Source organism: Alosa pseudoharengus, unplaced genomic scaffold (genome assembly GCF_046254945.1).
Source record: "Alosa pseudoharengus isolate Yale_2024_CS ecotype anadromous, Long Island Sound unplaced genomic scaffold, YU_APseudo_1.1 YU_APseudo_1.1_scf_3, whole genome shotgun sequence".
In the NCBI taxonomy this organism is placed as follows: Eukaryota; Metazoa; Chordata; class Actinopteri; order Clupeiformes; family Clupeidae; genus Alosa; species Alosa pseudoharengus.
The window spans coordinates 6,969,779-7,041,867 of record NW_027468718.1 but is presented as its reverse complement, the minus strand read 5'-3'; the positions used below and the strand labels follow the sequence as shown (position 1 = coordinate 7,041,867).

General features: G+C 40.2%; 2 protein-coding genes and 1 long non-coding RNA gene across 4 annotated transcripts in view; 1 reads left to right on the top strand and 2 right to left on the bottom strand.

Moving 5' to 3' along the window:
- The first annotated feature begins 22,996 nt into the window (after nucleotides 1–22,996).
- Nucleotides 22,997–28,192, top strand: LOC143100105 (E3 ubiquitin-protein ligase TRIM35-like). 2 transcript variants are annotated; one of them, XM_076263043.1, is made up of 6 exons: nucleotides 22,997–23,665; nucleotides 24,277–24,363; nucleotides 24,761–24,991; nucleotides 25,436–25,458; nucleotides 25,546–25,664; nucleotides 26,845–28,192. In XM_076263043.1, the coding sequence occupies exons 1-6, from the start codon at nucleotides 23,291–23,293 to the stop codon at nucleotides 27,474–27,476; spliced, it is 1,467 nt and encodes a 488-aa protein (XP_076119158.1). In that variant the 5' UTR covers nucleotides 22,997–23,290; the 3' UTR covers nucleotides 27,477–28,192. The 2 variants fall into 2 exon arrangements, with proteins under 2 accessions (XP_076119158.1, XP_076119159.1); XM_076263044.1 differs by lacking the exon at nucleotides 25,546–25,664 and having other exon boundaries at nucleotides 26,845–27,011.
- A 24,168-nt stretch (nucleotides 28,193–52,360) lies between these two features.
- LOC143099583 (uncharacterized) lies at nucleotides 52,361–55,313 on the bottom strand. The gene is made up of 2 exons (XR_012981677.1): nucleotides 54,960–55,313; nucleotides 52,361–53,278 (listed from the first exon to the last, which is right to left on the bottom strand). It is a non-coding gene; the product is annotated as an uncharacterized LOC143099583 (long non-coding RNA).
- A 15,462-nt stretch (nucleotides 55,314–70,775) lies between these two features.
- Nucleotides 70,776–72,089, bottom strand: part of LOC143099515 (galactose-3-O-sulfotransferase 3-like) — a 1,459-nt gene continuing 145 nt past the window's right edge. The window contains exons 2-3 of the mRNA XM_076262477.1: nucleotides 70,958–71,973; nucleotides 70,776–70,900 (exon numbers count right to left, since the gene is read on the bottom strand). Coding sequence (XP_076118592.1) covers nucleotides 70,776–70,900; nucleotides 70,958–71,973 — 1,141 coding nt within the window. The remainder of the gene's footprint in view (nucleotides 70,901–70,957; nucleotides 71,974–72,089) is intronic.

Genomic DNA, 72,089 nt, shown 5'->3' with positions numbered 1-72,089 from the left:
ACGTACATCCGGTTTTGTATGTGTTTTACGTTAGTGAAATAAATGAATGGTTATGGCGGACATGTGCCTCTCTGATGCTTTCTGAAAACACACATAACACTGTTCACTGCGATCCTGATGTGGGAAGTCCTGTAGCTGGTGTCCCTCCAGGTCTGGAGACATGTAGTGGTCCTTTACATGAATCCAGCAGTAGGAGGCCATGCAGGTCAGACAGGTCTTCACAGCTCTGTCTGTGCAGACATCACACAGCCCCCGACCACCTGATAAACTGCAAGGAAAATGTGCTATATTAACAAATACTTACTTACACTTCACTGACACTTACACTCTACAAATGTATGTTCTGTCTGGGAAAAAAGTTGTTCCCTCCACTGAAATATATGAATACTGGATTACTGATGCAGCCCTGCTCTGGTTAATGTGTGATCTATTAGCCAGCTTTAAAGGGTTTCCTGTTAATTCTGTGACATTTGTGTGAATGTATTAACATATTTTACCTAGAGGATGTTAGAGATGGGGCATATCCAAAATCCGTAGATGTATGGCTGAGAAAACATGAAGAATCATTTACATCTATTAATTTCAATCCACAGCGACTTACAACAATGAGAAAGAACATTACAGAGCAGACCTCATATAACAATTAATAAGTCAGAAGAGTAAAGTCAGAGCGCTTTTTGCAAGTGCAGTTTTTTAAAGGTTAAACATCTGAAAAAGTAAGGAAAAAGCCCAACACTGCTGCTTTACAGTCACCACTTTATTGGCTGACGTGCTGACGTTTCGGTGCTAGGCCTTCCTTACTTTTTCAAAAACAATTAATACCACAACAATAAATACTACAATAGGATGAGAGTGCAGGATTAGTTTAAGTACTACTCAAATGTTTAAGTACTAGTACTAGTAAGTGGGTGTGCTGTCACGTTCTGGTCCATTATACTCGTTTCACCACACAATCCGGAAGGTCAGTGAGGAGGGCGTTGCAGTAGTTGACTCACAGTTGGGTTAGAGCAGGGGTGTGAAACATAAGGCCCGGGGGCCAGATCAGGCCCGCCAGCAGGTTTCATACGGCCCCCAAGAAGTTTTGGGTGGGAAGGGAAAATTAGAAAGAAAAGATATTCACATCCACAATTTGTAATAAGCAATTTCTGTGATAAATTGATTAAACCTAGCACTACAAATCATCCTCAGGAAGGAAGAGGCCAAAAAACTGACATTGAAATTGGGTGTTTCAAAAGAGAAAGAGCAGGATATGACGAGTAAATGATTTGTACTTGTTTGCTCATGAGTGGATGTAGTAAAGGAGTATATCATCTAACAACACTCTGATACCAATGCAGAGAAATGATGATGACTATGACAATGACGGCCCCTGTGAGGTCTCATTCCAACAAATCCGGCCCACTGCCTGTATGAGTTGGACACCCCTGGGTTAGAGCAAAAATTGGGTCCCTATAGACTTTTCTGAATTGCACTGTGAGACACTCACTTGGGTGAGATTGATTGTGATGTTTCTACTGGGTACCTTTTCCCCTCTCCTGTGAGGTCTGGTGGGTTCCCTTTTGAGTGGTCACTCCTCATGGATGGACCACTGGACACAGAGGAGCCGGGTCCCTTCACAGGGTTTCTGCAAGTTAAATTTAAGAGTTTTTAAGACTATTATTAATGAAATGTAAGACTGATTTCACGTCCAAACTGCCAGAAATTGGGAAAACCAGAATCCCAGAATTAAAGTTTTGTATCAGTTAACAGTCCCTCATGAATCTTTTGAATTGCATTAATTGAATTTAATAACATTAGTTTCACATATACTGTATATTGTTACGTGTTTCCAACCCTGGTGGCCGCCTAGATAATAACAATGGCCTAAACTTTGGCTACCTCTTATGGCCTTTCTATCTCTTTTGTTTTTCTGTTCATCTCACCTGTTGATTACTTGGTTGGTTACACCTGAGGTCTGGCAGGAGGGGCCTATATAATCTACCTGGTGCCATTTTGCCACAAAGAGATTTAAGACTTTGGGCCAATCCCAAAGTGAGCCCTGGGGACTAAGGACCAGGGCCGTATTAACCATTAGGGCAACTGGGCACTTGCCCAGGGGCACAGGACCAGTAAGGGGCTCTGGGCACAGTCAAAATATTATGTTCGATCACGTTACAAAGGCAGTCCGCACTTCCCTAATCATATGCAGATTTGTGCAACCCGTTCGATCAAAATATTATGCTAAATCACGTCAGAAACAGTGTCTGTATAGCTGCCTGCACAAATGCCGCCTGCCGTCAGCTTTGATACTGACACGGTCAGTGAGTGAAGGCGAGCTATCACATCGAAACAGTTCATAACATCCAGACTAGGCTACTCGTTGTGTGGAGATGTCATTTTAGCTAACATAGCGGTTTCTTAAACACAATTGAGCAGTTAGTCCACACTTCAACAACCTACAAACATGAAATCTACTTCTGTCTAAACTTTTGAGTGTAGCGCAGTAAGCACACACATAATTTAGTGGCTTTACGCATAGAGTGAGAGCATTCGTGTTTGTTAATGCCAGGTATAAATTGAAATAGTGCAGACAAGGCTTACGTGCTATGAATATGACACACGTTTTGACCAGAGACGAAGCTAAAGGTGAATATATTACTGGATCAGCAGGTAAGACGGGACGTGAGAGTGCTCGCATGGACAGACTCACTAATGCTAAAGCACAACCATTAGGTTACAGCAGCTTTGAGAACCACTGATGGGCTGCTTAGAAAGACTTTAGTTTCTAGATGATAGCCTACACAAACGAAATTGATTTCTGTCAATTAAACATCTTATCAGTGCAGATATATTTATGGGTATCCTCATTTATTGTGATGTCCAAGTTGATAGTGTTTGTTTCACGCATGCAGTGTGTGGTTTGGATGAGCCAGACGGGCAGCTTGCCTGTCTTCAACGCTTCTGTCCAAAATTGCGTGAAAAACGTCCAATTAGCTGCCAGAATTTCCTCGTGACCCTGCTTCATGGGGTTCCTGTGAGAACATTAGAACACTTGACTAAAGCTGCCTCAGCAGACCCCCAAAGACAGTAAAAAAAATGGACGAACAGACTCTGTTGTTTTCAATGGGAGGGCACTGACACAAATTGAACGTTTTTTTACTTGGCTTCCCATCGTACTGGGCAGACTTTGTGACGGGCACTGCTGGAACACTTTCCACGCCATCCTTTTTCCTATTCCAGTGAACTTACTGGCATACCTGTCAACATTTAGTTTTCCAACATTTAGCAGCCTACTTCCAAAACTCCAAAGCTGCTTGCTGTCAGATTTGGTTCCGAGGACACAAGTTCAGTGTATCAACAACAGTCAATAACAGTTTATGATGTGTTAATCAATTGAATTCCCAACAATTTCACAACAGCTAGTTCTGGAGTAGGCCATTCAACCAGCCCACTTGCTTACGACGAGACTCAGGCTGCGCAGTCGGCACCCCCTCCCTAATTTGGGTCTTGGGTTGCCAGGTTTTAGCCTATGACAAAACGGTTAAAATTGAAACTAAGTGATTGTGTATGTGTAGGGTGTATTTCATACACAATCTGTCAACCTGTCAGACTAATAGAAAAAATGCATGGATCAATGATTTTAAAATGAAGTTTGATGGCTTTGAAAATTAAGGGAGTTTTCTGGGAGAAATAACAAAACGGGAGGGTGCCGGGAGATGACCTTGAACCCGGGAAAAACGGGAGTGTTGACAGGTATGCTTACTGGTAGTGTCACATCCAGTGATGGCATGAAATGCCAACAGAACATCCAGAATCTCATTTGACATTTTAATATCATCCAAATTTCTGGGCTCAGCAGGTTGCAAACACAAGATGGAACAACAGTACATCTGTGTCACTGCTCTGAATGATGAACCTCTCATACCCTTTGGTTGTGGCATCATGAGGTTGTGCCTTCATCTTCTCCACAACTTTTGTGAGTATGAAGTACCAACTCCAGCTATTCTATCCTCAGCAGAACAGTTTGTCTGTAAACTATGATCCAAAAACGACCAGCACTTCAATCCATGAGGTTCGCTGTGCCCTGTTTCGGAAAGTGAAAGCCAATGTGGATTATTTACCACCAACTCAGGGTGCCTTGTCTTTGCACCTCATGAGGGCCCACTACCAAACAAAGGTTTGGAAACATTCACTAGTGACCCATCCACAGTTGCCCTTACCAACCAGTTGTGGTTGGCACATGAAGGATGGAATGCTTGTCCCCCAGCTTTTAACCAAAGAACCTGCAGGCCAGGTGCTTGGAGCTGACGATACGTGGATGCAAGGAAAGTGGAAGTCAGTGCAGTACCAGGCAGTGTTGATGTCGAAAAAGTGGAATATTTTGTAGTGGGGCATGTGGATGTGCCTGTGTAGCTTGGTGCAAGAATACTCAGGTACTCACATCCTTATTATTGAGTTTTGCCACATTATATGCAACTATATTGTTCCAGATTATTTGGCATGATATTGTTTTTCCTGTTTTGTACATTAGATTTATATTATGCCCTTGGATGCATGCATGCATGTTTTGTATTGGGAAGGTATTCATTATCAAAACGGTAAACACTTCTTTTGTGTCCCTGACCAGGACTCAGACTGAGCACATGGACATGGTCCCTGGGTGCCTTCTGTTGGCTGCCTACCTGAGTGTCACTGCTTGGATGGGGAAAAACATACCTTTGCCATACGACTATTATATAGTTATTACTACTAATTAGTTACTTACCCCTAACCCTAAAGAAGTCAGAGAGCAGTTATGTTAGGATGGAATTAATAACTATAGTGATATGTTAATTAAATATAATTTGTGTTACAACCTGGTACATTAATGAAGTCATAGACCACCATCTACAGTTCTTCATTTCCGCCTTCACATTAAAGAATTATAACTTGTGTACTATTGCACTGGCTCTCCCTACAAGCTTTAATCTTGGCTTGACTCATTACCATAGATAGGGGTACTGATTGAAAGAGGTTTTGGGATACTATGTCATGTTTCCAAGCTGATATTCATTTTTGATTCATTGGTTTTCTTTAGGCGGAGATTGTTTTTTTCATGTTCTAGTTCTGTTGTATCTTACACTGTACAATACACTTCTGCAGACAGCTCATGAGTGTTAGCTTTCATTTGATACCTTTTTTTATGTATATGGTCCTTGTGGTTGTGGGGATATTCAACATTTATTGTTGGCATGTTGTGTTGAGCAGGAAACCAAAAAATTGGCCTGAAATTGCTTGTACAAGTCACACAAAAAAAATCTCAGCTTGACAACCACCCTAATATCTTACCTATGGGTGTCTTCTACCTAAAAAAATAGGGTGACAGCTTGTACCACAACATGTTAGCAAAAGTCTTAATGGAATCCCTTTTCAGAATTGGCCCCCTGACTAAAAACTTCGCTGAAATGTGTGGTCCGATGCTTTCATTCTCATCCAGAGAATATGGTGTAAGCCCCGTCTTTTGCCCAAACCTTTTGCATTTCTAAAGAATGCATTTTGCAATTGCAAGGCCAATATTTCAGAACAAAGCTACAGAAGTCTGCCACATGCTACCCCCACAGGAAGTACAGGACAGGACCGAAGGAAATTCCTAACCCTCAGGGTGCCAGGCCAAGCTAATTATCATACAGTATTGGTTACCTCTGAAATCACTGTCGATCTCTATAAAAAGTGTTTTGTGAGAATAATACATTCATGTTTGGTCTTGAATTAATACTTGTAATATGGGCAACAATCTGATCATGGTTTCTTTACAATTTAATGTATCTGTGCATAGTTGTAGACTAAGAACTACACTGTAGCAAAAAGTTATGATATCCACCTGGGCGGCACCCATCCCCCTCAGACAACAAAGGCTCTGATGAGTCGGGGGTGGCCCAAGTGAATGATAAAAGTAGAGGCTCTTGTCTTCCTCACTCTCTTCTCTTGACCTTGGCTCTTATGGCTTTGTCTCTGCTCTTCTGGCTTTTTCTTTGACTGGCCCAGGCCCACTTCTCTCTCCCTCTCTCTCTCTTTCTCTCTCTCTCTGACTCTCTTACATTCTATCTTCCTCTCATTCCTCTCACTCATTTGGTATACTGTTTCTTGTATATCTGCTATTCTCAGCTTATTATTTTGTTAAGCTTAAGTTTGTGTTTTGATGAGCTTCCTTTGTTCCTTTGTTTACGACTTTGTTACAGTAGACTATGCGAGTTTACTTTTACATTTAACTGAAGTGATATTGCTAACATTTACCTTCATTTGCCTAATAATCGTATACTTCAATTCTCGTAGTATGCCATGCCATGTTCTTCCATAGCTGATAAACTAGTTACTTGGTAATTGAATGGTACAAATTATTAATTAAATGGAGTCAGATTAAACGAGTTTGTAATAATATCAGTGCCATTTAAATCTTCACTGTATTTGTCCACACGCAATCAACAAGAGAATGGCCCAACGTACTTCTTATCCACGTGAGAAGCGCTGTGGGCCTGCTCTCTCTTTCAAGTGAGGATAGCCCGATGTGTCTCCATGTTTCTGAGGCTATTTCTCGCCTTTCAACGGTTATTTTGCTCCTGTGCGACGCTTTAAACCTCTCTGGTTGCATGCTCATTACGTAAATTACGTCATGATAGCATTGTTTACGGAAAAAAGTTTATTACTCAGCCGTAAAGCCAGTTACAAGGTTACGACGCCAATCACACAATGTTGTATTTCTCCGAAAATAGAAAAATGTCATATAAATGCTTAAAATGCTTCAGTTGTAACCGTATTTGATGTCAAAGTGGTGCCAAAATGAACGGGCTTCAATGGAATGGTTAGCTGGAAGTGGTCTCGTATTAGTCTCAGATTTGCCCATAGTGTCTACGCTCTCTGAACGTTCGCCTGCCCCCTTGGTTATGAGATCAACCTACCCATCAGGCGTCTTCAGGCGTCTCATCTTCAGGGAGCTCTTTCCGACTCTTCTGTCCTCACTTCCTTTACATCACTTCCATCATTTTACATCACTTCCCACTTTCATCAGGAGAAACTGTGCAGCAGAGAAGAATATGATTCCATGAAACACTGAACACCTTTAACATAATTTCTTGCTGTAGTTATGAAAATGAAATACAATTTGCCATTGTTTGTGTGTTTTACTGTGTCACAGTCATAAAAGCAAGTCTGAGCTCACTTTTAATGTTGAGTGTGTAGTTAATTAGCAAATCATAAAATGGATCTTATATGAGTTATCGTTATACATGGCATCAACTTCATTACAGTACCCCACTCCTTCCCCCTCCTCCCACCATCAATTCTATATCATGAAGCACCATAGTGATACTATTCATTTGGAAGCTGAGACTCTCAAGAATCAATACATGTAAAATCTTCTATGAAAAAATGTGTTTTGTGCATTACTGTATTTAATTAATATGACTATGTGTCATATCAAAATGCTATAAGATCCCCCAACCCTCATAAATTGGTGGCACAGTACATTTCAGCCTTGGTTGTACAAGGATGATGATCCAGATGCAGAATAAATGGTCTTGAAATATCAGTAAAAACCCAGAGTAACGGAATAAACATGTTGTTTTATTTATAATACATTTGATAGATATATAATCCAGCTCATACAAAAAAAAAACAGTATGCAAGCCTTTTTCAGTTAAAAAGCATGTAGGAAATGTTTTTTTCCATTACTGATGTTGGATTGATGCATACAGTGCCCTGCTGGCTATTTTGGTGCCCAAAGCAGAACTGCTTTGGGGGGCCCCCCCCCCCCCCCCCCAAAAAAAAAAATAAATAAATATTATTTAACTCATTGAGTGCCAAAAACGTAATATTACGTTTTTCCTTCCCATGCGTTGAGTGCCAAAAACGTAATATTAGCTTTTTTTTAAAATGACGAAACTAGACACTCTAACACACCTTATATGTGATTTTGGGAACTCTGTGATGAATGGAAATGAAATATATGACGATCGTGAAACTCATGAAAATGCACAATCTGGACATTTTATGTGGACATGTTATCACAACTCGGTTGCCGCTTTGGGTCGAATCAGTGACGCATGCACGTCAGGTCAAAACCAGGCCATTTTTGTAGGTCTATCACTAGGTGGCAGTCTCGCCAGGTCTCGCTGATCACTTCCCGGAACGTTTACACAAGTAACAGGCAACACTTCATATTTCAAGAAAGACGTTATATCTCCATTTCTAGAAAAAAAACAGCGATTTTGATGAAAACTAGCCACTGTTTAGCTTGGGATTTCTCAGGAACAGAGGCGTGTAGAAATACACGGTTTGCACCCACGAGAGCTTAAAGTCTCACCTTTTAATCGAGCTATTGTATGTGTTCATAGCTATAACACAGAATATGCTGTGGCTGTACAAAAATCATCAACAATGGTCTAGATTGCTGGCACTCTAGGACAAAGCTCCCGAAAACAGCTTGGCATTCAATGAGTTAAATGATAGTAATGACAGTCATTTTACTTTAAAATATTGATTTCTTAAGAAATACTACTAATTTGATGCAGTTTAATTCATTTATAAATGGTGCGCTGTCACTTTAAGAGCGTCTACACAACTCTCATAATGATCTTTTTGCCAGCTCCACTCAAATATAAGCCTATGGCTAGTCCACAAACTCTAACGTTGTTTGTGCCACATTTAGCACAATATATCGCCCCCAGCTTGTTTTCCCCTCAGGCAACAGGTACATGTGCGTGCAGAACAACTTTTTTTTCATTCCAACTACCTGCAGTATCAGGTGGACCACTACCCCGGCACGCTACCAGCACAGTATGTACAGTATGTACAGTATGTACAGTATGCGTGTGTGTGTGTGTGTGTGGGAGGGAGGGGTGGAGGCAGAAAAACTGTTATTTTGCTTGAAAAGAATCTGGGCTTTCTCCAGCTTTTGCCAGCTCGGCCCTGTGATCTCTCCACTCCTAGCGCCCTGCCTGCCCCCAGATGAATAGGCATGATATTAAGTTGGTATAAACACCATTTTCCAAATCACAGTGAGTGCATCCAAAATGTCGAAATGCCCTGGCTTTCACAGTTTATAACGGGCCAGTAGGCTAGAGGGAACCGGATAACTGCACAATCATCTATTTTGTACATTGTTTTTCCGATATCTTTTCAGCTGTCCATGACTTGTCAATCAACCATTAATTAGGGTATTTTTACTACTGTTGTTATGGTTACCATTAATAAGCGCATAGATATGGAACAGTGATTAATTTTGTTTTTGGAACTACTGTACTTCAAAATTAATCACTGTTCTATATCCTTTACAGTGGCAACCGGGTGGGTTACATGCAGCTATTCCGACATGCCGCTACTTAGACATTGGCGTCTAATTGTCGAAATGGCGGCATTAACAATGATTTTCAAGCGTCCCACTATTGCAACATTTTTTTTTCCATTGTCGGAGTAGCGACACTTGACCTTTTCTTTCAAACGTCCTGCCATTCCGACACGAGGTCATTAACAGTGGCGTGGCCAGGATTTTTCAACGGAGTGGACTTTTGCGAAGTATAGGCTTAGGGTGGGCCTTTATTTTTTTATTCCAATATGGGCAGCATAGGCCTACGGTAGGTTAATCGTCCCAACTTTAAACATGAACACACAAACAAAATTCAATTTGCAATGACCACGGCTGAAGAGTACAGTGGGCATCGCTTTCAAATGACCACTTCATTCGCGCATTACGAGGCGTGAAGCTGCGTGAAGCTTTAGTACCACTTTCAGCCACTGTGCGGCGCTCTGCCACTGTACATCGCTCTGCCTGCCGCCCCTTTTGAAAAAGCTCGATTTACGTATAATATGACTATTCATTAGGCCTACATAATTAGCTCATATGAAACTTGTGCGGCCTTTATTGGTGCGGATTATGCATGATGCAGCGTATGCGGGAAATTACTGTATTAATATAAATGCCAGTACAATTATCATTGTACTTAAATCAATTAATGTGATTATGTCCTAGTTACGTGCGCTTTAGTGTTGTACACTGACATTCGTTAATGGGGATAGTCGCCCACCCTCATTAGATGTGGATATTTGGAGGCAAGGATAGCCTTCAAGAAACAAGGTTATCGCAGTTGTTGTGAGACATTCGGCCCTTCTCCAGTCTCTCTCAAAATCTGAAATCTGAACTCTGGGGGTTATTTGAACGTTCGTTGTGAAGTGGTTTACTGTAAAAGGAGCGTCGGATATCCCGTCTGTCTTTGCACAATTATAGGGCCATGATAATGCATGCGCTAGCCTAGAGTCGAGAGAAAGAAGACTAAATAAATATGCAGACATGTTATGTGCAATTCAACAACAGCACGCATGACATGTAAAAAATATAGGCCTAGCCTACATTATTGTGTAGTAAATTGAGTTCATCCAACCTGCTGGCAAGCCAAAATGCATTGCATATGGCTTTATCATTGTCCTCTAAAATACAATAGCCTATAAGCAACTTGAATAGGCTATATCGCACACCCAGTTTGAACACCCTGATGGACACTGAACTCTGGGGGTTATTTGAACGTTCACTGAAATGGTTTAGGCTACTGGAGCGTAAGAATTCCGCCCGTCTTTGCGCAATTGGTCATTGATTGACGGCCATTAATTAATTAATATAGGTGGCCTGCACGCACAGAGTTTGTTTGATGCATGGAGTTTCCGACCGTTCTCCCCTGAGAGCTTAGAGAATAAAATTTACCTGTGTTTTACATAATGTGTAACATTTATTCACATGGCCAGTTCAAAATCGCCTAAGGTTTTGACTGAAATGTGTGCCGGTATCAATTATTGGGAAAAACATTGTTTGGAGTGGATGGCGGGTGGATTGTTGATGTCTGCAGGTGCAGATGACATGACTACAGCCCATCCATGCATCTAGAATGTTGGAATTTGATAGGATACAGGAACTGCAGAGATAAATTGAAAATGAGGATTGGTAATGTCAGAATAGCGGTACTAAAAAAAATCGGAGTAGGGGCATGTCTAAATAAAGGCATGTCGTAATAACGGTATGTCGTAATAAAGAGTGAACCCCAACCGGGTGCTAGCATACTAGCATACAACTAGTTACGTAAGGGATAACGGCCTTCGAGGTGTGTCCAGTTATACGGAATTAATGGACTCCGCTGTGCGTCGGGGAGTTCTTTGCCCCTCGCCCTCGTCCATTAATTCCGTATAACAGGACACCTCGGCGGCCGTTATCCCTTACATAACTAGTTGTATGCTAGTATGCTAACAGTCAAAGCTATTTGGCATAACATTAGCTAACCCACTGGCTACTTGAATTACTTGGCTAATGAACATAAACTTTTTATTGATGTCATTTTTTGTAGGCACAGTCTATGCACATTGCTCTCACAAAGTTTGTACCTCAGCTAAGCTAAGGGGGTCTGGGGTGGTCTGCCCCCCAGAACAAAAATCTGTAAATATCCCCTAAGTTATGAAATCTGGCGAGTTTTATAGGATAATAATGGTCCATGGGAGTTACATTTTCTATTTACTTACAGTAGCTGACTAATGTGCACACACACACCCCAGAATAGCCACCTAGGATAGGAATAGGGATATTTTATGTCATTGTAAACAACCACTGTTTTTTTAACAATAACATCCACTGCCTACAGTTGTTGTTTTTTTTAACACAAAAAGTTAGTGATGAACCCAGTCAGTGATACCTTACACTGAAACAGCAAAACCTAAACTCAGATCTGTACAACTGTAGGCACATTCTCACAGTTCCTCTCAGAAAAAGAAAGCTCACAAAAGCCTAACCGACACAACACACCTTAATCATGCTCACAGTGTAAACTCCAGGGAAATTGTACAGATCTAAAAGAGAGCTTCAGTGGTCATTAGAAAGCCTACTAGAAATCTATGGTTTAATGTTGTGGTTGTAACATTTGTAAGCTATAAAAAAGTTAAAGTGGCCACATATTCTATAACAAGTGCTAAATAACTCACCTTACAGCGACATTCTTCCTCAAAATGGCTCTCAGTGACAATAAGCAGACAGTCATGGACTCTGACCGGGACTCTGGACTGCAGCAATGAAGGCTGGCCTTGTTCAGCAGTGACTCAGGTAATTCTATTCCTGACTACAAGATGGGGACAGAGAACAAATGTTGGCTTCCAATACTTTTTCATACTGCACTCTAGAGCTGCACAATAGAGCTCAGCAGTCCCGCATGGTACCGAGGAAAGAATCCAGTTAATTTTCCGTGACCGTCCATGATAGACTTTGTAACAGTCAGCCCTTTAAACTTATTTTTAAACAGTTGTGTTACTTTAAACACACAAGGGGTTCTTTTAAATGAAAGCAGTAATTGAAAAATATCCAAAAACTTCAATAATGTCACAAATACTCAATGCCTTCTTAACCAAACAAATATGGACTAGATGTACCGCAGAGCAGTACAAAATATGACCGCCGCCCAGTCCAGCACATTTTTTCCACAAAAATAAATCACGCTGAAAGACATATATGATTCTAACTGTCTCACTAAATTGCATTATCCACATTCAATTCTCACTGGTATCTGCTAGACAACAAGTACCAAAACATGATTAGTTCATAGATTTCACATGTAAAATTCATTTTATACAACGCCACCCCCATCTTGCCTGTTCATAATTCTGAGAAATTCTTGAATTGTGTGCATGTGTGCGTGTACATGTTTATGTTTATGTGTGTGGGTGTGTGTGTGTGTGTGTGTGTGTGTGCGTGCTTGTGTGTGTGCCTGCGTATGTGCCTGTGTTTGTGCATGCATGCGTACATATGTCTACTGTGTGAGTATGTGTCATACGTATGATTACTGTGAATGTATGTGTGTGCGTGTGTATCTGTTTATGCACATGTGTGCATATGGAATGGGTTAACATGACCCCTGGAGGCAAACATACGGAAACATTGGTCATCCTAGGCCCTACGGTTCTCAAGATATTCACAGAAAACTCTGTTGGTGTACAGTCACTAAATGTACACATAAATTATTTTATTGTAAGGCCCCCCATGAACGAAAGTTCACGAAACTTGGCATGCATTCGGAGGGTGTCATAATGATCCTACACTTTCAATTTTGTGCAGTTTTGACCATGTCAGCCAGAGATATTGTGATGAAAACACCTAATTTTTTGCTTTTTAATTTTTAACTAGGTGGCGCTATACATGAAATAAGTGGTAATGGGATGGGTTGACATGGCCCCTTAAGACCAACATACAAAAAAAGGTGGTCCTCCTAGGCCCTACGGTTCTCGAGATATTCACAGAAAACTGTCTCCGGCCACCTACAGGCCAGTTGGTGTATAGTAACATAAATTAATTTATTGTGTGGCCCCCCATGAACGGAATTCCACGAAACTTGGCATGCATTCAGAGGGTGTCATAATGATCCTACACTTCCAATTCCGTGCAGTTTTGACTATGTTAGGTCACAGATACCTGCGATTACAACATCTAATTTTTACTTTTTTGTGTTTAACTAGGTGGCGCTATACATGAAATGAGTGGTTATGGAATGGGTTGACATGGCCCCTTGAGATCAACATACAAAAAAATGGTCCTCCTAAACCCTACGGTTCTCGAGATATTCACGGAAAACTGTGTCTGCCCTACCCTCCTTCCGTGGGGTCCAGTCCAGCGGGGGGGCTACAGATCAAAACGAAAAATGATGATTCCATGCTATCCATGTGGGGTTACATGCCCTCCAAGTTTCGTGTACCCCGGTCTTTCAGTTGATGGAAATTTGGACATGCGGAAAAAAAAAAAAAAAACATCTGACTAAACTATGGAAGAATATTAGACTCAAAAGTTTTGTACGTGTGTATCACGTTTTGAAACTGTAGAAATTATTTGTAACTGTAAAAATGATCTGTACAAGTAATTGTCAATATCACAAATATGCCCTACACTTACAAATCTATTCTACGGGTACGGATCGGTTTTACAGCTACAAATCATCCTACAGTTAAAAATATTTTACAATTGCAAATATATTCTACAATTACACATCAATATTCTACGCACAAAAAGCTGCTCTACAGTTACAAATCTTTTCTACAGGTGTACAGACTTTTGCACCACCTTAGGGATGAGAAGTGTCTCATATGTATTGTGTGTGTGTGTAACAGGATTTGTAACTGTAAAAATGATTTGTGATTTAACAAAAAAATAACACGAACAATTTTAAGCATTACTCATATGTCATTCACTTACAAATATATTCCACAGGTATTAAATATTCCACAGTTGCTGTCTTTCAATTACGAAACTATTCTGCCATTACAAATCTCTGCTGCTCGCACAAGTATTTTCTACAAGTACACAAATACTTTTGAGACTGTTCTGGCGCTTCCTGTTGAATAGCCAATGGCGATCCTCAGGTTTGGCTAGCCAACCATGAATCTCAGTTCACTAACCAATCACAGAGCAGGAGCAGCGCCGTCGTTGTCTGTGGGTGTAACCAAACTTGGAGTCTACGCTTGGAGCACGCTAGTTTCCTGTATTCCTTGAGGTATGTTGGTAGCCTACACCACACAGACTTGTTCTATGTCCACTATTCCTTGTTAATACAGCCAGTGTACCTGATATACGGGGCAACGAGGTGAGATCAATCAATGGCAACTAATGTGGGCAACAGACAAATAACTATTATATATAGGAAGCTACCGCTAGTTAGCCAAATCCCACTCAATCTCAATGTAGAATAGCAATGGTAGCTAAATTTTCAGTTTAAGCTGCATACAAGCGCGAACGGATATGTAGTGTGTGGACGGATGGAAATAAATAACAACACTCAACATACTTTTGAAGACATTTTGTTTCAAGTTTGTAACAAATGCGGTCAAAGTTTTAAGGGAGTTTGTCAGTCATAAGGTAGGCTCAGCATTATTATCAAGAGGTGTGCTAACCATTAGGCCTCGTATGCCAGGTCTAGCTGCTACCTCCAGATTGTAAGGTGCTATTCGGACTTGACGAACTCTTATAGTAGGCAACAGAAACTCCTTACTGCAGAAAAACCGTAGTACTGTAGGTTTGATGCTCAACAGATTGCTCTGGAGTTAGTTATAAGTTAATAATAAGTAACCATTGAAAAAACGTAGTACTGTAGGTTTGATGCTCAACAGATTGCTCTGGAGTTAGTTATAAGTTAATAATAAGTAACCATTGATATATGTGTGACAAAACATACCAACTGGTGTCAACATGAGCTAGGCTATGTTGGCATTTTCTGATGGTTCTTCATGGCTGATCATAAGGTACAAAATAAATAATACAGAAATACTGTGCTGGGCATTGGTAGACACATTCATCTGTCTGTATCTATTTCTTCTGTGTAAGCAGGTTCTTATGGATCCGCAGTTGCTGCCTCCTTCTGAAGCACAGGTGGGTCATAAAATATATTTTACTGTCTATAAAAATAGGTCGCCGCCCGATGTGAGTTTGTTGACGGCAGTATTCTTACTTAAAATAACATCCTCGGATGTGTATGTTTTATATTTTGTAAAAGTTAAAGAGAATCTTTCTTCTATCTTTAAAGTCAGTTTATTTTCAAACATTTTTGTTGGTTCCTGTCAGTGATAGATCATTATCTATGATAAATTTATCTACACTGGCAGGTTATTAGAGAGGCTGAAAACCAGACTGGAACAGGCTCTTCAAAGGCAGCCTCTGGACCTAGACTATTTATCAATACCCCCTTTAGGAAGCACCATTAATGCTTATTAACTTCCTTTCACCTTCATTATTGTATTTGGGTGAAGGGAGAAGTATAATTCAGATGTTTTTTGTTTTCACAGTGCAGGATTGTATGTTTATGAAGCACATTTAAAACAAAATATTGACTGTTACCACATACAGTGGGTCCCATTCAGAAGTGGCCACTTCTTTCGCACTTTCTGTGATTCATGCAGCTGTGTGAAATGTATTAAAACTTATCGCCACAAGGTGGCAGTTTAAGTCCACTGTAGCATTTGTAAACAGGGCAGTGGAGTGCATTCAAAGGCGTTGCAGTGGCAGTGAGATACTGTAAGCAGAACGAAACTGAGGATCACCTCGTTGAAGTCATACAGTAGACTAGGCTAAATCTGCACACTGTTTTTGTTGCAGATCATTTTGAAAAGAGTGGTTTGACCAGATGAGGCGGAGGTTGACGAAGATGAAATGGAAGACTCATGCCGTGTCACAGCCTACCTCAGACAATACGTTGTAAGTGGTATGACAAATATTTCCTAAGATATCTCCCCCCCCCCCTCCCGATTTTGAAACCTGGCTGATCAGAGTGATTTGGATTTGATGAGAGATCTGTACTTGAACCACTCGCAGACTGAAAAATATGTGAAAGTATCCCAATCCGTGAATTGGTGAAACACACTGAGCACACAGTGAGGTGAAGCACTCACTAATCCCGGCAGTGAGCTGCCTGCAACAACAGCGGTGCTCGGGGAGCAGTGAGGGGTTAGGTGCCTGATCAAGGGCACTTCAGCCGTGCCTACTGGTCGGGACTCAGACCGGCAACCCTCCGGTTACAAGTCCGAAGTGCTAACCAGGCTAGCATTGTATAACAAACGAACTACTACTAAAAGTATTTTCTGATATTGTCTTTTAATTCTTACAGGTTCTTTAGAGACATTGAAAGACCTGGTGGTCTTCTGGATGGGACACCTTCAAAGAAGCTATGGATGCAACGCTGAAATAAAGCAATTATGGTTTTGGCTTGATCTAGTGTTGTTTTCTGCAAGTTCAATGCAGTATAGTCAACAATTTCAGTGTTTCAGACGGTGACCAGAGTTCCAGTTGTTCAATGAATAAACTATGCAATGAGAAACTATGCCGGTTGCTATTTTTCCTAGTTGTATATTTAACTACAATGTGTGCACCATATGCAGTAGCCAAAAAAGTTGTGATTTTGTTTCTCAGCTGCCACAAGGCACCTACGTGTATCCCCAACTTGCTCTGAGAAACTGGCTCTGGTAATAATTGATGTCTAAGTTGCTTTGGATAAAAACGTAAGCCTAATGAATAAAATTATTTATTAAAGTTCACATATCCCAGCATTAGGGAATAATATTTAAAAATGCAATTTAAAATTTATCAGACAGGACAGGGGAGAAGTCTACAATAATGGTGTTCAAAGACTAGAATACAATAGACCTAAGAAACACATTTTAAAGAACAAATATAGGAGGGGAGGAGATGTGTTTTCTATTCAGTGGTAGGCTACATGTCCTCGATGCTGATGTAGAGAATGGTCCAGTGATCCAGTGGAGTGATCTTGAAGGCCCTTGATAAGAGATATTACATCAGTGTTTCTCAAACTTTTTCAGAACAAAGACCACTTAACCAATAAATAAAAAAAACCCACAGACCACCTAGCTAAACAAAAAAATAGTAGGCCTACTCATTGAACCACCTTGCTTATTGTCAGGATTCATGATTTAAACTGGCGTAGCTTACATAGGCAGTGTTACAGAACTGTTTGGATTTACATAAAAGTTGTTCAACATCGCAAACAAATCATCTATAGGCCTATTATATTTTAGCATGCCTGCTCGCGAACCACACTTTGAGAAACACTGGCTTAGGCTACATGAATAGACAAAAACAACGATGCATATTTACATGCACACTGAAACACTGTAGAAAGAGAGCATTCTGGAAAAGCATGATTGTATTTGTAGTAGTTTATCTGCACAGGTACAGTTGGCAAATTATCGAAGTTAACGAACCATCAGAAATGTAAAACGATGACTGTAATTAACATAGCTTAAGTCGCCCATTTGAAATGTAAATAAATTGATAACTTAACTACCTAGGAACAGCCAGAAAGATAACTGCCGATAGAGAAGGGAAACATTTTGTTAACTACTTGCCCCGTGTATCAGGTACACTGGCTGTATTAACTATCAATGTACCTCAAGGAATATAGGAAACTAGCATCGGAGCCCGTTCCTTAGACATTCTCTGTTAGCGTGCTCCAAGCGTAGACTCCAAGTTTGGTTGCACCCACACAACTAGCCACGACGACGGCGCTGCTCCTGCTCTGTGATTGGTTTGTGAACTGAGATTCATGGTTGGCTAGCCAAACCTGAGGATCGCCATTGGATATTCAACAGGAAGCGCCAGAACAGGCTCAAAAGTACTTGTGTACTTGTAGAAAATACTTGTGCGAGCAGCAGAGATTTGTAATGGCAGAATAGTTTCGTAATTGAAAGACAGCAACTGTGGAATATTTAATACCTGTGGAATATATTTGTAAGTGAATGACATATGAGTAATGCTTAATGTTCGTGTTATTTTTTTGTTAAATCACAAATCATTTTTACAGTTACAAATCCTGTTACACACACACACAATACATATGAGACACTTCTCATCCCTAAGGTGGTGCAAAAGTCTGTACACCTGTAGAAAAGATTTGTAACTGTAGAGCAGCTTTTTGTGCGTAGAATATTGATGTGTAATTGTAGAATATATTTGTAATTGTAAAATATTTTTAACAGTAGGATGATTTGTAGCTGTAAAACCGATCCGTACCCGTAGAATAGATTTGTAAGTGTAGGGCATATTTGTGATATTGACAATTACTTGTACAGATCATTTTTACAGTTACAAATAATTTCTACAGTTTCAAAACGTGATACACACGTACAAAACTTTTGAGTCTAATATTCTTCCATACTAAACCTATATGACCGCCGCTTCGCTGCGCGGCGGTCATGATAAGAGCATGGGTAAGGCAGTTAATAACGCACACAGCAACAAACAAAATATTCAGACGGCGCTGAACACAAACAAGAAAAGGAGCACCAAACTGTTCAATTAAATGACGCACTTAGCACGGTATATTGCAAATGCACCAAATATCCCGTGCAACCACAAAACTCTTGAAACCCCCCCCCCCCCCCTCTTGTCTCAGTCTACAGAATTAAACAAAAAAGTCCAGACTAAAGGAACGCATCAGGTCCATCCCAGGATTGAGCTACAGCCTTTAAATTCCAACCAGGAAGCAGGTAGGCCGCGGAAATAATGCTCTGTCGGAACGCAACGAAAAAATATAATCCACAACAAAAAAGACAAAAAGGTGATCGCTTATCTAGTGGTATACCACGCAAAAAAAATACAAAAATGAAGTATGTTGGTACCAACAAATGGTACACTGAGGGATCTTTTATGTCTTCAGTCATTGTAAACTACCAATGTTTTTTTAAACAATAACATCCAACTGCCTTCTGTTGTTTTTTAGTACATAAACACAAAAAGTTAGTGATGAACCCAGTTAGTGATACCTTACACTGAAACAGCAAAACCTAAACTCAGATCTGTACAACTGTAGGCACATTCTCACAGTTCCTCTCAGAACAAGAAAGCTCACACAAGCCTAACCGACACAACACACCTTAATCATGCTCACAGTGTAAACTCCAGGGAAATTGTACAGATCTAAAAGAGAGCTTCAGTGGTCATTAGAAAGCCTACTAGAAATCTATGGTTTAATGTTGTGGTTTTAACATTTGTAAGCTATAAAAAAGTTAAAGTGGCCACATTTTCTATAACAACTGCTAAATAACTCACCTTACAGCGACATTCTTCCTCAAAATGGCTCTCAGTGACAATAAGCAGACAGTCATGGACTCTGACCGGGACTCTGGACTGCAGCAATGAAGGCTGGCCTTGTTCAGCAGACTCAGGTAATTCTATTCCTGACTACTAGATGGGGACAGAGAACAAATGTTGGCTTCCAATACTTTTTAATACTGCACTCTAGAGCTGCACAATAGAGCTCAGCAGTCCCGCACCCCTTGAGGAAAGAATCATTTTCCATGACCGTCAATAGACTTTGTAACAGTCAGCCCTTTAAACTTATTATCACCGCTGCGCATCGAAGCGGCGGTCATATAGGTTAAATCAATTTTTTTTTTCTTTTTCGCATAGCCAATTTTTCGTCAAGGATTCCCGTGACACCTCCTAGGCCCTATGGTTCTCGAGATATTCACAGAAAACTGTGTCCGGCCACCTACAGGCCAGTTGGTGTACAGTAACATAAATTAATTTATTGTATGGCCCCCCATGAACGGAATTCCACGAAACTTGGCGTGCATTCAGAGGGTGTCATAATGATCCTACACTTCCAATTTCGTGCAGTTTTGACCATGTTAGGTCACAGATACCTGCGATTACAACACCTCATTTTCACTTTTTCGTTTTTAACTAGGTGGCGCTATACATGAAATGAGTGGTAATGAAATGGGTTGACATGGCCCCTTAAGATCAACATACAAAAAAAAGGTGGTCCTCCTAAACCCTACAGTTCTCAAGATATTCACAGAAAACTGTATATATAGTATGGCATGCCGTTTAGGAAATTAATGTCAAATATATATGGAATGAAAGTCTGAATATATATATATATATCAAAAACCTGAATATATACATCAAAACCCTGAATATATAGGTCAAAACCTGAGAATATATATCAAAATCAGAATATATCAAAGTCTGAATATATATATCAAAATCTGAATATATAGGTCAAGACCTGAGAATATATATCAAAATCTGAGAATATTTATCAAAGTTTGAATATATATATCAAAACCTGAGAATATATATCAAAATCTGAATATATAGATCAAAACCCTGAATATATAGGTCAAAACCTGAGAATATATATAAAAATCTGAATATATATCAAAACCCTGAATATATAGGTCAAAACCTGAGAATACATGTCAAAATCTGAATATATATCAAAACCCTGAGTATATAGGTCAAAACCTGAGAATATATATCAAAATCTGAATGTATAGATCAAAACCCTGAATATATAGGTCAAAACCTGAGAATATATGTCAAAATCTGAATATATCAAAACCCTGAATAGGCTATATCAAAACCTGAGAATATATATAAAAATCTGAGAATATATATCAAAGTCTGAATATATCAAAACCTGAGAATATATATCAAAATCTGAATATATATATTTCAAAACCCTGAATATATAGGTCAAACCTTGAGAATATATATCAAAATCTGAATATATCAAAACCCTGAATATTTAATTTCTGATTGAGTATAATTTTCGGGACAATTAGGGCAGGATTCGGGATTCGGGACAACTGCTTGGATATCGGGACTGTCCCGAATTTTTTGGGACGTCTGGTCACCCTATAAAACATGAAAATATATGTCAAAAGGGACTCATAAATTTGGGTACGTCCTGCGCCACATCTCTCATGCAGGTTCTACACAGAGCTGGCAAACCTAGGTCTTACTAACAAGTTATGCCTTTTATAACAAGCTTTTTGATGGAAAAGTGGTGTTTAACTTCCATAATCTTTGTTTAGTGAACGCATAAAACCGTCAGTTTGTAAGCGAAATCAAGAATTACAATTCTTTGAGTTTGTTTATCGTTACCTAGCAACCGAGGCTTTAAGTGTTAAGACTTATTGCAATCATATTATGTACATGAAATGCGGTAGCGCAGTGGTTAGAGGAGCGAGATTTGACCCCAAGGATTGTTGGTTCAAATCCAGTAGTAATCATTCTGCTAATGTTAGTTTTGGACTGGATTTACATGCCAACATAAAAGGTTGTAAAAGTAGCCAAATAAGAGTTTGTTATACCATCCCACCATAACATCCAACCCGCCCGACCTACCACAAATATGTGCAGTGGCGTAACGAGCCAACACAGGGCCCTTGTGCAGGATTATCAAGGTGGGACCCCCTACTTCAACACATGAAAATGGAATGTCCACGAGTAAGCCTACCAAAAATAGGACTGGATAGGATACTGCATGCATTTGAGATGAGATGATTGACAAAATTGGGAGTACACGCACCACAGCAAAAAAAAAAAACACTGATGGCGCACCTAACGCAAGAAAGCACCTAACGCATGATGCAATATCTACAGTACATTGTCCATTATCAGCAACCATTCATCCAATGTTCCAAATGCACATTCTGTTTACTAATCTGATATCATTTTAAAAGGCTAACTGTCTGTAAGCACATAATGAAATCTGAAAACTGCTGCCCTGATAAGAAAACCTGCCTATGGAGTGGAATGGGAATTAATAAGTGACCCCAAATTTTTGACCAGTAGTGCATATCTCTCCTTGTATTCCATGCCACACACACACACACACACACACACACAGTTCATAATCCATTCTCACACATTAGTTTGTGAAACAATCATGTAACATTGTCTTTCTCTTTTCTTGTTTTATTTTTTTACAGTGTTGAACATTTTACATCAGCTAACCTGTGATTTTTTGTTGTCTGATGGCATAATTGTTTTAACTGTTGTTTATTGAGTAGAGTGATGATAAGTAATAGGTGATAGGGGTGATAGGCTATCTAGTTGCTAGGCAAGCTCATAACCTGTGTACATAAGTGTCCTGATTGGATGATTGTGATAGCATGACAATAACCTGGCAACAGATCAGGAAGTGAAGTTGAGTGGCAGGTTGATGTCCTGTCCTCCACTAGATACTATACATACATACTATAGTGTTAAGACTAATCAGGAAAATAGTTTGGTTTTATTAATCATTAATCATTTTTATTAATCATTCATTCTTGAGATAAGTTACTCATTTAATTTATTCAAGTTTTCACCTGACTACTGTCTATAAGATAAACACATGTAAATTGTTCAATGTGTGTATGGTAAGTTGAAGTGTGTGTCTGTATGGCGGTGTGTGGCTGATATTCTTTTATACAGAACCCAAAAGAAACATACAGTTATGCAGAATGTGTTCTTAACAACATTTATGTGAATAGTAGATGAAAGCCAAGCTTGTGTATGGCTGTAAATTAAAGCATTCTCATTCGGTACATTGATCTCTGAACTTCAAAACAAGAAAAGGAATGTTTTCTGCAGGATTTTAGTGAGACTGACCAATCAGCTTGCAGCTCCACTAGATCCCTCCCTATGACCGGCTCCCTTCCTGAATGAGGAAATGAAACTCAGTGACAGTGACGGCTGCTCTGATCAACATTACAGGTTCTCTGCTACTTGACACATTTTGGAAAGGAAATGTCAGACTGTAGTTGTGTTTTCTTTTTAGTAACATATCGGAGAGGATGACATCCTTATAGATGTTTTAGACTGGACTTGATTGTGTACACTCCTGAAAGTGAAAGTAAAGTTTTCCAGCCAACTTCAAAAGCACAAGTGTAGTAGGCTGATACTTGTGTTTTGAGGTGGTTTTCAAACAAGAAGAAATCCTCATTTTGTGAACATTTATATTTTGTGTGTGTGAAAAAGAGAATGGCGGCGAAACTACAAAAGGATCTTTCCTGTCCACGGTGTGGAGAAATCTTCAAGGATCCCGTTCTTATGTCATGTAGCCACAGCGTCTGTAAAGTATGTCTGCAGCAGTTCTGGGAGGGCAAAGGATCCAGGGAGTGTCCAGTCTGCGGGCACAGATCACCAGAGGACTGGCTTCCCTCAAATCTGGCGTTGATGAACCTGTGTGAGACTTTCCTACAGGAGTGGCAACAGGTGCCGTGCAGTCTGCACAAAAGAAAGCTGGAGCTCTTCTGCCACGATGATCAGCAGCTTGTGTGCCTGATGTGTCGAGACTCAGTATTACACAAAGATCACAGCTTCCGTCCAGTTGCTGAAGCAGCAATTCATGTAAAGGTAGGCTCTCTGGGTTAATGTAATTACAGTGGAACTTTTCACACACATTTTCTACTATACATTATGCTCAGCACACTCAGCAAACACCTTTAGACTCATTTAATACTCTTTGATGTTTGTTTATGAAACACTGTCAGTGCAGCTCTTTCTCTCTCCCACACCCACCCACACACACACACACACACACACATATGGAATAGCGAATTGTGAATATTCAAGTCATGTTGACTCTACCTTTAGTTTTGTTCTAGCGTACCGTTACGTCTGGCTTTAAACAGCTTTAATACAGTCTAACGTTCTGACAAGCACACCAATTGCCTACCTTGTTCTTGCCCATCTGGAATATCTCCTCTAGCTTTGCTGCCTCCATCCTTTCTGTTTTCGTTGTTTAAACTTGTGATATCCATGATAAGTTTTGAGTTAGTGGATTAGCTTAACTGTGCATAGTTGGGAAGGTATGGTGGGCCAATATGGTGTGAATACACATTACACACACACACAAGGACATTTTCTCTCGTTGTTGAGTAGCCTGCTGGTACGCACAGTGCGTACGGACGTACACCTGCAGGCGCGCCTGATTAGCGTAATAATAAAGTGTAAATTCATTTCAGGAGGAGCTCATGATCAAACTACAGGAGAAGCTGAAGGCTTTTGAGAAGGCTAAAGACACCTGTCATAAATCAGCTGAGTATATTAAAGTGAGTGCCAGTTACTGCGTTGTTGAGCATCATTAAAATAAGGCAATTGTGTAAAATACAGTGTCATTGCTAAGCTCATTTTACAAGTAGCCTTCATTGTATAGGATTTACATTTAAAGTACTTTGGATTTTCAATCCACAACAAATTAATCATTAATCAAACTAATGTCAAAGTTAATGGTTTGTTTGTGATAATAAATTAATCATGGATATGCATTATTCTAGTTAACATTATTTCACATTATTTATTAACCAAAATCTATTGTAGTTTTTGGAATATTTCATGGAATTTTAAGATCATTATTTCTTTTACTGTCCTGCATATTTCTCAGTATTTTATCCTTTTCCATCCGTCAACAAGGCTATTTAAAGCGTGACACAATTTGATTTCATCCAGACTCAGTCCCAGAACACAGAGAAGCAGATCCATGAGGAGTTTGAGAAGCTTCACCAGTTTCTACGAGATGAAGAGGCAGCCAGGATAGCTGCACTGAGGGAGGAAGAGGAGCAGAAGAGTCAGATGATGACGGAGAAGATTGAGAAGATGAGCAGAGAGATCTCATCTCTTTCAGACACAATCAGAGCCACAGAAGAGGAGATGAGAGCTGATGACATCACCTACCTACAGGTCAGAACTATCAGTGGTGTGTGTGTGTGTATATCTGTCTGTCTGTCTGTCTATATCAATTTCATTGCTACTTTGAATGACAAAAACCTTCTTGCTGTTATAGCCTTTTGTTTTGAAGTTACCTGTTAGCCTGCACAACTCACTGGAAGCGGTTAGACCACTTAGCCTATAGCTCCCCTTTAGCTACAGGCTACAGGGCTAACTGGTCTAGTCTACTTCCAGTGAGTTTTGCTAAGCTAGGCTGGGCTCAGACTGGGTTATTGCATGTACAGAGAAGGGTATGCCATCTTATCTAGCTCTGGGGTAGCCAGCAAATAAGCTAATTTCCCAAAAAGTGACGTGCAAAGTGTATCTGTTCCCAGTAAAAGTTAAGTATGATTTAAATACAGATTTATTGTAAGACAATTAGCATAATAATAACTTTATCCTGTCCTCATTTCACAGAATTATAAGAGCACAGTGAAAAGGTGAGTGATCTGCCTCCTGTCTCTCTCTCTTCTCTGTGGTTCTGAACCCAAACCCACAGCAGCACTGACTCCTGAATGTTATTCCAGAGCCCAGTGCACACTGCAGGATCCAGAGAGGGTTTCAGGAGCTCTGATCAATGTGGCAAAGCACCTGGGCAACCTGAAGTTCAGAGTCTGGGAGAAGATGCAGGATATTATACAATACAGTGAATATACACATTGTTCTCTGTTTCTCTCACTGTCTGCCATAACCTCTAAACATCATCACATGATTCAGAACACTCTCACATACTCGTGCACAATCACAAACACACAAATATGAATTTTACTCATGCACATAACACGCACCCGCACAGACAAACACACACACACACACACACACTCACTCACTCACTCACTCACTCACACAAATAGGCAGCAAAATCGAAATGCCAATAAATAGGTGAAAGGGTATCCAAGAAAAAGAGTGGATGCCATTAAGGGTAATTACTGTGCATAGAGATAGAAAGAGAAATGGGTACAAAACACATGACAATGTCCAGTGATGATCATACCAGATCATTGCATTATTCCCCTGCCAAATACACAACTGTGATCCCTTTTTGTCAGTACTTCTCCTGCCAGTATACTTGGTAACACAACTGTGATCCCTTTTTGTCAGTACTTCTCCTGCCAGTATACTTGGTAACACAACTGTGATCCCTTTTTGTCAGTACTTCTCCTGCCAGTATACTTGGTAGCACCATTGTAGCGTGTGTTACACAGCACTGCTATTACAGTAATAATGACCACCATTATCACACATCACTCAGTAGCCATGTTTACACAGCACTTCTATTAATAATGACCACCAATTATCACACATCACTCAGTAGCCATGTTTACACAGCACTTCTATTAATAATGACCGCCAATTATCACACATCACTCAGTAGCCATGTTTACACAGCACTTCTATTAATAATGACCGCCAATTATCACACATCACTCAGTAGCCATGTTTACATGGCCACTTTTATTACGATTAGAAATGGAATGACGGCTCAGTTAGAATAAAAATGATCATATTTGGAATAACAATGCCTGATCTGAATTTTAATAGGAATGAAAGAGGTGGTGTATTGCATTCCTATTGCGTTTGAACAGCCATGTATACGGTCATTTGGATTGCCTGCTGTATCTTCTCAACGAAAAGCAGGCAACAGCGGTCAAAGGATCAAAGATTCTAAAGCGCTTGAGAGCACCTGATCGGAAGAGAACATACCCCATATACACAGACAGCATGCATTTTTCAATCGGAATAGTTTTATCGGCATGACAAAATAACTGTCCATGTACTGTAAACGGAGCTAGTGTTCAGCTCATGTGTGTTCTTTCTCTCTGCAGCACCTGTGACTCTGGATCCCAACACTGCGGCTGACACACTGTTAATTTCTGAGGATCTGACCAGTGTGAGTGGTGCTGATGACGAGCAGCAGCTTCCTGATAACCCAGAGAGATTTGATGATTACGCCAACGTCCTGGGCTCTGAGGGCTTTAACTCAGGAACTCACAGCTGGGATGTGGAGGTTGGGGAGAACACCTGGTGGTTTGTGGGTGTGATGACAGAGTCTCTCCAGAGGAAGGGAGATTTTAATTCCATGACTGGACGCTGGTATGTTTGTTTTGATGATGGTAAATATGGAGCAGAGTCTCCACCTCAACTCACCACTCTCCTCCCAGTGAAGCAGAAACTCCAGAAGATCAGGGTGCAGCTGGACTGGGACAGAGGAGAGCTGTCATTCTCTGACCCTGATAATAACACACACCTACACACTTTCACACACTCTTTCACTGAGAGAGTGTTTCCATACTTTGCTATTGGCTGTGTACTCTCACCTCTGAGAGTCTTACCAGTGAAGGCTTCAGTGTCAGTAGGCAGCAGGGCCGCGTTTGGGCATTGGGCAATTGGACTGCTGCCCCGGGCCCCGGCCACTAGGGGGCCCCGGCGCAGTACGTTTAAAAAAGAAAAAAAATAATATGATCATATTTTGATATTTTTGATGCATTTCCCCACCAGTAGTGAAGGGCACGTTGTCTTATCGTCACGTGTCGTTGCCCGTATCAATGCATGCTATCACAGACAACAAGCTTTACTTGAGACGATTAGGAAACATGAATGCATGCCATCACAGACAACAAGCTTTACTTGAGACGATTAGGAAACATGAAAGCGGAGCTCAGCAAAAGAGAGAGCGGCAGCCTAAAGTTCTCAGTAAAGCGCGCCTGCAAGTGAAGTGTACGGCCGTGCGCACTGTGCGTACCATCAGGCTATTCAACAACGAGAGAAAATTTTCCCTGTGTCTGTGTATTCACACCAAATTGGCCTACCATAACTTCACAACTCTGCACAGTATCCCATTAACGGCATGACAGTAGGCTATTTACAATTTTCTGTAAAGTAAATTTTGTAAACACGTCATCAAAATCAACTTAATGCAGAAATATGCACACGCGCACTTTTGTTTGAGCAAGAGGAGAATACACACGCACGCTACAGAAGTTGTAGGCTAGGCTACTTGTTGTTTTCGGGAGGCCTCTGCTCCGGGCCCCAGATGACCTTAACCTGGCCCTGCCATTAGGACAGCACAGTTAGAGCTGATGTCACATCTTGCCATCAGTCTATTGTTGTAATAACTGGTCCATGCTGTTAAAATTACATTATACATTGTAAATACTGAATTACTTGTCCTGTTGTTATTTACAGTAATGTCTCACAGCTTCATATGAAGTCTGCAAATATTGCAAGATGAAAGGTCATAACCTTGACAGAAATATATTCTAAATCATATTCTGAATCAGGAACACATACTGTAAATGCAGGAGCAGATACAGTATGAGATATGAAATTTAAAGGGCAACTTGGCAGGATTAGCTATATTCTCCCCTCTGCTGGAGAAATTGTGCAAACTGTGGAAAAAGGTAACGATAAAGCACATGAATTTGTTTACAAGCTAGCGAAACGGTTAGCATAAGTTCGGCAGAACAATGTGGATGTTACAAGGTAAGAAACAAGGGTAAATAAAGTGGAGGGCATGAAGAGACATGAAACTAGTCCGACCTGAATGTTGACTCATGGCAGCTAGAGGGAAATACATGACAATGTTTCTGTGCCAAAGACCAGTAATCTTACCTGAAGGTCTCCACTAATGTCTTTTAACATGGTAAAGCTCAATACAATGTAGCGATCACACCCGCAGACAGTGATAACCTTTGACCAGGATGGCCATTTATTGGAGCAGACATCAAGGAATACTCAGACAACAACAACATAGGGCAACACAGGGGTAGTCTCAACCGCACATGTAACACACAATCAGGGCAAGGCTTAAAATTAATTTTTCAAAATGGGGGGGAATTCCCCACTTAGGTTATTCATGTAGGGGGGGGGGGGGGGGTTACACAGTTGGGGAGTTACTTTTTTAAAAATGTATTTGATTTGTGGGTCCCCACCACCTTGACTTCATCAGTAATATTGAATATACTGCAGTGGGATCATTCACACCAGTGGCCATCCTAGATTCTGCTTGACTCTCATCCTAGATTCTGCTTGACTCTTCACATCCACACACACACACACACACTGAAAATGATGGCTTATATGACATGTTTCTATTTCATATATTTTTAAATTCATATAGAGTGTATTTAGTTAATAATGTATAGTATTTTACTAGTAATTACTAGTAGCTAAACACATTCTGTTTGCTGATATCATTTTAAAAGGCTAACTGAGAAATCATAGGAGATCCCTTTTGCAATTATGTAAGAACATATTGAAAACTGCTGCCCTGATAAGAAAACACTGCAACTCAACTGGTATTCTGTCTACAATATAATGGAGTGGAATGGGAATTAATAAATGACCCCAAACTTTTGACCCCTCAGTGCATATCTCTCCTTGTATGCCATTACCCTCCCCCACACACACACACACACATAATATATTCTCACACATCAGTTTGTGAAACAATCATGTAACATTTGTCTTCCTCTTGTCTTGTAGCCTATGAAAGGTGAGATTTTGAATTTTATTTTTTCTCCAGAAAAAGAGAAAGAAAGAGAGAAAAAAACAATGTTGCCCAATATCAATGGGAACACACCCGAACAATACCCACAAACTACTTTGCTCAAAAGGCTGCCCTGCCTAACATCAGATTAAGAAGCTCATATGTAGCCCTATTATTATTTGCAGAGGAGTCAATCTAACTGGATAACGGAGTAAACATTAAGGTCGGCCATTCATTTTTCTGAAGACACAGGAGTTAACAAGAGGAAGACATTTCCTTGTTTTTGTTCAGTGGAGATCAGATCTGAAAGAGAGCCTTAGGTAAGTCTCATATCTGCTACCAATCTCTTATTGATCAGGAAGTGAGAGAAAAGAAAAATGAAAAGGATGCAATCAATCATTGTCCAACTCAGAGCACAACTCAGAGCACAACTCAAAAAGTGTCAAGTAGTTGCAAGTTGATGTAATCTAGTTTACTGTAGTGGGTAGGCTATAAGCTACGGTGATCATTTCCCCCCACCGCCTCCACACACATCGGGGCAACACTACCACTACTATCACCCATGCATACTGTAGGCTACTGTATCAGAGATTTTATTAAGGACTTTGACTCTATCCAATGTCATGCGCCTGCAATTCATAAAGTAAATCCTAATGGTAGACACAATTTATATGCATTAGCAATATGAATGGCTCAGGAAGGATATAACAAAGCAGTTCACTTTGTAGGCCTATTCTCTATTAGGCAGAATTGGAGTTTTTCCTCTTTTCACTTCACTACAAAAGAATGGACTGTAGGGTAGCTAATAATCTACTGCACCCTTTAGACCTATAAGATAGTGAACCATGTGATAGCCTACTGATATTGATGCTCATGGAAGAGGATGCATCTTATATTAAGACCACATACTGTATAAAAATGGAGCTAAATTTGTCTCAATAATATTTGTATATGCGCAGAGGGGGATCCACAAATATTTCTTGATTTGCATGAGTGTTTTGATATCTACAAATAAAAAAATCATATTTGTAACTCGTATATGTAAGGGATAATCGACGACATGGTGGTCTGTTCACAGAAGTTAATGCACAGTCGAGGTTGTAAAACGGCCCCGACGCGAAGCGGAGGGCCGTTTAAACCTCGTAGTGCATTAACTTCTGTGAACAGACCACCATGGAGTCCATTATCCCGCTTATTCCACTGTTGCCACTTGCGTTGTGTTCATTTCCTGTTACAATTTAAACGTTTTAATCGCTAAAACTGTCTTGTTTGTAGAACTAATTTCTTCCGACACATATCAACTAATTTCTCAACTCACAGGACAAACTGCCGTTACTAGTTCTAAATGGATGGTTGCTACGGCCAAAGGCCAGTCGTTAGTTCTATCTCTCCCGTTGTCAAGCGGGCGTATCCCAAGATTCTGATTAATTTTAGCTTTGAAACATCGCTTTTACTTAGCCTGCTGTCATCCATCTAACTAAAAGCGACCTCCGTCATATGCTACAATGTTGCAATGTTCTGAACGTCTGCATTTTACAGCTCGGATGCAACGTGACAGTTCATTTAAACTTCACAACGAGTTCGGCGAATTAATATACAAGTGTGATACGGCCAAAAAAATGGATCTACTTCATAGGTGTGCAGATAACATACGGTTAATGGTCGTTCTAAATTACGTAGGACAATGGGAAATTCAACCAAGCAATGGAATAATAAGTTATAAAACCACCAATAATTATAAAACCACCTCACCACTCACAGTACATTCACAGGTTACAGACTCATGCACTGAATGCCTCCTAACAGTGGAGTGCCTCCTAACTACCTTCATCTAGTGCAGACATGAACAGCTGGCGGCCTGCCAATGCACTCAGCGCAGCTTGCAGGTCAATTTTCACGTATCATTGAAATCTTGGTTTCACAGATTTTTACCCACATCTGAACCCAATCCTAGTTGTAATGTTATGGTCCGCCGATAGAGGGATGATATAGCAGATTATCTTTTCATAGAAATTCAAAACCAAATCTATGTGTTTAGAGTGTGCTTAGCAACAAAACCAGAATGAAAAGATTTCAACTTAGGTCGCAACTACAACTCCACACACACAGATAAATACAAAATGTAGGTTATCCTTACGTAAATGCAATAGACACATGGGGAGAGGATGCTTTTGGAAAAAATAAACCATGAAAAAGCGAACCACTTCACTGTTATGTTAGTATTTTGTTTGTTGCTTATAAACGTTGTATATGATGGCCTTGAAGTCTTGACTTAGCCTACTGAATTGGCTGGTATAAAGTTCGTGCATGCTCTCTCTCTCCAACGCAAACCAGATTTGGGTTTCCATAGCCAAGTAATTCAGCTACATAACGTTCAAACATGTGTTTATTCGAAGCACACATACAAATACTGTAGATCAATTTCAAGTGCGCACTTACGTGACTACTTCAAGTATTAGCCTACGCACAATAGATTTTTCTTCTTTAGCCTACATAATGCATACACTCTGTAAACAAACAGCAGCTGTGACAGGCAGCGGCCGCATATATTCTAGATAGATAGATAGATAGATAGATACTTTAAGGGGAAATTCAAGATTTCTGCAAGAATTCTGCATCATATCTCGCATCTTGTGAACTCTACAAGCCCCCACCCCTCACTCGACAACCACACGGAGATTCTGTAATGTGCGTTCACACATAGGTCAGTATAAGGTCCGCAGGTTAGCATCATATCTGAATCATCCGAAGGGTAGGACCTCCGTTTGACAAACCTCCGCATATACTCCGGAGGTTATATCTGAAAGCGCTTAGTAATTTGCCTCATGACAAGGAGATGGGACGAGGAAGACACACACACACTAATCCCTCTCTTCTAGCACATTAATCATCAAAATAGGTTGAGAGAAAAAAGCGACAACTGCAATATTATTAAAAAAGCAATGTAATTTTTGTGCAATGTTTACTATTGTAATCCTCTGCATCAGTATTCTAACACACACACACACACACACTATGGCATTATGACAGGAAAAAAAATGATTGATAAGCAGTTCTGTTTTTCCTGTTATTTTTTTATTTTCTCTTTAAAAAAGATAATTTTTCCCACTTTCCACTGTTTCATCCTCCTTCCCTTTTCTGTCACATTCTTCATCTCTCTTTGTCCTTTCCCTTTTTCCTTCTCTCTCTCTGTCTTCCTCCTACTCTTTGTCCTCTTTCCCTCTCTCCTTCCTTCTCTCTCTCCCTACCTCACTCCATCCCACCTTCTCAGGTGTTTTTTAATATTTGATCTTTAAGGTGTTTTATGTATGAATGTATTCATGTATGTTTGTAGTGTTGGCTTTGTATCATGAGCGTCATGATTCAATGGTTTTGGGGAATGATTTAACAAATGGGTGTTAAAGGGAGACAATGAAGGAGGGATGGAGAGAGGGAGGGAGAGAGGTTTAGATAGAAGTATCTATCTATCTATCTAAACCTCTCTGCCTCCCTCTCTCCATCCCTCCTTCTTTCTCTCCCTTCCCCTCTCCATCCCTCCTTCTTTCCCTCTCTCCCAGCAGTAGGCCAGTGGCCTTTGCCAAATCAGACTCTTTCCATCATGTCTACTTCAGTGAGCAGCCTTCCGCCACTCCTTTCTTCTCTTCTCCTCTCCTCTCCTCTCTCCGTCCTTCTCCGCTCCAAATTCACTCTTTCCTCTTTTCCCCTGTTCTCGTCTTCCTCTGCCCCAAACTCATCTCTTTCTATGCCCTGCAGTTTTTTGCTTACAGTGGTGGATAGCCATTCGTTTATTATTATCGATCCACGAGAAGAAGGCCAAAGTACTCGACCTGAAGAAGATGAAAAAGAGCCCCAATCACTCCACGCAGCTTCTGTGTAATGTGGCCCATAATCTTCCATTTTCACTAATTCACTTTTCATGCCTTCTTTCTGCTCTTCTATTTTTAAAGCACTTGCCAATAGGTCCGATCCTCCTCCTCTAGCTCTCTTCTTCTCATGCAGGGCTTTGGTTTGTTTCCTTCACCTCTCCTCTCCCTTATTTCATCCTCCTCTTCCCTTCTCTCAACCTCTCTTCTCTTAACCCAGCATCACTGCTCTCTTCTCTTCACCCAGCATCACTGCTCTCTTCTCTTAACCCAGCATCACTGCTCTCTTCTCTTAACCCAGCATCACTGCTCTCTTCTCTTAACCCAGCATCACTGCTCTCTCCTCTTCACCCAGCATCACTGCTCTCTTCTCTTAACCCAGCATCACTGCTCTCTCCTCTTCACCCAGCATCACTGCTCTCTTCTCTTCACCCAGCATCACTGCTCTCTTCTCTTAACCCAGCATCACTGCTCTCTTCTCTTAACCCAGCATCACTGCTCTTAACCCAGCATCACTGCTCTCTCCTCTTAACCCAGCATCACTGCTCTCTTCTCTTAACCCAGCATCACTGCTCTCTTCTCTTAACCCAGCATCACTGCTCTTAACCCAGCATCACTGCTCTCTTCTCTTAACCCAGCATCACTGCTCTCTTCTCTTAACCCAGCATCACTGCTCTCTCCTCTTAACCCAGCATCACTGCTCTCTTCTCTTAACCCAGCATCACTGCTCTCTTCTCTTAACCCAGCATCACTGCTCTCTCCTCTTAACCCAGCATCACTGCTCTCTTCTCTTCACCCAGCATCACTGCTCTCTCCACTTGTTTCACTCTGCCTTCTCTTCCCGTCTCCTGTCCTGTTTTGCGTTCCCCCTTTCCTTTTCCTCTCCTCCTTCTTTTCGTCTGTTCTCCTCTCTTGGCCCCACCTCTCATTCTCTCCTCTTATCTTCTCTCCTCTCCTCTTTTCTCTTCTCCTCCCTCCCTTCCTCCTCTCCTCTCAGGAGGTGATGTAGCTTGCTCTTAAGTGTAAAGGCCTATTCACACCAAGAACGATAACGATAACTTTAACTATAACCATAACGATAAAAGCGTTCACACTGAACAACGATAAACAAAGTCTCTCCTTGTGTTAATGAATGTGACGGTTAAAATTCAATGGGTTCTGATTGGCTATTAGCTTTTTATCGTTCTCGTGATCAATCGCTCTGAAAGTGATCCCCAATGATATCTTTCTTCATGTCGTTATCGTTATAGTTTATGTTATTTGGGGGCAGCCTACTGGTTAGCGCTTCAGACTTGTAACCGGAGGGTTGCCGGTTCGAACCCCGACCAGTAGGCACGGCAGAAGTGCCCTTGAGCAAGGGTGTGTGTAGTATCTACTTTTTTTAGTGTTTTTCACATATAGTATTTTGCAGTATTTTTAAAATACAAAAATACACACCAATAAAGTATTTTGATACAAAATACAGAGCCATTTCCTTCAACCCAATAAAATACAAAATACTATTTTGTATTTGAAATACATATTACATGTTTCAGAAATACTACCCATCCCTGAGAATAGGCAGATTACATCTTTATAGTTGGCCATATGATGACATACTCAGGTTAATACTGTATTTCACCAGTTAGGGCACCAAAATGGCCAGCAGTGGCACTGTGTAGCCTATCTTGACATGTCTTTAAAGGAACAAGCCACCCAAAGTCAGTAGTAACATATGTTCTTACCTTACCTTTCACAAGTTGAGTCATAGCTCTCCCGTGTGGGTACGTGCACTCAAACGCTCTGGCTCGCGGCGTGAATGTGTTAGCATGTTGCTATGCTAGTGGCCTCAGACGTAGCCATAGAGGGAGGAACATAGCAGTAATCAAACACATCCACGTTTTCCCTACTTAAATACAGTTGCACGAGTAGTTGATAAAAATGTGTAAGGTCACACAACATGAAACATGGTGATTTTCCAAGCGAATAAACAGGAGAACTACAATGTGTGGCGCAATAGCACTTGGCAATAGCACTTGGTACTTGAGTACATTTTTTAGACCCGCCCCCGCCCGCACCCGAGAAGTTCAGCACCAGATCCGACCCGTCATCTGTGGTGATATTAAAAAATTAAATCCGCACCCGCCCGGACCCGTTAATATTTTGCCCGTTAACCGACCTGTGCCCGTGATAAATCACACACAAGCTAAAATCAATCAAATGAATGTGCTTTATTTTTTTTCTCGCACAATTGAAGCACGTAAAGGGTGACCTTTTTTTATTTACATTTTGCGTCAGGGATAAACCTTACAACAACGAAACATAGCCCAAACCTTGCTGCATCAGAACATTATTCTACATAAAATGGACCTGTTAATGAAACAAAGAGAACAAGAAAAAAACAACCTGAGCCTGCCACTAGCCAACTTTACCTTGACTTCATCCATTGTAGCCTACTCTCTTGCGCTCCAACTACGAGACGGTTATATTGTTTAATGTTTTCACACATAGATGCATCAAACAAATAATTCAAAAGTCGCAGTAGGCCTACTGATGTGATGGGTCAAGTGTCGTATCGTTGACTAAATCACATATTTGCGATGTGGTAATGGTAATTTAGATATACAAATATTTCACATATTTTTCAATGATGTTTTATTTCTATACTGTTTTGGTTCTCATCGTATCCGCCCGAAAGGAGTTCTTTTCCCGCCCATAATTTACCCGTTATGGCAACTTTTCTGCGGGTACCCATCGGGTACGCGCGGATACCCAACCCGTTGCAGGACTCTGCTTCAACGTTAGCGTAGTAATATTAATTAACACCTAATTGTAGATCCTATCCACCACAGAGTTTAGAATTCATGCTTGATCGACCCCTCAGCCTCCCCCTCCCCTCTGAGCGAGAGAGAGGCACACACACTAGAGATGCGCAGATTTATTTATAGAGCTATTATTTTAACCTTGATTGCATAGCAAAACTTATCATCCATCCGCCATCCATTCGCACCAAAGTTTTTTTAAACAAATTTTCAAAACAGCACCCGCCCGCCATCCGCTGGTTGTTTTAATGTATATGGGTGATGTGGCACTGCTGACGTGAGGCAAGAAAGCTCTTGCCTGTTCTAGAAAGATCCAATGCAGCAAATATAAAAGGCTAGTGCTGGGCGGTATGACCAAAAATGTATAGCACGGTATTTTTCAAAATGCTTACGGTTTCACGGTATATGACGGTATTTTTTTCCCCCTTCTTGAGATTCTCAGCTTTAAAATTGTATATAGCATGACTATGGTAGTTCATGATAAGGTGCAAAAAAAATGCATGGGGGTTGTTGGGGGGTCATTAAGTGCACCTTCCCCATGATCCTCAGATGAGTCTTGTGAAACTTGAGTGGTTGTAACTATTCCTGTCTTGTAATCTTTCAATGTATGTGGGTTGTGTTTTCGATTCTTGTGAGAGTGAAATGTCCCATATGTTTGTTTGAAAGCAGCAACTCCCAAACATACAAGTTACAGTTTCATTACTCCTCAGATGAGTGGCAATATGTATAAAATAATCCCTCTCTGTATGAAGATCGCAACAAGCACACAAATGACAATTGAACGTTTAATAGTTTGAGTAACTCCTGAGACTTTACTTTAGGATGGGATCTACTCAAATGAATGTGCATTCCACGTCTTAAAGGAACATGGACAGTTTGAGTGTGGGCAAGGGTAGCGTTGGTGATGTCGTCTAAAATGTTTTAGTAGCTCATATCTTGTAGATAGAGAAACACTACATTCCTTACACCTCCACATCCTGTGTAAACTATGCTTTCTGCAAGTTGCCGCCAAATGCAAAAAGGGAATGAGGACAATCAGGTCTTTCTGGGATTTTGCACATTTGCAATACTGGAATCCTCCAGGAAAACATTCCTTGTGAAAAGGTAATGAAAAGGTTGAAATCACAAGAGTGCACCTTTAACTGGTGGTCACTGGTACAGCTGTAATTCAGATCGGAGTCGGAAGAACACTTGCAGTCAGACAGCAGATCAGCATACCTTGGCCGTGCCCTTGCTGTGATGGAGAGAGAATAATTAACAGGCTATCTTGAATGATCTTATATCATAGTTAGACTTAACATGAAGAGTGGTGGATAGGGGCAGCAAGCATTTGCACAAATATTTAATGAGGAGATTTTTTTTCAGTCATCTGCCCTCTTGATAAGTTACTGTTACAGCTTAATTTTTCACAATCAAAACACTTGCTTTCATTTCCTCTTGTTTGCATCCCTATGTACCCAACAATGCAGTACATTGTTTGATATGATCAACAAGCACACACTCACATTGCTCCACTTCAGCCCTCCTGTTAGTTACTACATTGAACATTCCAATGCTGCATCTACATTCACGTGCATTCTGAAGACGACCTACGGGGTCTCCCAGGCATTTTATCAGGGTTTTACCTTCACTGAGGCACACATCCACTCACTAACCTGACTCTCGCCAGATGAATTACGAGTCAGGTTATCCACTCACACCCACACAACCAAACTAACCTTCGATAAACCTTGCAGACTTTATGACTCGACACCATACCAGCTTCTATCACGTTCCACTAACTCGTGAAAAATAAATCATGCTAGGCCTACTCTCACTCATGAATTTTCTCAAACACAACTGGAAAACTTCAGAAAATGTCCACAAAATGCATTAGCATAGATAGAGCAACGGTTTTCGATTGCTAAGCCTCTTAGTTTAGCTGTTGGTTGGTAAAATATTTATCAACACCTAATTGTAACGTTTTCATGCTGTATTAAACTTAAAGTGGAATTTTTGCCTTATATAACATGAACACACATAATAGCTACAGTTGATAAACTTACGTTTTAGAACTTAGAAGGCAGGCTCCAAGTCTCTTCGTAGTCACCAGCAGGACGTCCAAAAGAAAGACCATACCAGAGAATGACCATGCTACAAGACAATTCTTCGTGTATTTTCAGGTGTTTGCATCCTGCCCAATAGCACTCACGCCATCTATTGGTCAGGAGCAGGCTAGACTACATTTTTTTGTAAAAAATCGATTGTCTCATGTTATTTTAACTTAATTGAATCTATTAAAATCTATACAGTTGAACTGCAAGCACATATGACATGATTTATTTAAGTAAATGTTGGAAACACAATATTTTATCGTAGGAAGTACATGTTACCCAGGTAAAAATGAACTGTAAAATTTCATATTAAAACTGTAAAGTACTTCATGGTTGAACTGTTAAAGTTCACTGTAAACAATCATCCATGTTTACAATTTTACTATGAAAGTTCATAGCATTTCGTGGTAATTTGGTCGAAATTACTTTGAAATTAACTGTCAAAGTTCATGGTGAAAACATTGAAATTAACTGTCAAAGTTCATGGTGAAAACATCAACTTGTGAATGTTTCACGGTTCAGCATTCACAGTTCTACTATGAAAATGTATAAATATGATATGTGAAATTTAATATTAAAACCGTAAAATACTTCATGGTTGAACTATTAAAGTTCACTTTAAAACAATCATCCATGTTTACAATTCTACTATGAAAGTTCATTCCAGTTCGTGGTAATTTGGTCGAAATTACTTTGAAATTAACTGTCAAAGTTCATGGTGAAAACATCAATTTGTGAATGTTTCACAGTTCAGCATTCACAGTTCTACTATGAAAATGTATAAATATGATCTGTGAAATTTCATATTAAAACTATAAAATACTTCATGGTTGAACTATTAAAGTTCACTTTAAAACAATCATCCATGTTTACAATTATACTATGAAAGTTCATTGCAGTTCGTGGTAATTTGGTCGAAATTACTTTGAAATTAACTGTCATAGTTCACAGTGAAAACATCAACTTGTGAATGTTTCACAGTTCAGCATTCACAGTTCTACTATGAAAATGTATGAATATGATCTGTGAAATTTCATATTAAAACTGTACTATAATTCATGGTTGAACTATTAAAGTTCACTTTAAAACAATCATCCATGTTTACAATCCTACTATGAAAGTTCATTGCAGTTCGTGGTAATTTGGTCGAAATTACTTTGAAATTAACTGTCAAAGTTCATGGTGAAAACATCAACTTGTGAATGTTTCACAGTTCAGCCTTCACAGTTCTACTATGAAAATTTATAAATATGATCTGTGAAATTTCATATTAAAACTATAAAATACTTCATGGTTGAACTATTAAAGTTCACTTTAAAACAATCATCCATGTTTACAATTCTACTATGAAAGTTCATTGCAGTTTGTGGTAATTTGGTCGAAATTACTTTGAAATTAACTGTCAAAGTTCATGGTGAAAACATCAACTTGTGAATGTTTCACGGTTCAGCATTCACAGTTCTACTATGAAAATGTATAAATATGATCTGTGAAATTTCATATTAAAACTGTAATACTTCATGGTTGATCTGTTAAAGTTAACTGTATAACAATCATCCATGTTTACAATTCTAGTATGAAAGTTCATTGCAGTTCTTGGTAATTTGGTCCAAATTACGTTGAAATTCACTGGTAACTTCATGATGAAAATGTGAATGTTTCACAGTGAATGTTTCACAGTTTAGCATTCACGTTCTACAAAATACAACAAAAATATATAGCACTTGAAAAAAATTCCTGTATTTTTTGCGGGGAAAAATAAGCCAACTGTGTTGCCAGAAAGTCAGTAAAAAAAGCACAACTGTAATAATCTTTACAAAACAACTTGTAAATTTAACATTTTGAACCTGCATATACAACTTTGGATTTCTGCTAAATTAGCATGACCATTACGCTATATAACATTTTTTTCCAGTAAAATTTATATCAAGTTGCCACTTCTTGTACATCAAATCCCATTCAATTTTACTGAAAAATATGAAAGAAGCAACATTATTTCACTGTAAAAGCCTCATTATAGGAGTGTTATTTAATTGAATTTGTTTGTAGATACTCAACAATTATTTACGATGTAATGTCTTTTGATGCATTAATAACTATTTATGCAAAAGCAATATCTGAATATTGCTATGGTATAAAGACTTAAGTATAGTATAGATCTAAAAATACCAGCCTTCTATACAAGTATGTTTCATCATCTGTTCATACACAGATCTAGAGTTGTCTCACAAAGTTTTTTTTTTTAACCAAAAAGACTTTATTGGAGCAAAACCTCTGTAAATTCTAGGGAAAGAGTTTACAGACATTAGTGTACTACAAACTGGCATTGGCAAAAAACACTCAGTAACAATGGAATGTAAACAAAAATATATCTTAAACTCTTTACCTTGAAGAACTAAACAGATAAAGAACTCAAAGTAAAATCTTACTGAGCTTAGTAAATAATCAGACATCATGACATCAGAATTGGGGTGAGAACTCTGGGGTACATATGAAGACAGATGTGTTTGTCTCCTCCACTGTAGATCTATTCGCTGGGTTGATGGAATAGAAACACCTTGGGAAAGAGAAGAGAGAGAGAAAAAAACACTATTAAATATAGCTGCAAGCAGCAATGAGGGGGCCAAGCAAACAAGCTGGAGTTGCCATGCAACTCAATGTTGTTACATCAGATATATGGCTATAAGCAGTCACAGCAAGTTTCATGTCAAACAACCGAAGATTGGTTAGAATTTAAGTTCACTTCCTGTTTAGCAGCGTTGCCACCTATTTCGATTGGCTGTCACGAGCAAACAATTTTGTCAATTGCTTCAGAAAGTAATGCACTAATAAGGCATTCTGTGAAGATGGTCTGTGCCATCATGGTGGAAATTGACGGCATAGGATGTGTAGAACTCGGCTTGGTCCAAGGATTCCAAAGATACCTTATTTTTGAAAATCAGGCCAATGGGTCAAAAGTTACGCGTATGAACGCACATCCAACTTTGGCCTGTTGGTGGCGCTAGAGATGCCGGCATCTTTTTACCAAACGGTTCTATGGGCTGCCAGACTCCCATGGCGGAATAATAGGGAAGAAAACATACAAACACAATAGGTGCCTACACAGCTTCGCTGCTTGGCCCCCAATAACACAAAGCCTCAATTAACGAACAAAACCATAATTCAAGCAATAAATCTTTTTTTTATTATTATTATTAAGGCCTTTTATTCAGATAGAACAGTGGAGATGACAGCTACAGTTGGGCCACTGCGCCCCTTCAAGCATGAGAAGTCCCCCATGCCACGATAGCAGCTATTATACAGTATTTTCTTCAGTTCAATAAAGTAAAAATGTTAAATAACAAAATCCAAAAATACTTTACCTCTAGAAACTCCAGGGTTGGTGCCAGTTCTGTAATTCCAGTGTTGCCCCTACAATGTATTCAGCAGCGACGCAGCGACACTCCTAGAATTCAAGCACCACTGCAAAAAAGTTGCCTAATTTAAAAAAAAAGACACAAATAAACTTCGGGAACAGCTGCCATTCGTTCCTCTCCAGGTTTGATGTCAACAAATAATAGTAGGCTAACGTTGAAGGCACAGTCAGGGATTCCACAGGAGATCACATTTGTTTGTGTTTATGTTTAAGTTTATTAGCAGATGCAATTTTGTGCAAAAAAAAAAAACGTAGGCTACATTATGTTAACCAAGGAACCAAATTAAATATGCCAGCAAGGTAGCTCGCCCCTACTTTCAGTAGCCTATTCCCAGATAAATTCCACACATTGTTTCGTTTATGTTTGTTCTATATATACAGTCAATGCTTTCAAGCCCTGTGTTGCTAACATACCTATGCTGTGAAACTAAGGTCTAGCTTATTGGTGGGTTTAATTGAATGTGAGTAATAGGATACGCAACCATTTACATCTGGAGATAGTTTGTAATTCCTGTAGAGCTCACCAAAATGATCATTACAAGACACTTATCTCTTACAATCCAAGATAGATTTTCTTTGAGTTGTTAGGCTTTTGAGCATTTTTTTTGTTGAGCATTTCCCCTTTAAAAAAGGATAAGTAAAGGTAAATGGTAAATTTGGCTGGGGTAATTCACAAAGCAGTATAACCTTTTGTAGAACTGTTCAAAAAGACAGCCAACCCCTAAAAAGATTGCATCATGCCATATGTTTCAATACATTCATATATTTTGTAATTCACATTAAGTTCATATCTTTTTAATAATTCATATTCTGTGACCTACATAATTATTAATAGTCAACTAAGTATTCAATATTAATTTCATATTGGTTTTAAACCATAAGTCTACACTTCTCTTTAATGTCATTACATTGTATTGGTGGTGCGTCAGTCTAATTGAGTGCCTGTCACTTTAAGGACGTGATAGTAGCCTAATTAAATATCTGAGTGAATCTCACTGTTTTTGGGTAAGAGTGGAAATAACTTTTTGCATAGTGCATTAGGATATGTGGATGCATGAAATCTTTCTTGGATCATAGAAGAGATAAGTGTCTTGCAATGGTATTAATTTCTATGATTTTGGTAAGCATTACACAAACTAGACTCACAAGCAAACATGATATGAGCTTGTGAGTGTAGTTTGTGTAACAAGGACATCTTCAGATGTAAAAGTTTGCCAATGGGTTGGATAGCCTACTCAAATGTAAGTAAACCAAGTAGTCCTATTTGAACTTACTTTCACAGCCTAGCAACACCAGGTTGAGAGATGCAAGTTAGGAGACCATTAATGTTAGCCTTCTATTTATTGTCATCAAAACGGCAGAGGAACGAACAAGTCTCTGGCGGTCTCTCGTGTCTGCAAAAATGAGTTTGGCATCTGGCTCAATATTCTGCGCAAGGGACTGTTGTGGTAGGTGAAATTTCACAATGATTTGTCAAATTTGCGGACAAGTTGCGGTGTTTGGACAAAATTGCAAGGCCACACAGAATTTGAGGGGATTTGTCGAATTTGCATTAATTGTTGCGATCGCAAAATCCTGGAGGGACTGTTAATAGCATGGCCATTACATTATAATTAGATTAACTAGCTGAACAACACAGGTGACCACTTCATACTTTCTTACTGCATCATCATAACTATTCCACCTGTGTGGATGGTTAAAATTCTGAAGAAGCTACAGCCAAAATATTTTCATCCATAGATAAAAAAAAAAAAAAGCCCCCTACCATGGCTTGATCACAACTTCCGGCACGTAACAGCACTGCTACTGGAAACATTTCTAGGGGAAACACTGTAGAGGCTATGTGTATGTGTGAGAGAGGGGAGTGTGTTTGTATGTGAGAGAGAGACACGTGTGAAAGAACAAGATGTGTTTGAGGGAGGTATGTATTAGAGAGAGAGAGAGATATGTGTGTGTGGGGGGGTGAGAAAAAGAGAGAGAGAGAAATGTTTAAGGGGCATTGTATAACAGTGACATTGTATAACATTTTCAATTCAGGTATCGATATTTTCATTGTTTAACAGAATAAACATCACAATGGCGAATGCTAGGAAGACACTGTAGTCTCAGCTTCTCTGTGATAGCCTATGCTTGAACATTTACAAGATGTTTACAATGTAAACCTCCTACAGAGAGTGTACATGCACCCATCTAGGTAGCACATGAAATCTCCTACAGTAACAAAACAACTCTATACACTATATTGCCAAAAGTATTGGGTCACCTGCCTTGATTCGCATATGCCTCAACCCTATAGAGCACCTTTGGGAAGAATTAGAGCGGAGACTGAGAGCCAGGCCTTCTCGTCCAACATCAGTGTGACCTCACAAATGCGCTTCTGGAAGAATAGTCAAAAAATCCCATAAACACACTCCTAAACCTTGTGGAAAGCCTTCCCAGAAGAGTTGAAGCTGCTATAGCTGCAAAGGGTGGACCGACGTCATATTACAGTAAACCCTATGGATTAAGAATGGGATGTCACTTAAATTCATATGCGAGTCAAGGCAGGTGACCCAATACTTTTGGCAATATGTATATATAAAGAGATTGCAGAAATTAATTCAAAAGATTAGGGGCAATGTAACACATCACACATGTCAAGTTGCAATATATTATATATACCGGTATATGTTGCAAACAGAAATGTGCTAAACCCACCTTCAGAATCTAGTTCCACAGGGATCTTGATGCCCACGAACCCCCAGCAACTCCTCTGTAAGGCAGAAGGCTTTCTTTACTTCTTCATCTTAAAAGTAAAGGCTCTGACATCACACTCACTTGTCACGTTGCCAAATGAGAGACTTTGGCCGTTTTCTTCCAAACCTCCATTATGCTTAACTGCTAATGTTATGTGGAAGATAGCCACTAACATCACGGTTAAACATTGACATTACACATAGCTCTAGCTAGATCTTACTATATTAATAGTAAGTTATTTGTAGCATGAAGGGACAAAAAGGTGCCGAATTATTTCTAAACTAGGTCTACGTTCACCCTAGCTCCTCAGCAAAGCTCTGGTTAACTAGCTAGCTAGCTAACGTTAGCAGATAGCTAATGTTAGCCATGAAGATGGTGGTTCATATTTTCTATTATTATTAGCTAACGTTACAAACATAAAAAGACAAACTACACTTACCCTTCAATCTCGTGTGACTGGTTATCCAATGTAATCTCTCTTCACCTCCTCTGTCAACTCAGCTTTGAAAAATAAGTCCAACCTTGGAGGATGGATCTAACCAGTGTCTTCTTCAAAGAATCTTTCATTCAACGTCTCCCTTGGTTGTCTGATGACAGCGTCGAGTTTTTGGCGCCAAAAGCAGCTGACACGTTAGAACTAAGGAAGCTAAAATAGTTTCATTGGCAACTATAGTTATTAAAAAGTATCTACATTTAATTATTTAGGCTAATATTTGATAGGCATAAATTAACCTAATGACATGTTTAGAAGCCTACATTCTGAGGCTCTAGTTTGTAAATTTATTTATAGCACATTTGATTAGATTAGATTAAACTTTGTCATTGTGCAGAGTACAAAGAGACAACGAAATGCAGTTTGTGTCTAATCAGAAGTGCAAAAAAGTGCAATGTGATATACAAAGAAGGTGGTGCATTATCATGCACAGTGGTCATCTAATGTGCTTTACATGTAGGCTAATGACACAAGATTAATATGTAGCCCACAATAATGTAAACAGTAGCCTAATATAAACAGCACTAAAGACAAAATAATAATAATAATAATAATAATAATAATAATAAATAAATAAAAAATGCACTTTATAACTCAACCAAAAGACATCAGATTAATCAAAGGCAGTAGAAAATATTAGAGTTTTTAATTTATTTTTAAATCTGATCAAATCTGATCTCTAGGCATCTGAGTTCCAGTGGGCACCATATGGCTAAATGCCATTTCAACCTAGTTTTGACCTTGGGCACTACCAGCAGACCAGCGTCAGTAGATCTAAGAGACCTGGTATGTTTATATTGTGAAAACATGTCTGCAATATATGTTAGGCCCAGGCTGTTTAGTATAGACAATGTAGCACTTTAATTCAATTCTATACCTAACTTGGAGCCAGTGCAAGGACCTGATGATTGGGGTGATGTGATCTCCTTTCTTTGTTCTGGCTGCTGCATTTTGTATTAGTCGGAGGTGTCTGATAAACTTTTGGGGGAGGCCAGTGAGGTGAGCAACCCTGCATGATATACTGTAAAGGCATGGATTCGTTTTTAAATCCTGCTTAGAAACAAATCTTGTCTATATTTCTAAGGTACCAAAATGCTGATTTAGTTATTGTTTCGATGTGCTCATTGAAACTAAGATCTCCATCCATTGTTACACCAAGGTTTTTGACACAGGTTCTGGTTTGAAGTGCTCTAGATTCCAAACAGGTGCTGAGTTTCAATCTCAATTCCAAAACAGAACTCTGTCTTGTCTTTATTTAATTGTAAGAAATTATGTTGCATCCGGCAATTCACTTTTTCAAGACATAGACACAATGGGCCAATCCCAAAGGGAGCCCTGAGGACTAAGGACTCACAGACTTAATTGATCTCAGGTGCTAAGTGAGTGAGTGTGTGAGACCACATGGGCATAGGTATAAATGGAATTGGGACAGCACTTCAGAATGGTTAATAACAAAGACGTTGCTGACACGTGCACTATGCACGTGTGTCGTGCTGTTGTTTACCTTTGTAATTTCTGGATTTCCCTGGTCTCTGCGGTAAACGTCACAACGCTTTGAACTGTGGGTAATTACCTGTGGTGAAGTCCAATGCAGACTCATGGAACGGGGCTCAGTAAGTGTGTATACTCAAACCCTCATGCTTTTTGAAATGCGGCATTGGGACAGCCCTAAGCCCTTACAAATTTTGCGAGAATGTGTACCAAAGTCTGTGGGATTGGCCCAGTGACTCAATGGGACCAACATCATTTGGTGAGAGAGCAAGGTAGACCTGGGTGTCATCTGCATAGATAAGCTACCTTGTACTCTTGAAAGATTTGGCCAAGAGGGAGCATGTACAGGTTAAACAGGTACAGGTTAAGGGGCCCAAGAATAGATCCCTGTGGAACCCCATATGGCATGGTGGTTTTCTCTGATACATAGGTGCTGATAGAAACAAAGTACTTGTCTACTAGGTAGGACTTGAATTTATTAAATGTATGTATCATATTTTACCAGAGTCTGCATTCAGGTGAATGCCATTTACGACTTTGACTAGGGCTGCTTCAGCATGATGTTGAGGAAAGCCTGACTGGAGGTTGTCATTGAAAACTACTTTTCAACTACTTTTCAATAACCTTGTCTATAAAGGGGAGGCTTGAAATATGCCTGTAATTGTTAAGTATAGATTAATCCAGGTTTCTTTTTTTAACCCTCCTGTTATGTTCGTTTCATGTTTACTAGTTTTGTGTTCCCGGTCAGAAATGACCGCTGCATTATAACTTGTTATAAATCCATAGTAGAACATATATGTAAATCAACATGTATAAGTTGCTATTAGTCAATTAATGGGGAGATAATCGATAATCGAATCGAAATCGAATCGGACTGAAAAAATGAATCGTTAGATTAATCGATGCATCGAAAAAATAATCGCTAGATTAATTGTTTAAAAAATAATCGTTTATCCCAGCCCTAGTTGGAATGTGATCATTGCAGCCTCAGTAGACACGAGAGGAGCAGAAAGACACTGACATAACATGAGGGATAGCTGTATTTGTTAGGGGGGGGGGGCATTTACGTTCAGTTGTGAAGACCAATACCCTATTTTGAATGACAAAACAGCTTTGGCATGTGTAACAGCTTAGAATGGTGGCTTACAATACATCCAGCAACATATTTGGGGGCATCCCAAAGTGCTTGGAGGAGAATGCACTGAAGTTCTTGAATTGTCAAGGACCAGTTGGGGCAGTTTCATGTCTCTGTTGCTGAGATAGTTTCGATCGTCAAAAGGTCAGAATTGCCAAGAATCTTGTAGCGGCTGTTTGGGGCATATCTCTGTTCCTGAGATAGTTTCGACCATCAAAAGGTCAGAATTGCTAAGAATCTTGTAGGGGCTGTTTTTAAAGAGTAGAGATTGTTTGTGCTGTGGGGGGTGAGACAAGGTACTCATGTTTTGCATGATATCTCAGCACCCAAACTTGTTATAAATCCATAGTAGCACATATATTATCATCTAATGGTGTGATAGACCTTTGTATGAACGTGTGTTCTATAGATATAACCTATTGAACTTCCATTTGCTGTTTATGGCCTGTAGGCCTCATTGACCTGAGCTCATGCAAGTCAGAAAGGGGAAGATTCTATTGGGGAAAGGTTCCAGTGGGGGCTGGCATAGAAGCAAATAGGGGGAGTGAGGGTGTGTTTGTGTGTGTGTTTTAATGTACAGAAACACACATACAGTCCATCTAATCAATAAGTATGTGTCTGGATTCAATTTTATACACTGACCATTTTCTCACCCATTCATTTCTAATGGCCGGTCATATTTGAGACCGGGAATACACATGGGTGTTAAATAAAACACTCAAATTGTCATGAAAATGATCAAAAATTCTTTTGTGTGTTCAGATGCCCTGTGTTAAGTCATGGCGCCTTATGGTAGTCAGAATAAGGTAACAATATTTTTGAGAGAAAATAATTGTCAATCGGTCACATTTGACCGCAAACACAACAGGAGAGGTTTTATAACTGCAGTCTTAAGTGCTGCTGGGAAAATGCCTGAGCTGAGAATGGTTCACAATTTGCATAAGCTCAAATGCCAAACAGCTGAAAACACTTTTAAAGAAGTTTGTAGGCAGAGCGTCAAGACCGCAGGTACTGTAGATGAACTAAGTTGCAGCACAGTTTTTTCAAGGGTTTGGCCATCATAGCAGTAAATTCAGATAAGGAGGCTACATTTTGTCTAGGCTTGTGGTGAACTCTAATATATTCTAAGAGCACGGGAGTTATTAATGTGTTAATAATGTTACAATTAATGAAGAATGCCTGGCCCTATACATAACTCAGTTATATATGTGGAGTCTCTTTTTGAAGATGAGTTAATCTGAAGCTTAGTGTTTAATTTACGTTCAGCTTTACTACATTTTCTCTTCTGATTTGCTACTGTGATATTCCTCCATGGTGTTTTAGGTTTACTGAAGTCTTTCTAACCTTGGCAGGTGCTATTATACTATATAGGGGGGAGTCAAGGACTCTGAGAATATTAGAGCTAAATTGAGTAAGATGGTCTTCCTGCACACATGATGTCATAGCTACATAGCTAAGGCTTCCATAAAAAGAGTGCTGCTATTCTTATTAATTTATTTGTGGTAATTTGATGGTTTTACTGTAAAATTCACTATGATAGTTCATAGTAACACTGTCAACTTATGGATCTTTTACAGTTCAACCATGAAGTATTTATTAACAGTTCTACCATGACCGCTTTTAATGTGTTCATGATAAGTGATAATGGATGACACTGTGTTCTTTAATCAAAAGTTTGTTTTTTCTGTCATGTTGTTAAACTTTAGTCGATACAAGTAGCCTAACATGTGAGTAAGTAAACATAGCCTATTTGATGACCACATCAAACATGGCATAGGCTTAAAAGTAGCCTAGAGGTAGCACAGGAATGTGAAGGATATAAACAGAGGGAATTCATGTTTTATTTCATACAGTCTGGTATTATCCCAGAAATGTGATTTACTTTTGAAGTTGAAAATGTTTAGTTGAACTGTAAACTTTATAGTACACCTCATAATTATGAAAACCTCAGTCTGACTATAAACAAATTGCAGTCAATCATCATCTTTACTTATTAACTGTAAACTTTAAAGTCCGCATCAGACGTCCGACCATGAAGTTCATAGTAATGGGAGAGTTCATAGTCAAGTTATGATATATTCATGGTCGAACTGTAAAGGCAATGGTAGAACTATAACAAATTTAAGTTGAACTGTAAATTTCATTGTTTTACTGTGAAATTTTACAGTTCATTTTTTCCTGGGTATACTTTAGTAAATATAACAGTCACCTAATTTCCTTTTTTTGGATGTGGAAGGAATTTCCCAGTCCACGGACAGGTGCTGCTGTTAAAATTCTAGGTCCAGTCACAGAAGATGAGCGCAGATGGTCACCATTCAGAGCTCAGTCCTTGAGGTCCTTTCTCTTACTCATGAAAACAACAATATAAAAGCAGCAAATTTATTTTCTTTTCCCTTCACCAACTTTAAAAAGCAGACTTCCTTCACCAGCAAGTAGCCTTGGTAAGTTGGACTTGTAACCGGAGGGTTGCCGGTTCGAGCCCCAACCAGTGGGCCGCGGCTGAAGTGCCCTTGAGCAAGGCACCTAACCCCTCACTGCTCCCCGAGCGCCGCCGTTGAAGCAGGCAGCTCACTGTGTCAGGATTAGTGTGTGCTTCACCTCACTGTGTTCACTGTGTGCTGAGTGTATTTCACTAATTCACGGATTGGGTTAAATGCAGAGACCAAATTTCCCTCACGGGATCAAAAAAGTATATATACTTATACTTATACACTGTAAAACCGAACAGTACAAGTAAAATAATTGTTTTGACTTGTAAACACTCAAAAATTGAAAAAAGTTATTAGTACTCTAATCGTCTGAGTTATTTGAACAAATTCTAACTTTTAAGTTGACAGCACTCATCCGCTTTGAGTCATTTGGAAAAAATAAGAAGCGTGGGAAAAGGTGCCAATGTAGCAAATTTGTAGGTGGAGCTTCTGCCTGGAGACAGCGCTGAGCGAAGACGACGACAACGGTTGACCAGACAGACAGACAAGATACTAGAAGAGAGTAGGCCTGTCAAACTCGATTCCTTTTAAGGATCCGGGTTATTCTGAGTCACTCACTAAACTGATCCGGGTTGAACGAGTCACTTGAGTCAGTATTGCTAAATCGCAAAGAAATTCAGTCCTACGTTCAAGCAGTGCAGTGGGGTGCTTCATTTCGTTAAGTGCCTTCTCATGTTGGATGTGGATCCTCCATGATTTGGTCCATTTGGACCAGGTTTTTGCAGTACTTGAATTTAGCCTAAGAGTTTTTCTCTCCTGGTCAAAGTGCATCCACACATTGTTCATCTTTTTGGTGCTCATGTTGTTTTGTTAACAATAGAAAATTTGCTTAGGTCTAATGCTACTCTGCTACAATGTTTATTACCACTACTATATACTAATAGTAGGCTACTAGGAATCTATTCTAATAGGTATTATATGCAGCTAATACTAGGCAACTAATATTATTAGCCTATTAATCATAGCTATACATATATATATATATATATATATATATATATATATCATGTTAGGTAGCCTAATATAATATCATATAATATAATATAAAATAGCCTAATATAATAGCATCAAAACCTCCACCCACTCACGGGAAAGAAAGTAGTTTGAGCCAGACTGTTTATTTATTGTCTTAACGCCTAAGCAATGGACTTTCAATGTAGACATAGAAACAGGAACGTAGAAATGCCCTGCAGTGAATAAATTATTATTATTGTTATTATTATTATTATTATTACTACTACTAGCCTACTATTCTCATTAGGCCTATATTATTATCACCTTGACACGAGTAGAAACTAGGCTACTTGCTCGTCTACAGATCCACTCATGACAATGTAGCCGGCTGATTCGACTGACTCGCACTCATAACAACATAATGTAACCGGTCCGCTCGGCTGATCCAAATGACCCAGGTAGGCTAGCCTACCCAGCTAACACACAACTAAACAGCCACGTTGCCTATAAGTTGCCAATTGGTCACGGCCAACTAACATTCTGGCAACCTTCCTGCAACGTGGCCACAACGTTGCCACTATGAAGTGGCCATTTGGTGACTTGAGCAACGTTGCCACAACGTGGCGCTAAGGTCATTTGGTAATGTTGCCGTTTGGTGGTGTAAATAACGTGGCCATAACGTGGCCCTATGGTCATTTGGTAACGTTGCCATTTGGTGACTTGAGCAACGTGGCCATAACGTGGCCCTATGGTAATTTGGTAACGTTGCCATTTGGTGGTGTAAATAACGTGGCCGCAACGTGGCGCTTTGGTCATTTGGTAACGTTTCCATTTGGTGACTTGAGCAACGTGGCCATAACGTGGCCCTACGGTCATTTGGTAACATTGCCATTTGGTGGTGTAAATAACGTGGCCGCAACGTGGCGCTATGGTCATTTGGTAACGTTGCCATTTGGTGACTTGAGCAACGTGGCCATAACGTGGCCCTATGGTCATTTGGCAACGTTGCCATTTAGTGGTCTAAATAACGTGGCCGCAACGTGGCGCTATGGTCATTTGGTAACGTTGCCATTTGGTGACTTGAGCAACGTGGCCATAACGTGGCCCTATGGTCATTTAGCAATGTTGCCGTTTCCCAACACCAATTGTTAGCTGAGGTTATATCAAATGCAATAATAATCAGAGATATTATTTATTTATTTATTTTTTAAGTCAAACTATCTTAAAGCCAGAAAAATTGACCACTGGTTTGTACTGTTTATTTACTACCTGATGACTCATCCCCACAAAAATAATGCTAAACTGAGATTAATGTTTACCATCCAGAACTACAATTTTCTAATTTCCACAAACTGAAAAATAGCAATCAAATATATTCAGATACTGAATTGATGAATCGTTTATTTTAAATGCATGTAGGGAACACATTAATAAATCACACTGACAATTCTTTCTATTAACATTTGAAGTAAAATTCATGTGTTTCATGAATTCAAGTGATGTGTACAAACAAACCACGTTGCAGGGTAGGCATTGGTCAACCAGGAGAGAGCATAAAGACCTTGGAGAGGCTGAGGTGGAGAGTAGCTAAACCACTGACTGCTAATCAGAATCCAATCCAAACTATGCTTTATATTAAGTTATAAGAAAATACCAGCAGTGCACATGACCCACAGGATAAGACTGATAACTGACAATCAACCTAAGTTTAATTTTAGTATTCAGTTACCAAGGCTGAAAAAAGGTTAAGCAATTTGAAATTGTGTGAGTAGGAGTGTTGGGTAATGATATAATCACAGGTGTTTTGTTTGGCTGTAACCTCGAGGTTCTGAGGCCGAGTGGCGAAGGTAACAACCCTGCGATCACAAATGCTGTGTTGATTCAATACATTAATTCTGCCGCCGACTAATTAACCTTAAAACACCAGATTATTCTATTGACCTGGGATATTCCCACTTTTGGGAATAGCTGTCTCCTGTCCAATAAGAAAACAAATAATTCCATAGAACCCAAATGTTGTATGAAATCATAGCATGAGAAAATAATTCTACATTACAACACCAGCTTAATTATAATTCAATTATTATTGTATTCACCAAATTATTTGATCAGCAAGTAGGCTAAGTGGTGCCAATCCAACATCAGTTCATATGTCAATTAAGTGTTGCAAGTTTTCTATCAAGCTGAAGTTGTCCTTAAGCCGTAGAGATGCTGGTTCTGCTGTCGCAACTGAGTCAGGGTTATCAATGTTGCCTCCGGTTGTCTCCAAAATGGTGGATCGATCCCTCTTCAGTTCGGTCCCTGGAAAAGAAAAAAAAGGTAAGAATGTCTTAATACTTTCTGTTCACACACTCACAGTTTAATAAAATATCAAGAGAAATGAAAAAGTGTGCATAGACAGCTATACAAGAACAATTGTGTCTAGCTAGCTGAGTTTGACTGCTCCAAAGTCCTTTTAGGCAAGTCCCTCCACTCGGCAGTCATATTGCAACGCTTTTTGGGTACTCATCGGGCATCCTATTCGGCAGAAATACGCATGCACAAGGCTTCACGACACCAGTGTGCTCCAGTGGCGAGTTCACAACACATGATTGGCATGATGTCTGCACAACACAGCACATAATTGGCTCAATGTAGTCACATCACACCACATGATTGGCTCAATGTATACACATGTCGACATTTTGGCGAAGAAGGGGTGGGATATGTGTAGACAACGCCATTGGCGTTACAAACTAACCCCATGCATTTCTATGGAGGATTTTTTGAGTGCTGTCTCCTCATTTGAAAGTCTCTGACTGATCTTGTTTTTATGCCTGTAACTCTACTCTACACCAGATGTGAGGAGTACCACCATGCTGCCCTCTGCAGCCTGTGCATTGGCAATGAGGAGACCAAACATTGTTAATACAAGCTTGCCTTTTAGATGTAACATTAGGTTGAGTCAATTGTCTATGCTTACCTAAATCTTATTTTGCTTTGACATTTTTATGTGCATGCACAAACAAAGTCGATGGAGAAGGGGTGAAGGTGTAACCCACCTAAGCATTGGTTACTAAACCCAAAATTAGTTGCCAATGTTAAATAAATAGGTACATAAATTGAATAAATAACAAAATAATTAACAATCCAGAAGGACATACGATTTTCTAGTCAACGGGAAATGCTTTTATTTTGACAAGCGTGTTGCTTGGATACCAGAATTCGTTTATTTTACGTTCTACTCGATAACGTTACACTTGAATAGACTTTGAATCAAAACCTTTTACTCCTTGACACCTTTCTATCGTGAATCATTTTTAATACCTCTTAAGTCGTTTTACTATTTCTACTTTGTCCTTAATCTTCCCTCATTGTTTTCACGTCTTTATCCACTTCTTTTGAACGCCGGTGAGTAATTTATCTGCTAGCAAAGATTGTTAAGGCTAGCGAGTGATTAGCATCGCGTAGCAGCAATTGCATTAGAATGGGGCTAGCATGTAGCATGCTAGGATAACTTTGAGCTAATTGAATGATATAAAAAACCAATCGGAGATTTACGTTTACTGTACTGCTTTGTTACTGTACTTTACTGTACTGTAATGTTAGTGTTTTAATATTAATATGATATGTGAATGTTATTGAATATGACAAGTGTAATTAGTAGATGGTGTGCTATGATTTTATATGAAATATATGCAGTAACGGACTCCCCAGAGAAGACGTTAGTTTGGCATGTTTTAAGACACGAGCTAGTAGCCTGTGTGTGTGAGATGAAAGTGGAACCCTTTCTCTCATGGTTGGTGACCGAAAACGTTGGCTATGTTGTGCCTCTCTTAATTGAAATGTTGTTTTCTGTAGACCACACTACTAAATTTGGAGGCAGCAACCTGAAGGGGAAGGAGAAGCTGCCACTACTCGGAACCCGGAGTATGCAGCACAATAAAACGTAAGTAAAACTTCGGGACAGTCTGCACAAATTCAAAAAAAGTGCAGCTCTTACCTGAAAGCTAAAGGTTTTCTTCTTTGCTTGCAGGCCCGGTGTTGTGCCCCTTCTGGTTTTTCCACCTACTGGTTTCCGAGCTGTTTCCGAGCCTGTCCAGATGTCATGTATACCTATCAACAGCAACTGACTGCTACCCACGTCGACAGATTCGCTACATATTCATAAACATTTTACTGGCCTTTGCATGTCGCACCTCAATAAAAACTGCACTGAACTGAACTGAATACCTGAGCACTACATTACTATAACATTTTCCAGCGGGGAAAATGCTTTTTTAAAGTAACCTAATTTCGATTCTCTGTGTCGCGCTGGATTCGAACCCTCATCAGCAAAAGTATCACCATGCGAGACCGCCTCGCTCTCCACTAAACTATCAGCATCTACATAACTACCGGAATATACCGCTGTGTTCACTCAGTAGGCCATGATTCACCGTTTATCTGAATATTTTGAAACAACTGGTTACCTTGATTTAGGCTTCAAAAACATAACTGTATCATGCACCCTACCTTCTGTTACACCTCTGCGCTATCCATGTGCAAGGATTTGTAATAAAATCTACCAGGCAACGCACGGATCATGAAACAATGGGTCTAAAACAACTGGTTACCCTGGACTGAAAACGCATGATCTCGCTCTCAAACAGCTAGGCTGCAATAGCCTACGTTCCTTGGATGCATAGGCCTACACTGGCCTTTGCGTGTCGCACCTTAATATAATCTGTACTAAACTGAACAGCTGAGCACTATAACATTCTCCAGCGAGAAAAATATTTTTTAGAAGTCGCCTAATGACCATGACCATGATCTAGATTCGAACTCTCTTCAGGAAAACAAATTACATGCATGACCACACCGTTCCCCACTACACTATCAACACTGTGTCGATAGTCGTTTAACTACTTTCTATCAGGTCATACATCACTGTTTGTCTGAATATTCCGAAACAACTGGTTACCTTAATTTAGGTTTAAAACATATCGTGCACTCTGCTACACCGCTGCGCCATCTGTGTGCAATGATCTGTCAAAAATTCTACCAGGCAGCATATGGATTCTGAAACAATGGGTCTAAAACAACTGGTTACCCTGGCCTGGAAACGCATGAATTCGAGACTGAAAAACAGCTACAATAGCCAGTTCCTTTGGTTTAGGACAAGCAGATTTCTATGGCCATGGCGTCTCGTTTTTCAAAGTTATAGCCTATGCTATCCTACAACGTTATGTTTACGACGGAAGATAAGTATTTGCAACCCCTACAATGCTTTTCATTTCAGGTTTTTAATTTTAAAAGGTTAACCTCATATCCCTGTTATCACAAGCAGCTTCTAAATTGGGATGAAACTGGTTACCTTGCCTCAATTAGGCTACAGATGAAACACAAGCTGCTTGCGCATATACCAACATTATGTGCTAGTTAATTTGCACCAAAAGCTCTCCAGCTACAGCTGTTGAGTGTTTGACAGCGAGATCATGCGTTTTCAGTCCAGGGTAACCAGTTGTTTTAGGCCCAATGTTTCATGATCCGTGCGCTGCCTGGCAGAATGTATGACCAATCCTTGCACATGAATAGAGGTGTAACAGAAGGTAGAGTGCATGATACAGTTATGTTTTTAAAGCCTAAATCAAGGTAACCAGTTGTTTCAAAATATTCAGATGAACGGTAAATCATGGCCTACTGAGTGAAAACAACGTCATGTCCTAAAAGTTTTGTAGTTGTTGGTAGCGGTTGGTAGTGTAGTGGAGAGCGAGACAATCTTGCATGGTGTTACTTTTGCTGAGGAGGGTTCGAATCTAGCGCGACAGATCATCGAAATTAGGTTACTTTTTTAATAAAACATTTTTCCCGCTGGATAATGTTATAGTGATGTAGTGCTCAGATGTTCAGTTCAGTACAGTTTATATTGAGGTGCGACACGCAAAGGCCCGTGAACTGTGTATGAATCCAAGGAACGTAGGCTATTGCAACCTAGCTGTTTGAGAGCGAGATCATGCGTTTCCAGGGCAGGGTAACCAGTTGTTTTAGACCCATTGTTTCATGATCCGTGCGTTGCCTGGTAGATTTTATTACAAATCCTTGCACATGGATAGCGCAGAGGTGTAACAGAAGGTAGAGTGCATGATACAGTTATGTTTTTGAAGCCTAAATCAAGGTAACCAGTTGTTTCAAAATATTCAGATAAACGGTGAATCATGGCCTACTGAGTGAACACAGCGGTATATTCCGGAAGTTATGTAGATGCTGATAGTTTAGTGGAGAGCGAGGCGGTCTCGCATGGTGATACTTTTGCTGATGAGGGTTCGAATCCAGCGCGACACAGAGAATCGAAATTAGGTTACTTTAAAAAAGCATTTTCCCCGCTGGAAAATGTTATAGTAATGTAGTGCTCAGGTATTCAGTTCAGTGCAGTTTTTATTGAGGTGCGACATGCAAAGGCCAGTAAAATGTTTATGAATATGTAGCGAATCTGTCGACGTGGGTAGCAGTCAGTTGCTGTTGATAGGTATACATGACATCTGGACAGGCTCGGAAACAGCTCGGAAACCAGTAGGTGGAAAAACCAGAAGGGGCACAACACCCGGCAGCAGCAGTAGGAGGAGGAGGAGGAGCAGCAGCAGCAGCAGCACATCAAGTCATCGGCAGGAACTCCCAAATTAAATGAATTTAAATAAATGGTGTAATCAAATGTGAAATGTCGCTCTGTTCTTCCTAAACCAAGTGAGTGGGCAAATGAGGACTGCATCTGCAGATCCGCCCAGAGCTGTTTTTTTAACATCCTGACAACATTCTGGCGACCTCCAACATGGGTTTCAATGTTGCTATAAAGTTGCGGTTACGTGGCCATTAAGTTGCAGGAAGGTTGCCTGCATGTCGCCTATATGTCGCGGTAATGTTGTCAAATAACGTGGCGGCAACATCAAGGCGTCTTTCACTTTTCCGGTTGGCAACGTAAACATTGGTTGGAAAATCACGTTGCGGCCACGTGATGGCCACGTTAGTGTGTTTGCTGGGTACTCAAGCAACTCCATACAGAGCTTGCAATGTTTCGGACTGTCTTCGCGACCTAATTGCATTTTAAAGTAGGCTATGCGTGCAGAATATATGTTATTTCAGAAGTGAAAGCATGGCTTTTGTTGTGGATTTTCTTTTAACCTTGACGAGGAGTTACTCGCCTCTGAAGATCCACTCATGACAACGTAGCCGGCTGATTCGGCTGATTCGCACTCGTGACAACAACGTAACCGGCCCGCTTGGCTGATCCGACTGGCTACTCTCCATACAGAGCTTGCAATGTTTCGGACTATCTTCGCGACCTAATTGCATTTTAAAGTAGGCTATGCGTGCAGAATATATGTTATTTCAGAAGTGAAACCATGGCTTTTGTTGTGGATTTTCTTTTAACCTTGACGAGGAGTTACTCGCTCCTCTAAAGATCCACTCATGACAACGTAGCCGGCTGATTCGGCTGACTCGCACTCATAACAACAACGTAACCGGCCCGCTTGGCTGATCCGACTGGCTAGCCTACTCTCCATACAGCGCTTGCAATGTTTCGGACTGTCTTCGCGACCTAATTGCATTTTAAAGTAGGCTATGCATGCAGAACATATGTTATTTCAGAAGTGAAAGCATGGCTTTTGTTGTGGATTTGTTTTTCACCTTGACGAGGAGTAACTCTAAAGATCACTCATGACAATGTAGCCAGCTGATTCGGCTGACTCGCACTCATAACAACCTAACCGGCCCGCCCGGCTGATTCGACTGACCCGGGTAGATAGGCTACTCAAGCAGCTCCATGAGCGTGCAGTGCACGACCTAATTGCATTTTAATATACTACATCTATACACCAAATCGAATTATGTCTAGGCTACATGCAGAACATTGAATGTTATTTCAGAAGTGAAAGAAATGGCTTTTGTTGTGGAATTGCTTTTCACCTCGAGGAGGAGCTACTCGCTCTCGCAGATCCACTCATGATGACAACGTAGCCGGCTGATTCGACTGACTCGTACTCAACGTAGCCTAACCGGCCGGCTGATCCGACTAACCCGGATTGCTACTCAGCCGCTCCAATCTGAGTCCCATGGTCTGTGAGTCTGCAATGTTTCCGGCTCTGCGGGAAGTTAACCAGTTATCTCGGACTGCCTGCTCACTTAGTTGCAGTTGATTTGTGGAGTTGTGGTTGCCTACGAAATTGTTACATTTTTGGCAGACGATGGCTAGGGCTAGGAGGCTAGTTAATGTTGCAAGAGGTTTGTGTGGCCCTTATCGTTTTAGATTGAATTGTAGTAGGACTTAACTGATCCGAGTTAATGATACTAGAGACTCGCGACTCATGGGTTAATTTAAAGACACGGGTGAAAGATCCGAGTGAGTCACTCGCCACTCGAACACCTTTAGAAGAGAGCTGCACGACTACGAGACAAGGAGAAGAGAACACAAAAGTGGAATTTAACGTAAGTGGAGAAGGCGACCCTAAAGCACGTTGTTTATATTGTTTAAACAGCATCTGTTCAAAAATGGCATAGGTGCAACTTTGTCCAGTAACGTTAAGAACTAGCTAACGTTAGCATCTAGAAGCTAGCCTAAGAATTTGGCTGCTGTATGCCAGCATTTGCTGGATCAGCTAGCGCAGCAATCTTAATTCAATTCGCCAATATGAGCTCTAAAAATATGTAGACTGACTAACCAAGTAAAGCTTACTAACAGTGCTTACTTACGGCGTAAGCACTGTTTAACACAATGTCTTGGAAGTGTAAGTTATGTCGTGTGCTGCTTGATAACAGGGCGCAGGTCCTGCAACATTACCGCTTACAGCATGCTAGCAGTGTATCGTCCATTAGTCAACTGCCATGCCTTTATGATGACTGTGTGTGCGCATTTCAGTCCATAAATGCACTAAAAATTCATTTGACACGGTCACACACTCAGACACTTCATACTCAGTCAGAATGTGCATTATTCACATGCCAGCTGTGTGGGTTTAAACAACCGTTTAATGTGCAAACTGTTCTCGGTCATTTAAGGATGCATTTAAAACGACACGAGATGGTGGATTGTCCTTATAGATACTGTCAGTATCGTTCAAATGTGTATTCGTCATTCAATGCACATAAAAGTAGGACTCATCCAAATGGTGATGCATCTGATTTTAAACAAGAGCTTGTCTCAACAGACGCTGATGCCCCAGTAATGCAGAGACTAGTTGAATTAGATGAGGCAGATTCCTTTTTGTATTGTCCTGAGTTGGATACACTACAATGTGAAACTTCTGGTTGTACTACTACTGTAGGTGAATTGCAAGTACAGTTGAAAAACAATTTGGCATCCTTGTTCTTGAAAATGCACAGTGTTCTTCATGTATCAGATATGGCTATTCAAGACATAGTGGACAATTTGGTTAAAATTTTCTCATTGTCCAAACCACTTGTCAGAGATTCAATCACAACAGTTTTACAAGAGCATGATCAGTCTGTCAGTGATGGGCTTCTTGATGAGTTAGTAGATGCTGTCATGGAAAGTAATGTCTTTGTCAGTGCTACAACAGCAGGTGAAGCACTCTCAACTGCTAAGCGGAGGAAAACATTTGTGAGGGATAATTACCCTCTTGTAATGCCTCTGCAGTATACTGTAGATGATTCCAGTTCAGCAGTCTATGTTCCAATAACACAGATGCTTCAAACAATGTTTAAAAACACTGATATGCTTGACAAAATTCTCGAAGCCAAACCAACATCACCTTGCATGTATATGTCTCATGAAGATGGCACATATTTCAAAGAAAATTCATTTTGGTCAGCAACAGGGGACCTGAAATTGTCACTGATATTGTATATTGATGACATTGAGCTTGCAAATTCTTTAGGTACATCTCGAAAGATTCACAAACTTTGTGCTGTGTATTGGTTGCTTGCAAACATATATAGTATAGGTCTAGTCTGCATGTCATCCAGCTAGCTCTACTCTGTAAAGTGCCTGATGTGCAGAGGTGTGGTTATGAGGATGTCTTGTCACCTTTGATGAGAGACTTTCAAATTCTTGAGAAGGATGGGATTTTCATTGAAGCTCTTGGCCAGTGTGTTAAGGGTACAGTGTTCTGTGTGGCAGCTGACAATTTGGCTGCTCATGGTCTTGCAGGTTTTGTGCAGTCTTTTCGAGGACCGAGTGTCTGTAGGTTCTGTTGTGTTTCTACAGACCAAATACAGGCCTTTGAAGTGTCTGATGGTGAGTTTACTCAGAGGACAAAAGCTTGCCATGACCTTCATGTGCAAAGTGTTGTACAGGGGGAAATGCTAATTAACTGTGGTGTTAAGGGAGAGTGTGTTCTCAGTAAGGCATTGCAGTATTTTCATCCCATTACTGGTTTCCCGCCTGATATACTCCATGATCTGTTTGAGGGCATTGTGCCTGTTGAGTTGGCCTTGTGCATCAATGAAATGATTAAAAGAAAGTTTTTCAGTCTTGAGTATCTCAACACAAAAATTCGTACATTTCCATACCAGCATTCTGATAAGCTTGATAAACCAAAAGTGATCTCAAAGACCTTTGCAGCCAAAGGGAGCATTGGGGGAAATGGCCACGAAAATGCCACATTGTTGAGATTGTTACCACTCATGGTAGGAAGTAAGGTTCCTGAGGGTGATGACGTATGGGCCATAATAATGGACCTCAAAGAAATTGTGCAGCTGGTGTTGTCTCCATCCTTCACAGAGGAATCTATCCAGTATATGCAGATGAAGATAAGCGATCACAGACTGGGTCTGAAAGAAGTGTTTCCACACATCAAACTTCGGCCCAAACATCATTACATTGAGCATTACCCTGAACTGACCAGATGTTTTGGACCGCTGGTTCACCTTTGGACCATGAGGTTCGAGGGAAAACATCGTTTTTTCAAAAGAGTAGTACAGGACACACACAATTTCAAAAATGTCTTGAAAACTCTTGCCACCAGACATCAACACATGATGGCATTTCACCTGAATGCACCATCATTTTTCAGACCTAGTGTACAAGCCTCAAATGTCACCTCTGTCCAGGTTGCTACTCTGGCACAAGTGGCAAAAGACTTCATAGTTACTAAGACAGAAAGCGAGACTGTATACACAACATCAAAGGTTTCCATAAATGGCACAGAATTTGCCAATGGGATGTTTGTTTCTGCAGGCCAGGAAGGAGGACTTCCGACATTTTGTAGGATTGAACAGATACTACTTGTGAATAACTCTGTTTCCTTTCTTTGCAGGCAATACAACACGTGGTATTTTGAACACCTACGATCATATGAGCTGACTACAACTTCAGACCTCGCTGTAGTCCACCCATCTCAATTTAATGACACAGTAAGTCTGACAGCATATGCTACTGACGGCCATTTGCTATTAACACTGAAAAAGCATATCAATATTTCATAATCAGTTTCCCAGCCCTGTCCCTTTTTAAAGGTTTCGTTTTTATGTACAGTTGTGTTCAAAGAAGAGGATAGGGTGGGAATAAGAGCTATTGAAACATACACTATTGCCAAAAGTATTGGCTCACCAATACATTGAGCCAATACTTTTGGCAATGTAGTGTATGTGTACATTTGTAATGCATTAGAGATATTTTATATTTAATGACCAATCAAACCATTAATACATTTGATCAAGTTAATGCCTCTAGCAGGAAGCAAATAAAAGGAATAAGATGTTAACAATGTCGACATTGTCTCTTACACTTGTCAACATTGAGATTTAACTTCATTACAGATTCCTGAACCAATATGTCATGGCATAACCATTTGTTCATAGTTACATACATATGACTCTTTTCTGGACAGATGCTTTTTAATTAACATACTTAACTTAATAATTCTCTTTGATGACAGATTATGGGGGAGAACTTCCTTTTCCATGTCCACACACCGACTGATGTAAGAAAGATGACCCTCACATCACGGCCAGAATCGGTCAATGAGCTAAAATTGCTCTTCAAGCAAAAGTTCCAGTTAGACTTTGATTTTAGCGTTTCGTATGAAGACCCAGACTTTGATGGGCAATTGTGCTCTCTCGGGGACATTGAGGAACTTCCACAGAAGGCAGTATTAAAAGTGGTGCCTAGTGTTGTTGCTGAATCAAGTGCCAGTGGTGCTGTAGCCCAGTGCACTGTAGCCCAGGGCACTGTACGAACTGAGAAATATTCTCATGATTTCGTAGTGCCTGAATTTACATACGAGGTCGAGCTTATCCTGGCTGAGGGTAATCTCGCATATGAAAAAACAGGAAAGCGTCTCAAGCTGTTAAAGGGGCAGAAACACAATGTGCTTCAGACCATTGCAGACAAAATGAATAGCCTTACCGCATATCCTGACGACAAATTACTTGGCAGCGTTGCACAGGCCCTTGTCAACAAGCATCCATGTCTGAGAGACCCTGCTTCACCGGGATGGTATGCATGGTTGTACTCCCTCAAGTTTAAGATGGGGAACTATCGTTACAAACTGAAACAAGCTGGGTGTCTGGAGGTAACTGTCAATGCGGGCAAGAGGAGTAAAAATAACCCAGAGAGACAACCGCCCCACAGCAAAATAAAAAAGCCAAGAAGAGCCGAAGTAAACTTCTTACCAAATTACCCAAGAGGAGAAGATGGATCAACACTGGAGCAACTTCGACAAGAGATAGTAGAGGAGTGTAAGATGCAAGACAAAAACATGATGCAGATTCAGAGGTTGATGCAGACGACGTTTGCATTGAGGAGGAAGTAGATAATATCAGATGTCCTTCCCCTTGCAGACGTATTGGTTCGGTGGCCTGCACTCATGTTAGAATCCCAGGTAAGCATTTCTTTTTTTTACAAATACTTGAATAGATTAATTTCATGTGTGGTTCTGACCAAATGTATTTTGATATGAACTTGGATTGTATAATGCATATTTCATAGTTTCATAGAGATTCATAGTTAAAACATTTGGTAACACTTTATTTTAATGTGTCGCTATTACAGTGTACCTACCTAATTAGGTACAGTGGTACAACCTGTGTGGGTACCTACATATAGTTGTTAAATTGTAATACTGAGTGCTTTTACAAAACTTTGCCAATTTGCCTAAATTTTCATCAGAGGCAAAGAGGCAATTCTATCATGGGCAGATTTACCCCATCCAGATTTACCCCATCCAGCAGGTCTCAGGTCAGCTCTTTGCCTCTGATGAAAATTTAGGCAAATTGGCAAAGTTTTGTAAAAGCACCCAGTATTACAATGTAACAACTATATGTAGGTACCCACAAATACATAATGCAAGTACAATGATAGTACCTGATAGTACATGTTGTTACACAGGTTGTACCACTGTACCTAATTAGTAGGTACACTGTAACAGCGACACATTAAATTAAAGTGTTACCAAAGATTTGTTTTGTAATGTTATTTTCCCTTTTTACAGGATCATAATACTGCATTGGACTGTATATTGACACATTTTCCCTTATTTATCTTTACAGATCAGTGCGGAGTTCCACCGAATAACGAATATTAACCTCGAGAGCACCTTCTATGAACACCTGGACCAGCATCTTCTGCGTCTACACTCCTTATATCGAAAAAAAGCAGCTCGTTCAGGAAAAGTGGCTGAAGCCCTGGGTGAGATCCTCAGGGTTTACGACCTCCAAGTGAGTTTTTTACACTTTTACTTGTACAGTGCATTTGAAATTATTTAACCTCACCCTGACTAATATACACACACAATTTCGACTGTTGGCATTTGATCATTTAATCAAATAAGAAGACTTAAAATATCTCAACACAATTAAAACAAGTGTTTTCTCCAAGTTCAAGTTAAAGGACAACTCGGGTGTAAAATCATCCTTTCTCTATTTTTGAATGCTACAGGATATAACAACCTGGTCTCATTAGGGAGACGTTCCCCTGGGAACGTTTTGGCAAACCCAGCCAAACGTTCCACCAGACACGTTTCTGAGGTGCAAACTAGCCAGCAACTCAGCGGGGGTGCTAAAGAGAGACGTTTAGACTTTGTTTACTACAGTTAGGTCTGGTCAAACTAAATTGTAGCTTACACAAGCTCAGCAGTATTCTTTGGTTAGAAAACCAAAGTTTTGGATTAATAGTGCCTATATCTCGCTACGTTTCACAAATTATAAGGGCACAAACCCTGAACTGCCGTCTATGAGTTAGCTGCCACATCTTGGTGGGGTTTTTTTTCACTAGCATCCCGGGGGATTTTAGCTCAATTGTCAACACGCTCGACTTCCGCTCCGAGGTGCAGCTGTTCGCAGGTTCGAATCCGGCTGTGTGCTGAGTCTGGTCTTCGTGCGTTGGGTTGAATTGCACGGCTTGTGTGCAGGGCCAAGCCGTGCAATTCAACCCAACGCACCAGACCAGACCTAACTGTAGTAAACAAAGTCTAAACGTCTCTCTTTAGCACCCCCGCTGGGTTGCTGGCTAGTTTGCACCTCAGAAACGTGTCTGGTGGAACGGTTGGCTGGGTTTGCCAAAACGTTCCCAGGGGAACGTTTCCCTAATGAGACCAGGTTGGGATATAACCCATTGTCAATGAGCATTTTTTGAATTCATTGGAGAATTTGATTTGATGTAGCAAGATGCTTTGAATGACACACAATTAACTTGCAGCTTACACTACTACTCGTCAACTGAAAATAAATTGATATTAAACAATGTACACAGCTCAAAACAGCTTTACCTTTCTATGGCAGTTGGTACGAAAGTTCAAAAGAGCTATAGTCAAACAGAGCATTCTTGTTACCGCAAGTCCATGGAGAATTCGCGTCAGACTCTGTATGAAGAAGGGGATATATTCCTCTCTACTGCCATTTTGGGGATCTAATCTACAAATAATGTGGATGTCCAGATGGCTGTGATCATGATGATTAGGTTAGTGGCGCCATCTAATAAAATCCATATTGTTGTAGATTAGATCCGCAAAATGGTGATGAGTAGAGAGGACTACAAGTATATCCCTTCTTCAAACACAGAGTCTAATACAAGTCCTTCATGGACTTAGATAAAAAGAATGCTTTGGTTTCAGAAGCTGTACTAACTATCAAAAAAAGGTAATCCTATTGAATTGCATTTTGTAGTTATTATTACTGGCATGACTACATGACTGTTTTCACATGCAGGGATCTTCTGATGTGAATCTCCGACGTGCTGTGGCGCTCCGTGGCCTTCCTTTCTACCTCCATGAGGATGATGATGCCACTTTTATAAAGACATGGGATGTAAGTAAGCATGTTGTCTATTATTGACAGTTAAAGCGTAACGGTGGCATTAAGCGACCCATTGCCCTGTTGTTTCTAGGTCAACATATGCTATTAAAATGAAAAACAATGAGAAAATTGGGTACAACATAGGGCAAATACTGGTCCAGCAGCTTAAACTAACCTAATAAGGCATTTGAACCAAACTGAAACTAAAGTCAAATGCCCTGGTAGGTTATCAATAGCTGCTGGGCCACTACTCAGTCTATGTTGCACCAAATTTTCTCATTTTTATTCCTACGGAGAGCAGTGACCTCGAACAACAGGGCTATGGGTCGAATAACGCTCAAGTTACATTTCAAGCTTTTGCTTTTTTGTTTGTTTCTTTCACCAGGAAACTCCAGGGATGTTACTTAGTATTATTTCAAGTAATTATTTCAATAATACAACTGCCCTGGAAAACTTTGAAGAGAAAATGTTAAACTTAAAGGAGAAGTTCGGTGTGATATTGACCTAAAGTGTGTTGAAACATGATACCGAGTGTGAACTTTTGTCTCATTGCTCATCTCGGCTTGTCCCTTGCACTCCGAAATCTGGCGCTAGTTAGCCGATGCTACCAACAGGTTTTCAAAGGGGGTGCCTCGGGCATCGGCCTAGCCATGCAAATAAGTCACTGTTTTACACCATTTACGAGGCTCAAAGTAGCTCCACACTTCATTGGTAGACTTCCGAGGGCCCTGACATTTAAAACGAGACATTGAGAAATTTGAAAAAGCACTGGTAGTTTATTTACAAGACGATTTATACAGACAGTACCTTCAGGAAGTTTACTAAATAATTCTGTGGAAATGCATGGATTCCAGTTGCTGGTACTGGAAGCAACTGGAATCCATGCATTTCCACGGAATTATTTTTGGAATGTGATCCCTTATCATACCTGTTCATTCGTACTCGTCGCTCGACTTAGCGTGACTAAATTCAAGATGGAGGCAAACGGTAAACTTCCTGAAGGTACTGTCTGTATAAATCGTCTTGTAAATAAACTACCAGTGCTTTTTCAAAGTTCTCAATGTCTCGTTTTAAATGTCAGGGCCCTCTGAAGTCTACCAATAAAGTGTGGAGCTACTTTGAGCCTCGTAAATGGTGTAAAACAGTGATTTATTTGCATGGCTAGGCCGATGCCCGAGGCACCCCCTTTGAAAACCTGTTGGTAGCATCAGCTAACTAGCGCCAGATTTCGGAGTGCAGGGGACAAGCCGAGATGAGCTATGAGACAAAAGTTCACACTCGGTATCATGTTTCAATATCACACCGAACTTCTCCTTCAATGGGACATGGTATCACTTGACATGTAATGCCTATTAGATATTCGTTTTTTAACCATTTTTTTCAATCGCTAACAAGTGCTTACCCATACTTCAGATACTTTTCTAAACTCTTAACAGACTCACACCTGCAAAACACAATTGGCCAAATGAATAATCAAAAACACATGTTGTTAAATATATACTAACTCTTCATTTCAAAATAGAACACATATTTCTCTGCACACACTAACTTTACCAAAACACTGGAAATCTGACTCAAAATGAAATTATTCTGTCAAAGAATAACACTTGTTTTCACTTCACAAGGTACATGTAGTCAATCAAAGTACATCAGGTTTCAAAATACTGGCTATTGTTGACATTACAAAAACTGCATAGACTTTTATGTTTCAGTTTTACAGGTATTTGCATGCAAAACATGCAATCCACCGTTTTTACACTAAATTTCTTGGTTGGGAACTGTATGTCCACATGTAATGTTCAAATTCAAAAGCATTCCAGTAAAAAGCAAATCAGTTTTTTCCCTTTACTGTTTACTACAGGAGGTACAGTAGAAATACTGTTTACAGTATGATACAACAGAAAAAGTTTTACAGTATTGCTTACAGTATTGCTTGTGGAAATGTGTTCACTGACTGCATATCGTGGGAAAACGACATGAAATGTGTGAATGGTATGGCCACAAAAGACTGATGCTGTGTTAATTGTGTTTAGAGTTTTGAAAATATGACAACTGGTTGGACAAACGATTGTTAGCGACTGAAAAAAACTGTAACACACCATTGTTCTTTGTTCATTTCTTCAGGTCTCTCAATCGGAATTCCCAGAAATTGAGGACCTTACTGTTGGACTTGTTCTGATCAGCGCAAACAGTGCAGATGCATCCCTCTGGCTCTGCCCAGAGAAGACTTCAGTTGTTTTGGAGGGTGACATGATCATTGAATTTCCTACCATTGGTCAGGCATTTGTCATGCTTTTTGGTAGTCTTTATGCCCTTGACCTGACCTATCCAAAACAGGTTTCAAATACTTTTGAATTTATCCAGAAGTGTCTCATGGGCCTAGATGGGGAAAGCAAAATGAAGCCCAAAGTGTTGACACTTAGAAACGAACTCTGTGAAGAGTAATAGACTTCTAAAGTAACCTCATGAAACACGGCCATATTAGCTTTCTCGCTAGCATCGGGCTCCAGGCTAGTTTCTTTTCTCAAAACATCTGTTATGCTTATGCAGATAGCTTAGTTTGGTTACATTTTCATGAGGTCACTTTAGAAGTCAATTAGGGCAGAGGGCCCACTCACTAAAGGCCTGATTCTTCCGTTTGTGCTTAAGTTCTAGGGTCATTCCACGTCAATTCAACCAGGGCCCACTGGTCTCAAAAAATTCTGAAAAAATTACCAGGTGTACCTATGTTACCCAGGAGACACACTGTAAAATTACTTTTATGTAAGATCAATACTTTCCAAGATACAGACAGTTTTTCAGGGGGAGGGGGGTGTCGATTTTGTTCGGCCTCTTTTTTTGTCAAAGTTCACAAGCCCATAGTGCAAGAACTAAACCATGTAGACGTGACGATTTTGCTACATACTATTCCTACTTATGTACCAGCATGCAAAATATGAGCCTCCTACATGGTTTAGTTCCTGCACTATGGGCTTGTGAACTTTGACAAAAAAAAAAGCGGGCGAACAAAATCGACACCCCCTCCCCCTGCTAAACTGGCTGTTATCTTAGAAAGTATTAATTTTACATGAAAGTAATTTTACAGGGTGTCTCCTGGGTAACATAGGTACACCTGGTAATTTTTTCAGATTTTCTTGAGACCTAAGTGTGTGGGCCCTGGTTGAATTGACGTGGAATGACCCTCTAAGTACTGCACAGTGGAATTAATGTTTCCATGTATCTCTAATCGAAGTGATCGCTCGTTCATGATATCGTCATTAAATCGTTTGCTAATTTCAGTTCAAGATTTTTTTTTTTGTAATTTTGAATGTTAGCCAATAAATAGGCCTATGGCATTTTGGATCTGGAAGAAGTGGGTAAGGCTATCAAACTACAGCCTTCAAAAGCGCATAACAAAAAACGTTGAGTGGGAGAATACGCTTTTTACACTTGCACATTGGAGAATCAGGCCCTAAATCACATGACCATAGTGCCTTAATATTTCTTTTAAATCCAGTGTTGGTGTTAGTTGTGACAGTTGAAATATCCAGTATCAAACTTGTTATTTTGATTAGACATACATTGATGTACATATTTCATGATTGTGGTGACTATTGTCCAATATCTTTATAATATCAGTGGAAATGAATTGAAGAGTTTGGTTTCAAAACGCTATAAATCCATTTTTGAAAACATTAATATGTCATGTTATTTAATTGTGTATTTCAGGTAATATTAATATGTCATGTTATTTAATTGTGTATTTCAGGTAATATTAATAAAATTGCAGTTTTGTCAAGTAACAATTTTTTTTATTAAATTCATTAAAAGGGAAGATATAGCGTTTTGGAACCAAACTCTTAAATTCCTCCACTTTGTTGATGAGTTTACTGTGAATCACCATTAGTACTGAGTTTACTGTGGATTTTTACTGTGGATTTGATGATGGTTGTTGTTATTGTCCCATGCTTTTTTAAAAATAATACCATTGGTAATTGGTTGCAATCTGTACTTGTTTCCATGGTGGTATACATGAAAATAAAAGATATAATTTCACTGGCCTGTGTCAACCTTTTTAATAATATTCTTTCAAGTCCTCAAGTTGAAACTAATCAAAATGGGCAAGTTTGTTCAACTTTCTGAAAATTAAAACTTTTAAGTTAAATTTAATTTAAATAATTGCTTGATGCAAAATGAAATATTTCATGCTGACATTAATAAATCCAATTAAGCTATCTAAGCTTAATTTTATTAATTACTGTGAACTTAACTAGTTTATATTTCTTTAACTTTAAAAAGACTTGTTGAACACACTCAAAATTCGCTAGTGAAGACTAATTAAAAAAGTTGAGTTTCTTTGACTTAGTAAAACCAAGTTACCATTACTCAATTTTTTTTGTGTAATCGGTTTCACCAATTTTTTTGAGTTCAATTAACTTGTTGGGTTTTACAGTGTACTTAAGTACAGTACAGTATGTGTTTCGTGCGTCCTTAAAGGGATATTACACCATTTGGGGAATTACACTCATTTTCCACCTCCCCTTGAGTTAAACAATTAATTTTTACCTTCTCCAGTTCATTCAGCCGTTCTCTGAGTCTGGCGATATCAGTTTTAGCTCCCATTCTTGGGGGTCAGTGCGTGTGGGTGAGTGCGCCGGTATCGTATCATCTGTGACTTTAGCAACAGCCGTGAGTACTGCAGCTCTGGCATGACCATCTTCACGCACATGTCTTTTGCTATGACTCCTCCCCCTAACTCCCCTTTGCGCCCTCCTCCTCCACCACCTCCTCCACCCTGCCCCCCGGAGCCGTTAACAGGCAGGTCGTAGCCGACGATGGCCACCTTGCTGCTGGGCTGCCATGGCCGCAGGTCCTTGTTGCGTATCTGCGAGTTGGAGAGCAGCGGCAGCGTGTCCTCGCCGAAGCACTCGCGCACCAGGGATTTGCGCATGCGGCGCATCAACCGCAGCTCGCGCTCCACGCACGGCCGGCCCAGCTGCTCCAGCTGACGCCACAGCGTGGCGTTGAAGTGGTCGTAGAGCGCGCTGTCCAGCCAGTTCCACGCCCGAATCTGGGCCGGCATCGGCCCGTGTAGCGTCAGGCGCGACTCCTCCTTGCGCATGTTGAGCTTCAGGTACAGCACGTCCTCGGGCTCCCAGTTGAGCAGCCGGCGCAGAAGCACCAGCGACTCGTCGAAGTGCTCGGCGATCATCACCAGCGAGAAGACCGACTCGATGCGCGCGACAAACCCCTGAACATACTCGCTGTCGCCCGCCGGCTGGTGGTCCTTGTCGCCGCCAAGGTCGAAGGCCACCATGTTGCGCGCGTACATGGAGTCATTTTCCTCGGCACGGTAGTAGAGCGTCGGATGGCGGAGGAACTCCTCGAGCGAGCCGTTGGGCACACGCTGGAAGCTCTGGCAAACTTGCATGAAGTAGCTGAATTGCGACTCGAACATGGCCGCCGGCTCGCGGAGGATGGTCACGTAGCGCGTGTCATTAGGCATGAGCCGCCGCATCTGGCCCACGTTGAGCCGCGTGTGACTGGCCAGTATGTCCGGCGGGACCGTGTGCGGGTGCACGAAGCAGCCGCTGAACATGTGCGGGTAGCAGAACAGGTGGCCGCAGGAGGGCACGGGCAGCGCCACGGTCAGGTTGTGCCGCTCGGCGAAGCGGAACAGGATGTTCTGCACCGTGCTGCTGGCCGTCTTGTGCGTCTTCAGGAAGGCCACGCTGGTGTGCTTGGGCTTACCAGGCGCTGCCACGCTCAGGGGAAGCGAGAAGCATCCCAAGCTGAAGGCCAACATGGTCCTAAAAACACAAACACACACACATTTGATTTATTTTGAATGACTAATAGTGATTAAAACAAGACAGCATCCAAATATGATGAATGAACACACACAACTCCCCCATCACACACACAG

Excerpts from the sequence above, each read along its gene's own strand:
- LOC143100105 (XM_076263043.1), top strand. The coding sequence starts at position 23,291 with ATGGCGGCGAAACTACAAAAGGATCTTTCCTGTCCACGGTGTGGAGAA. Across the intron at positions 24,364-24,760 it reads AATCAGCTGAGTATATTAAA|ACTCAGTCCCAGAACACAGA; the intron begins GTGAGTGCCAGT and ends GATTTCATCCAG. Across the intron at positions 24,992-25,435 it reads ATGACATCACCTACCTACAG|AATTATAAGAGCACAGTGAA; the intron begins GTCAGAACTATC and ends CTCATTTCACAG.